The sequence below is a fragment of the Leptosomus discolor genome, chromosome 8 (genome assembly GCF_034619465.1).
Source record: "Leptosomus discolor isolate bLepDis1 chromosome 8, bLepDis1.hap2, whole genome shotgun sequence".
NCBI classification, from domain to species: Eukaryota; Metazoa; Chordata; class Aves; order Leptosomiformes; family Leptosomidae; genus Leptosomus; species Leptosomus discolor.
The window spans coordinates 1,994,659-2,061,411 of record NC_141398.1 but is presented as its reverse complement, the minus strand read 5'-3'; the positions used below and the strand labels follow the sequence as shown (position 1 = coordinate 2,061,411).

The 66,753-nt window shown below is 47.8% G+C and overlaps 2 protein-coding genes across 2 annotated transcripts; one reads left to right on the top strand and one right to left on the bottom strand.

Moving 5' to 3' along the window:
* Positions 1-13,339: 13,339 nt before the first annotated feature.
* Positions 13,340-19,267, bottom strand: TIMM21 (translocase of inner mitochondrial membrane 21). Its single transcript, XM_086469229.1, has 7 exons — positions 19,210-19,267; positions 18,883-19,164; positions 17,533-17,595; positions 17,342-17,439; positions 15,984-16,057; positions 13,907-14,012; positions 13,340-13,812 (listed from the first exon to the last, which is right to left on the bottom strand). Exons 1-7 carry the CDS (start codon positions 19,265-19,267, stop codon positions 13,720-13,722), a joined length of 774 nt encoding a protein of 257 aa, XP_086325355.1. The 3' UTR covers positions 13,340-13,719.
* A 3,802-nt stretch (positions 19,268-23,069) lies between these two features.
* FBXO15 (F-box protein 15) lies at positions 23,070-43,679 on the top strand. The gene is made up of 9 exons (XM_009948569.2): positions 23,070-23,182; positions 25,061-25,165; positions 29,259-29,501; positions 29,779-29,988; positions 31,827-31,956; positions 33,974-34,056; positions 35,237-35,382; positions 40,907-41,031; positions 43,410-43,679. Exons 2-9 carry the CDS (start codon positions 25,074-25,076, stop codon positions 43,677-43,679), a joined length of 1,299 nt encoding a protein of 432 aa, XP_009946871.2. The 5' UTR covers positions 23,070-23,182; positions 25,061-25,073.
* Positions 43,680-66,753: the final 23,074 nt, after the last annotated feature.

Below are 66,753 nucleotides of genomic sequence, written 5' to 3'. Positions count from 1 at the left end.
GGGATGCAGCTTCAGCATCCAACGTGGCAGGGAGCGGCTTAGCCGCCGGGCTGAACGCAGGCAAGGGCGGCCACAACGCGTCACCCAGAATTTGGTGACCCCGTCTTGGGGAGCACCTCCTGCGAGTCTCTCCTCGAGCGCTAAGCCAAGCGCAAGCACACGGACCTCTTGGTGGTTTTGAAGTATCGACACGAGAGGCTTTTGTTGGAGAGATCATGTTGTGGGGGGTATCTGCAGCTTCTGGGTCACAAGATAAGGAGCTCAGCCTAGAAGGAGGTTTTGCAGAGGGTGACCGTAAGGTAATTTGGTGATTAAGCTTATTCTTGGTTCGCTGATCCTGGAGGCGCCCCATGCAAGTGAGGGCACGCTGGGGAGCACACACGAGGGGAAAACTGAAGAGTGCATTAAAAAAAAAAAAAATCTACGTGGTTCACTTGAATTTTCTTTGAGGTGTGGGCTTGTCTTCGATGCTAATGCAGGTCAGTTACCCCTACGTCTGTCACCTTTACTGTTTTTCTTATCATCTCCTTGGATTATGGAAGAAAGTATTTATATTGTGGACTATGAGGCTGCCAACTACCGTTGTCAGTTCTGTTTGGTTTTTAAGCAATCATGGAAACTCTTTCCTTAACAGTTATTTATGATGAAGTGTAGAAAATGGGTTGAAATTCATTGCCTAGGATGTTGAGTGAATGTCTGATGTTCAGACCAGGCACTCACAAGCTCCTTTTTAATACTAAAATATGCTGTATTCAGCATGAACGACAGTCTACATTAGAAACTTCGGTTTTCCTGACTTGGAAAAGGAAGCGATGGGCCCTGAAACCGTGGCAGCGCAGACCCACAGCTATCACTAGAGCTGCTGTAACTGAAGCGCTACAGGGAGCACTGGTCCGTGGGAGTTTCGAAAACCTGATGAGCTCTAAAAGTTGCTGAGGATGGAGAACTCTCTCTCGTTATTAAAAATGCCTAGTAATTAAAACAGATTGGGAAATAACTGCCTGTCTTTGTACTTTCCTTTTTCTTTGCTTTTATACACAGGTTTCAAGCCCAAAGACCTGGCAGAGCAAAGCTGTCGTTCTTTGGTGTCTAAGGAAGGTGGTGCTAAACTACAAATTATGGGAAAAGCCGAGGGAGAGAGTGCTCTTTGCAGATAAAGGACTTGCTGGTGGTAGTTGCTGTTTCTTGAAATCCAGAAAGACTGTAGAAGGAATGCTGAGGGGAGTCAGCAAGGAAGGTGAATGGGCTTAGGGTAATATGATTTATCGTTTCCTAACGAATTTCCCAGTTCAGTGTTAGGACAGCTCAATCCTTTCCGCAGCATCTGTTACTTTCGTCGTGTGAGAAGAATCAAGATCTGCTCTCAACTTTGTGGCTTTTTTCCACGATCGTTGAGAATCTATTATGGAAAGTCCTGGAAAGCTTAACTAATGTGCACGGACATGAGATAAGGTCACACCTTCAACTGTTGCCTAAAAAGACACTTGAAGCCGTCAGTGTTCCCACTTACTTCCACCAACTTTTAAGCAAACGTCCAGCGGGAGCCAGGTGTGATGTTTGCAGTGAAGAGATACTCATCCATGCTTGCTGTCCTTTTCGCTTGTGAGCTACAGATGGGCAGATTATTGCTTTATTGTTCCCTCTTACATTTGTTCACTGGGCTCCACACTTCCCTGCTCCTCCCCAGCCAGACCCACGGGGCTGACGAGAGAAACCTTTCAGAGGGGTTAAGCTATAAAGAGGCAGAAAGAAAACCCTGCAGTACCGTGCGGCGGTTGGGCTTAAAATGATCTTTCAGATCACACTTTATAAATTACAGCTTTGTCATTGTCAGTAGGTGGCAGTTCAATGGCTTTTAATTGCTATTAGTCACACGGCCCATTATATCGTGGAGGGAGGTGAGCGCTCCCACTCACGGCACGCGGTGCCATGGCTCCTGTTCACATCAGAAGAAAGCTGCATCCAGCTCACAGGAGCGTATTTTAGTCTTTATTTGCATAAAGAGGTTCCTGCTGTCCTCAAGTGATAGGTTACATTCTGTTATGCGTAAAACTCTCTTCGTTAGCTCTGTTTTTTTAAACTGAGCTTAAAAGTGAGCTGCTGCTTCTTGACTCGTTCAAATCTGAAGAGCCTTTCACTAAAACCAGAGATTAATGGCAGCGCAAGGACGTGGGAGGTCCAGGAGCACCAAGCTTGGGCTACTGGGGTAACCATTTCAAACTGCAAGGGGGGAGATTGAGGTGAGATCTTGGGAAGAAATTCTTCCCTGTGAGGGCGGTGAGGCGCTGGCACAGGCTGCCCAGAGGAGCTGTGGCTGCCCCCTCCCTGGCAGGGCTCAAGGCCAGGCTGGATGGGGCTGGGAGCGACCTGGTCTGGTGGGAGGTGTCCCTGCCCAGGGCAGGGGGTGGGACTGGGTGGTCTTTGAGGTCCCTTCCCACCCAAACCCTTCTGGGATTCTATGATGATGCTTTGGCCCTTCATTATCAGTGATAGTACTATCAGTTTCCTGTGAAATTCCCTGCATAATAATGGATTTCTTGAGGGATGGCCTGAGAGAAAGGTTGATATAATGAGTTTTTTTTTTAATGTCACCGCATATTTAATGATTACTCATCACTTTAATAGACAGAAGTGAGGAGATCTTCTTCCTAGCAAAATGACTTCAAATGTTTCAGAAATGTGCCCAAGCGTTTCTGAAAACCCATCCCTCTGGGTTTCTCAAACTCTTTGTTTTGTTCTGAGGGCTCCTCCCTCCTGCCCAGGCTTTCTGCAGCTTCAGTTCGTTACCTGGTTCTCACAATGCTCATTTGGGACAGGCGATTATTCCACCTGACAGAAAGACAAAAATACTTGCTGCAGGCCCACAGAAGAATTTAGTTTAGAATCATTATTTCCTGAGTGCCAGCCCCATGGTTTATGTGATGCAGAAAACATCTGTACCGTTACTGACAAGCCCTGATTTCTACTAAGTAAATTATTTCAGAGCGAAAGCGTGCTTCTCATGTAGCCCTGTACATTGTGGCAGTGATGTACAGGCAGTTCCAAAAATATCCATGTCATTTCTTGTCTTTAAAATCTCAGTTTGTTCTCCCAGGGAGCTGCTGCAGAAAGCAGGGCCTGAGGAACGCGGGTGGTACGGAGGTCTGAAAGCCCGGCCTGCAGCTGGCCTCCAGCAAACCAGCTCTTATTCCCAGGGAAAATGGGACCCTCGAATCACAGGCAGGAACCTTCCCTGGGGCGCCAAGGCTGAATATAGTTTTTAGAAAGCCATCAGACGTCTGCCATCCGAAAGGTGGAGACTCCCACGAGCATGACACCAGCGGGCACAGCAGCAAAACCTTTTATGAGTCAACACGATGACCTCAACATGGAGACGTACGAGCTGGTCGCTCCGGAGCTCTGTCGCAAGGGACAGCAACGTCACGGCAGCAGGTCGGGCGTGCAGCAGAAGCAGGGCACGCTCTCACGCAGCAAGGCCGCTCCCTGACCAGAGCCTTGCCTGACAGCGTTCACAGAAGGGTGTGACATCTAAAATCGTAGCCTTCGCTCCGTGGAATACCTACTCATTTTCTTGACATTATGATGGTTTCATTTTTTAGGGAACTAGTTTTCCTTTGCTCTTGTGCGTGCATGTGTTGGTATTTGCGTTGTGGTGGATCATTCTTTTGGAGCCATCACGTAGGAGCACTTTGCGTAGGAAGCAGAGGGACAGTCCTCCATGAAAAGGAAGTCACTACGTCGTGTCCCTCGCACGATGGCTAGCCTGGGGGTCAACGGGGCTGACTGTGACATTGCCAGTCGGTTTCAAATTAGTACTTTCAATGTGAAAAAATGCATGTTTTTACAAAACCACAAATAACGAATCCATGTACTTTCATTTCAGTATTCTACCCCAAAGGCTGACAACCAGCAGCGAAGGCAGCACTGTTTCTCTTGCCTTTACCATGGGAATATCAAGGAGAAACTGCCGTCGTGATTCACTCACTGCAGGAAAGATTGGAGTTGACTGGCTCTAATCTTAGCACAAGTCACATCCATGTGCTTATCTGATTCCTTCTTTTTAATTCCCCTTGAAGTATTTGCCACTGAGAGATGTCCGGAGCTTTTGTAGATATCGATCGTTGAAGGTCGGGGTGGGGTGCTGGGCATCAGTTTAACAACGAAGGGGTCCGTCTGACCCACCATCCAGAATTCACCACTTGTGAGTTCCATGTGGCTTACGCGGGTCTCCTCAGAGACCTCAGGAACCTCACTGGAGACCTGCTCGCCAACGCGACGTGGTCGGTGACGGTAGGTGTCTGGTTTTGAACGGCCTCAGAACCTGGTTTACTCTGATGGTACACGAAAAGCTTTCCAAGGCGAGGTCAAGAGCGTATATACATATCTCTGTCGGTAGGGAGGGAGCTGGGTGTTTCTGTTACGTATATATCATGCACATTATATAACCCATATGCTCTGCGTTATAGATTTATATATGGTTTTATGCATATGCATATATATGTATTTATGTAGAGACATGGGCCACATTAGAATGCAAGTGGTTGCAGAATGTGGCAGAGGGCTGGATTGGATGAGGTTGTTCTTTGGAATTAATTGTTCAGTTTTGGATGGGGCAGGGATTAATTCCTTGACTTTTATTTATTTTGGGTATAAACCATCGTGTGCCGTGTGGTGTATTGATATAACCACACCTCCAGATTTTCCTAGGCAATACATGGAACGTTATACTGCCGCTGTTTCACATAGAAATCAGACACTTAGTAAAATTAAAATGATTTCCCTGAAATCATTTTATTTTACCTTAACATACGGTCAAATATTTGGTAGCTATAAGATTACTTATCATCCAGATGATGGTGAATTATAGGCTGCAGACATCAACTTCATACCACCTTTTAAGTGAGTCAGCATGATGGAAAAGTTGGAGAAAGCCACAGGAGAAAAGCCGCCAGCTCTAAAAACCTTGGAAACTGAAGGTGTAATATTTCTTCCTCAGCTTTCATTCTGCTAAATTAAATATAGGTAAAGAAGAGAAATGCAGACATGGAAGTTAGGCATAATATTTTGAAGGGAAAAAAGAAATCTATGTAGAGGCTGGCAGGACTCCCAAAAAAAGTGTTAAAAGAGAAATTCAAGGCAAAGAAGGGGGAAGAATACAAGAAATTAGTGAAGTGGGACGTCTTTCACGGATGTTTTCAGGGAAAAATAGTTGGGGCTTATTATGAGGCTTTTATGCTCAAGCCAGTTGACAGAAAGCCACTTTCTGTTTTAAATCTTGAGATGTCTCCGCTATTTTTCTCCACCGCTTTTATCCTCACCAGTGTCACACACCCGGCCACGGCGGCTTCGCAGCCGCACGGAGGAGGAGGAGGAGGAGAGGGCGCCTGGACCTCGCCAGGTATCGCGCCGAAAAGCGACCGGTGGCTTCCTGCAAATCTGCGCCCCGCCACGGGGCTTTGGCTTCGTGTGGGTGAACGCAGGGTAACGCACGGCCCCAGGCAGCCTCCGAAACAGCCCCTCACTGCCAGCTCCTCGGCGGGTGTCGTAGCGCTAACGAATCCAATCAGATCCCAGGGGATATAGCCACGTATTTCTGTGTGTATAAACCAGCTGTAATAAGACATGGGTGTGGCCGAGATGGTCATGATTTTAGTGGGAAAAAAAAGGAATTAGGATCGAAATTGCAAACCAACCCCGTTCCTCTAAAAAGGGGAAGCGCGCTTGGATAAATGAAGGTTAATAGAGTTAATTGTGGGGGGTAAGAGAAGGCGGCAGCTCCCGCTGGAGAACGTCACTGCGATTCAGACGCAGGGGAATGGGATATTCAGCGGGGGTTGGATAAACACGATTGTCCAGGGAAGGTTTCCCAGCACAGCACCGGGAGGTTTCGAGATGCGGAGGCAGAGGCGGGTACGTGAGCTGGAAGCAGAGCGGCCGCCGCCACCGCCAGCGCCCCGGTGCTCCCCCGCCGTGGCAGGCTGCCCGCGCGGCAACGCAGGCAACGACGGGCCATAAACGGAGTTAACTTGGAATCTGTTTTGCCTGCGACTGCAGTCGGCAAGCGATCGCCCTGCCTTCCTCCCAAGCCCCAAGATTTCTCGTTCCTGCTGTTCCCCTTTCCCCAAATCCCGTGCCGGGGTGGGGGTCTGGGTGCTGGCCCAGGCTGACCTGCCGCAGGCAGTGAGGGATCCCAGCGCGGCGTGAGAGCAACCACCACGGCACCACCCCAGGCAAAAGCCTGCACCAGATCCTGCGGCGGACTGTTCTACAGGCGGGTCAATAGTTGTACTTGCCATATAGGACAACTAAACCCAACATTTTCTGTTAGTTTAAAGTCCCTGACACTTTCTTTTAGACATACTGTGTCATCTCCTTTGTATAGATAATTACAAACAAACGTACTACGGCTTTTTCCATAACTGGAATCACTTTTTATGTGGATATCTAACATGAAATGCAGTAGTTTGATAGTGAACGCTGAGAGGCAAACGGCAGCTTTCCAAACCGAACTGCTGTACTGAAACAGGTATTTGTGCCTATTTCTGTTCTTTGTTGAGTTACAGATGTTCCTTGATGACCTATATGAGCTGGAGGGAGCCGTCTGTATTCCTCCTAGGACAACCACAACGCTTCCAAACGCTTGGGTTTGGGTTTTTTTTCTTTTCTTTCTTTTCACTTGCAAAATATTTTTGCTACGTCTTCAACTTTTAACTATAGATCATTATTAAGACAATCTAAACGTACTGAATTTGAATACAGGATGGTATTCATTCACATTCTTCCATACTCCTATCGATTATTTTACATAACACATACAGAATAAAAATCCCCCAAGAACTTACTGAGAAAAACTATCAAATTCTTCTGCTGTTCAATTATTTGCAGTACAGTTTGGAATAATTTTTTCATGATTCTTGATATATTCTGTCATAATGATATACATTCCCAGCTGCCCAAGGAGAATTTGCTCTGGAGTTCTATTGTTCTCTGTTCTGAGCAAGTGAACGTCTCTGTAGGGACTAAGCCTTCCCCCCCGCCTCCCCCAAAAAGACAGGGGGAGATCTTTCTATTTCAAATTTCTCTCTTTTTCCAGTGCCAGCACGATTCTAGATCTTCAAGCAGACTCCACAACAAAGGCCAGTTATGAGCCTTTATTGTCATCTTTGAGCTTGCTCCTTGAAAACTGGTCGGGTTTGGGGTTTTTTTTTTAAATCTTTGGGCTTTCTGTATGCATTTCCATCAGCTGACAGGCTGCAATGAATCCTAAAAGTGAGCTTTGACTCCAAGTGTGCCCCTGTGCTTTTTGGACCTAATCTGTAACAAATTAGGTTGCTGATAATTTATGCATTGGAATAATCCCATGAATATTCGGATGGATGTCATCCCTTGTGACAGGGAGACGAGGCTGAGAACAAAGTGAGTTGAAATTAATAGTGAGAACCCCCAGCACATCTCCTTTGTCTTTTTATTTCTGCAGCTGGCACGCGATACAGTAATTATCTTAGTCACATCCCCGTCTTCTCTGCTTGTTAAGTGAGTTTGTTGAAGTTTCTTGTATCCGACGTGCATTTATTTACGACCGCTCCCGAGCTCACGACGCCATGGCCTGAATCAGTTGCTGAAATTTGATTTCTGTGCTGAAATTATTTATATATCAAGGTCATCTTTAAACTCAGTCAAGCACAAAATTTTTCCTTCCCAGTCTAAAATTCCATTTTCTTTGCAAGACCTTCTGTTTACTGAAGCTTAGTAAAAGAGTAGTCATTTTTTTGGTATTTTAAAGTTTTCACAAAATTAATTTCCTGAAGGTATATTTCTTTCTGTCACGATCCAGCAAGTATGCACAGGACCTAGACTCAAACAGAGGTCACGTAGATGACAGAGTTACATTATTATTCCCACAAACCAGCTCGAAGAATACTATACACACAAGTTTTGGCGGCCACAGAAATGAAGGCAGAGACGGGAAAGTCAAGACCGAGCTGCACATCTACCTCAAACGCATTTCGAGCAATCTGCCACACAGTGTTTCTGGAAAAACAGCATTTCGCTGGCGAGTGACGTATTTTCCTTTCCTAAAGGAGAAGGGGGTTTTGAGCAAATATATTTTTATTAATTCTGCAACAATCACAACTTAACTCTGGAAAAAGTGTTTAATTCCTGCTCTCCTCCAGCGCAGAACTACCACCAGGTACTGCAGAAGAGACCAACGTTCTCTAAACCAGACGTCCTGCTGGACTAACCTTCTTCACCTAATCTGGATGAAGGTGTCCCCACGCATTTGCTTGCTTTAAACAGGGCTTGAGAAAACCATTTTTTAATCATGGATCCCGGCTTGGTCCATAGGGACGACAGAACTTCAGCCTCCCAAGGAATATGGAAAGCAGCAACTACTCCCACAAGATCTCTCTTGTCAGCAAGAGCCATTGAACTTCTTTTTCTGCAGTCAAAGTACATACATCTAAAACTTTAATACTCTTGAAATCTCATGGGGCTTAAATAATCTCACTGGTGATAGGTATCCAGCTAGGAGAGGATGATAAATCAAGATATGAAGTTCCTTTTTTTTTTTAGCTCACTAGGAGAGATTTTAGTAGAAAAAAAGATTCCCAAAAGCTTTCCTCTACTGAGATTTGAAAGCATTTGAGCCTTCTATTTGTCATTTATCCAAATAAAGACTTCTAATATATTTAAGCCCAGGTAAAGGTGGATTTCTTCTGCTACTTTTTATTTTGCCTTCATTTTATCAAGTGTATCGCCAGCTTTTTCACAAAGCAGGAAAAGTGATGTCCTTTAGAGTTGTGTCCCCCTCTTCAAGAAATATAAAGAAAAATATCCTTGTATCTCTGTTTAGCTAGCGAGGTGATGCAAGCAGTAATAAAAAATCATGAGCAGCCCTTTAGGGACTGAGGACATCCCGGTATATACTGCTTCTAGATGCAGACAAGATGGGAAGGCGTCTACATTCAGCCTGCACCCAAGGCTCAACTGTAACAGTCGCTCTGTCACCCGATGAACCCTCACCAACCAGGGAGAGGAGTCGGGGAACAAGGAGAGAAGATCCATGGGTGGAAGAACAAAGATTTAATGAAAACACCACCAGTACAGTCAGAAAAATACTCAGCGAAAACAAATATGCTGTTGTCAGGATGTGCTGCAGAGGGGTGCTCAGCAGAAGCCAGAGGAGGAGCAGGAGGAACCCCCCAGGAGCCCCCTCTCCCCACCAAACCTCCCCCTTTATACGGACCATGGCGTTACGGGACGGGCTACCCCTGTGGCTCGCTCAGGTCACTGCCCTGGCTGACTGCTCATGTCTGGCCTATGGCTCTATCCCAGCCAAACGAGGACAGAAGGCAAGAAGTTTAAATGAAATATTGTGTTTTTCAGAACATTTTGAAGGTAACGGTACTTAAGGCGAGTTTTCTTAAAGAGACACCGGTGAAGATCTCGTTACCGTTTGGCTTCGTCGGCACGTTGCGTGCGTACGCCCTGTTGCGTTGAGCCAGCGTTTTGGTACCAGGGCTGGAAACCGAAGCGCACTGCTGGAGCACACCCCCTCCCGGGCACTTCAGTTATTCCACTGAAAAGGCAGCTTTAAAGCAAATACCAAATGTTCTCCTGAAATTACAGGAGAACGTTTCTAGACCTAAAAATCCCCTCCGTTTAGGTGGCCTTTTGCCAACGGGAGACTAACTGGCACCGCACGGTGGAAAACCCACCTCCGGTACAGAATTCAGCCAGGGGCACGGCCCACGTCTCAGTTAGGGATATGTGACCGTCAGGAGCTGATTACTGATGCTGGGGTCTTCCTCCCTGTTCTCCGTTGGGGCGGTGACGATGAGGGAGGTGGCCAAGGGGACGGGAGACTGGGAGATGCAGGGCTGCAAGTCTTAGAGCTCCCCTCGCCCGCGAGGAACTCGTAGCCCTGACCGGGATCGGGGGTGCCACGCAGCTTCGGCAAAGGGGGCGACTGAAGGGGCCTGAAAGGGCCCTGCACCCCTGCCCACCCCGGGGGGACGCTGACCGACTGCTGTGTTCCTCGGGCCCCGATGAAATAACAGCGGGTTAAGCTTTTTAGTTCAGAAAGAGCAATTAGCAGTTCCTGGAGATAATTACGATTTTACATTAATAATGGCAATTTTGTTTTTCCACTTTTTAAAAGCAAAATATTCGTTGTGACTAATCCTCCCTCTTTACAGGGCGCTCCCTAGAATCCGGCTATTTACGAAGCAGGACGATGCACAGAGAGGATGTCTGTACGATATACTCCCCCGCCGCAGCTCCCTCCCAGCCCCTGAGGTGCTCTGGTCGTTACGAAGGGCAGGGCTGGTGCATCCCGCGGCGTTCAGCAGATGGGCTCACCCCCCCCGCTCTCTTGCAGCCGCGCAGGAGAAAGAGGAGTCAGGAAAATGACAACGGTGCACTCCGGGGAAGTACGGGGTGAGAAACTTCTTATTTATAACCCTGTCCTATTGGGGACAACCAAAAATCAGCTTGAAAGTAATCCCCTGGCTTGTTTCTCTGGATTCTGCAGTTTCTTGAAATGCAAGGCGTAAACCAGAGGTTTGTACTTCGCTTTTGGGCAGCCGTAGCATCACGGAGAAGTCGCGAGGGCCAGCTGCACTGTGGCCACCTCCACATCCCCCCCGTGTCTTTTAAATTACGCTCCTGCCTCTTCCTCACCGGCAGGTTTGGTCTGTCTCCATTTTTCTCACAGGGGTCTGGACTGGCTGCCAAGGGGCCGGACAGAATCACTCTGTTGACGTTGCCAGGACTCCTCCTGGCCCCTGTCCCTGCAGCCCAGATTCCCGGCGTGGGAACAGGACGGTGAGGCCTGCCACAAAAGCCGAAGTACGACAGGGGCACTCAGAGCTACCGACGGCGTTACAGACCACTGGGAAACTTCGGATGTCTCCAAGAGACCAAACACCCAGGGATCTGATTTCCAGGTATTGGGGGTGTTTCATCAACCACCCACGGCTCTGCTCTCCTTTTCCCCAGTTCCCCCCGCCCTGGCTGGTGAGGGGTTGTTGGGTGACAGAGTGACTGTGAGTTTAGCCCCCGGTACAGGCTAAACGTAGACACACACTAACACCGACAGCCAATTCTCATTGTTTTACCTCAAGCCTGACATAGAATTTCACGTACCTGCAGTGCTGGAAAAACATCATTATGTGAGGTCATCATCTTTTCCTTCCCAGAAAGTTTCTAGTCCTGGCAGTTTCTTTCTCCAGTGCAAACAAGGCTCTAAAACAAGCCAGGAGTACACCTAACGGCTGGCCTCTTCGCTGTACCTGTACCATTTACCATAAAAAGAGGGGTTTACACCTTGCTATAGGAAGTACTCCTTTCTCCGGCAGCGAAGCCCACCGAAAACAAGCCACAACTGGATGAGTGAGAAGGCAAAGCTGGGACTCGGAAGGACAGGAAAAAAACCTGTCAGGTCTGTTGCTGACACGGAGGTTTGTAATGGCTTTCAGGCAGCTCGATATGATAGAAACTCATAAAAGAAGGGCAAAAATAGCGTTACATTTTCTAGTTTAAACTGTGTATTTTTATATAATCTTGCTTTGTAAAAGGTGAAGAACGATTACACTTTTATCAAGGTATAGTATGGGCTTAAGACTAGTAATCTTAAATTTATGTATCTTGCAGTATTTCTGGTGTGCTCTGACGAATGTGCTCTCTCTCTCGTTCATGACAAAACCTTGCAGAGGTGGCTGTCACCACCGTGGTACGACACGTGCCTATAGCAACTGGACATCAGTGGTGGCAGGTGCACGTGGTAATGCCATCCGTCAGCAGCAGCAGGGTGCAATGAAACAACGAGGGCCCTGGATATTTTCCTTTTTTTTATTGAATTGGGTTATAAATCAATTGGGTTAGCTTGAAAATTTCTTCCGGAAAAAGTTTTGGCAAGTGTAATGCTTAGACTTGGGAAGAGTTGTGAGCGTTAAGTCAGGTGTTAGTGACTCTGCTGCTTTCAAGGCAGTAACATGAAGAACAACGGGAGTCCGTGGCTTTCGTTATTTAAAGAAATGTCTCCAGGTGGACATTGACAACGTCAGTAACTGCAGGTAAAAATAAAAGGTTGTCAAAGTTACTTCACGGTGATGACACCACGTACCACAACGGCTCCTCACACTTACCGTCGGGAGCCGCCACGCAGACTTCCACCGCCTCTGACCACGGGAGATACCGCGGCCTTGTGGCCCTGACCAGCACCCGCCGAGGGCTGGAGGGAGCAGCCAAAGCCGGAGCTCCGCTGGCACGAACCGGTACGAAATCCCTGCGGCCAATCTCAGCCGATGGCCGAAGCGTCGCAAAAACCCCTGTGGCCTGCGGGGCAGAAGTCAGTCCGTGTCCCCCCCCCGGACGCAGCGCGGGGACCCCCAAACGCTCGCAGCTCCCCGCGGGCGGGCACGGGCGGCCGCTCCGCTCGCGGCACCGGGGCGAACGTGCCTCCCCGAGGACGGTCAAGCAACATCAGGGCCTGACTGGAGCCAAGGCCGGAGCGATTAACACCAAGTTATCGGGGTCTAACAATTCCTTACGCTTAGCTGTTAGGATTATGCAAATGAACGCACTGGGAGACAGACGACCAGGATGGCTGAAGCCCAGTGAAGTGTCACTGAAGGTCTAGATGTGACACTTGTGGACTGTGTGAGGGGACGTCGTAGGAACTTCAGACCAGTCCAAACGTACCGTTCGGGGAATTAATAGCAAGGGCTCTCAGTGTGTGCTTAACACAGGGGTAATTCACTAGCGAGCTCAAAAGCTCAGACCACGTGATAGGTAACTACACAAAAATGCATTCACTGGTGTTTAAGAGAGTGTTTAAATGTGAAGAAGCTAAAGCCGGACATTTTTTGGGTGGTGCTGCTTGACAGGTCAGCATGACTGAGTCGGATTATCAATACACAGGGTTACGCTTGCTACCTGCCATGCTGCACTAAGGAAGAAACCGCAGGGGAGAAATTTGGGCATGAGTTGAGCTTCTGGGTTTGGGTAAGCTTTTATGAACCCTATTCCCAGAAGATTTAGATCCGTTAAGTTCACGGAAATGCTGCGGGCAGTGCTGAGCAGCTATAACACGGCGGAGCAGCGTGGCAAACGCTGGAAGGAGCAGACACTACTGCTGTTCTGTGTGCTGCTAATGCGCTGAGAAGACACCACTAATGAAGTCTTTCTCTTCAGTAAAGTCACAGGGCTGTGTCTCCACAGCTCCTATCCTTACACACCTTTGGGCCAGATCACCTTTGCATCCCTCACGCACATCCTTATTTTAGCTTCTGATCCACGAGGGCATCCAGAATGAAAGCAGTGAATTTGTCTACACTTCAAATACCACTTTCTTTATTGCAGTGCTAGTGGGAAATCCAAACAAAGGAAGACAAACTCCCCATCCAAACCTAAAATCTTGGAAGGCTCAGTTTTTGGGTGTGCAGAAGTATTACCCAGCATCCTGTTTATTATGAGCCAGTTTTTTCCTGTGTCAGGAGTACTTGCCCAAAGTGATGCTCCATTCTATTTCATTGGCTTCACTTCAAATCCTCTATCTGTTATTAAGAAAGCCCTTACGGAGGCCCCCAGAGGCTACCTCCTGTTACAACCCCAAAGCCGCGGAACAATCCAGAACGCCAAACGCTTCGTGTGCAGACTGGCTAGGCCAGTATCATCCAGTACTCAAGGAGAGGAGGCAGCAACTTTGATCATCAGCTATCTGTTGTCTTCTATGACAATGGTTCTTCTAGGATAGGTGTCAACGTCCACAAATATGTAGCGGACCTCCAGCCTTCCTCTCTCAGGATTCTGTGAGGGAAACAATTTCAGGCTGTTTTTTTTTCTCTTCGGTAGTTTGAATTCAGGACTGAGCTTGTCAGCTGGATCAAGCAGTCGTACCTACCTCTTTGACTTCCACGTGGACTGTTCCCCGCTTCCCCGGTTCAGAGCCCTCGATGTAGAACTTCAAACGCATGTGTTTCAGGCCATCCTTTACGTATTCGATGTGACTAAAAAGAGCAAAACAAAACAAAAACCCACCCAGCAAGGATACATATTACATGCCGGCTGAACTCCACATTTAAATGGCTTATTCAGAAGAGCTGCTTAAAATGTGTTGTGAGGAAACCGTATTCCGAGGCAGGCCTTATGCTACCAAGGGTTCCTTCTCTACCGCTCTTCCCAAGCTCTACTGTGAGCACATAAGGACCAGTGGAGTTATAGGAATTAATTAGCAGTTGAGGATTAACAGACTGAGTGCTTAAACCCCTCCCCTCAAAACTCAACAGCAGTCCAGTGGCTGAAGATTCTGGTTTCCTTGTATTTACTCTAAGAACCCCCAGATTCAGAGCCCGACACCCAGAAAGGAACGCCCACCTCGCCAAGACCGCCAGGGGCCTTTTTTTAGGCACTTAAAGCTACCAAGCCAAAACACACAGGGAATGTTTTGTCAACTTCATTATCAAGCTGGTTAAATCCCATCAAAACAAACGGTTCCCTACGTGCTTTACTTATTTTGGCAGTAATTTGGTTCCGCTGAAGTTGTGTAACTTTGGCACTGACATCAGATCTCCAGCCTAAAGGCTGATACTGAGACTGGAGTGAGGGTGCGCTCAAGCATTAGATAAACAGAAAGGTCACTTCACTGTCAAGGCGACCACTTCCAGAAACCTAATGGTCAAACTAGAGTTCTGGTGCCAGTTTCCTACTGAAATGACTACCTGCTGCATGCTACCAAGCTCTTATTTCCATCAGTTATGCCCAGATACACACAGTGAATTAAACTTCCAATACGGTTTAAGGTGACAGGATGGGTTACGAAGACGAATGAAGAGCCTTACTGCTGTAAATCCACACTCAAGGTGTTCCTACACACAAAAAATAAATCTGTGTATTTTTGAGACGCTCAAGGTCATCCTTATACTGCAGACACAAACTCTACAATCTTACAGAGTCCTCAGCTCAAAAATTTATTTAAAATACTAGACTTCCAAACTGATGGAAATGAAATACTAGGAAAGCTGGTAGTACATTTACTTACTTACATAGTTTGTTTTAAAGACACATGCTTAAAACGTTTGTGCCTGTCCTTCTCATTTGGCACCTCCGCTTTAAACACTTTTTCAGAGTCTGGTGAAAAGATGAGCTTCCACCAGTAAAAATCACCTTCCTCCAGAAATTTTTTTCTCAATTTCATGGTTCAAGCTCTGTATCTGGGCTTCTGTATCTGTACGAAACCTCCTTGAATAAATTCAAGCCAAAGAACCCAGCAAAGCCAAAGCCCCTATCGGGTTATAGCGCGGGGAGGATTTCCATTTCGCAAGAATCAGCTCCGTAGTTTCCCACAAAAGGAGAACAATAAATAGACACGGCCCTGAAAGGTTCAGGTGGGGGCTGTTCAGTGAAATACACCGTAGAGCTGCGGCCTCACGTACCAAAAAGCAACCCAAGAAGTGGGCAGCCAGCACAGCCACGGCAGCGACCCCAGCCTGCGCGGTCAGACCCAGCCTGGCTCTAAACAGAGCACGCTGGCCTTTGGAAGCCTGCCGGCCAGCCCCTCCGGCTCCTTCTGATAAAATCTGCTGCCTCAAAAGGCGAAAACCACCCAAAGAACACCTTTGCAGAGAGCGATTTCACGCCATTTGAGGGTTTCAGCCCGCAAACTGCCGTCAGCTCCCTGCCCCCCAGGCGCACGCCTCGCCCGCCGCGCTGCTCTCTTCAGCCTCGTCCTCTTTTTTGGCGAGCCCAGCTCCACGCTGCCCGCGCGGCGGCACTCGGAACTGGCGCTCTGGATCGTACGTGCACGGTATCCAGCGGGATGCGCCACACAGGGGGACCCCAAAACCCCTCCGTTTTCACTCGCAAGTGACAGGGCACGTGACGTACAGTTCATTAATCTAGCTCTAACTTGCTCTGAGGCGACCCAAAATGCCTTCGCTGTGCAAAAACGAGCGTCTGTACGGGGCGAACACAAAGGGCACCTGACAAGCTGTCGTCTTCCTCTTCTTGTTGCCTCTCCGTAACCTTTAATAGATTCGCCAAAAACACCAATTATCTACAAGAGAAAAGAGGTTTGAGTTGTCAGGAGGTATCACCGTCAAACAGACACTCCACTATCAGCTCGCGCCCTGCTGTGAATTCATTTTCTTTCAACAAAATGCCCCTTCTGAGCCTGATGTGTCAAGAATAGACGAGTTTACGAAAGAAAAGAGCGTAAGGAAAATTCCTCTGCATTTCAGGGCTCTTCTTTGCAGTCACATATTAAATGTCTAAAATTAATCCTGCTAATATCTTCCATTTGTACTGTCCTCTGAGATTACGACACTTTAATCTCTCTTCTTACTGTGTATTTTATACTTTACTGACATTTTGTGTGACAGCACAAAACCTTTGCTCGTGTCTCCTCCATGAGAAAGTTTCAAAGTTTAAAACACAAATGCACTCCCCTTCACATTATCTCACAAACACTACTGCTTAAGAAATTTGGTTTTTCTATTTTTTTCCAGATTTATGAAGCCAGACCAAATTAACCTCTATTTAAAGCTGGTTAGAAAGGGAGGGCGATTTTCACTGTATAAGCCCTGGAGAGAAATTTTAATTCTACAAACTTGCTTCAAAGCAGTCTTCATTTTTATTCCAGTGACAACTGGTCACTTCGGTTCTAGGTTATCCTCTGTGGCATCTGTGGCAATCCTGTCTGAACGCTATTCCATGCCATTCCTTGTTCTGCCTGAAGCAGTGGGGTTTAGAACCTAGGTTTAGATCGCTTTTTGTTCACACTTAGCTATCTTACACGGCTGTGTGACTACATGCCTGTTCTCCGTCCCTTCTCCTGGCAGCCACAGGAACGCTGCGTTTCAAACCAAGGGTTAAACTCCTGGATACTTACGCTGCCCTTCCCAGGACAGACCCCTACTGGGGTGTCCCTGCAACTGGGAAAGGCAGCAAGGTAGCTGTGCAAAAGTGAAGTGGGACCAGTCGCCCCCCCCTGACCTGCAGAACTCCTTCGGTACTAAGCGGAGCAGCCACTTTCTGCCCCGGGGGAGAGGAGCACACGCCCCGAGGGGCAGATCCGTACTGGCCTCCCCCGTGCTGCGGTACCTCACTTCACCGGGCTTTCAGCAGGCTCGTTGGCCCAGGCTGGGTGCTGGCACTGACTCGTCCTGACGCAGGCTCGGGTTTGGCGCTGACCCACCTCTGGCCAGCTCAAGGCCTGCTGCTGAGCACCACGCGGGTCCTCCTGCACCTTTGCCTGTGGCTCTTTGTGCAAACGTTTGACTCAAAGAGGGACAGGAACTACCGAGAAACAGAAACTTAGGACTAAGGTTCAAAAACCAACCTCAGGGTGAGATCTGCATTTCTCCAAGGCGTCTCCATAGATCTTACTTGGACTAGAAGAAGAGAATAGCTCTCTAAAAATCACATAGAACAAACCACCTGTAACAGAAACAACAGCAAATGGAATGAAAGCTGATCAAAGCAGATAGCGAAGAGCGTCTTCTGATAAAGAATGTAATTTAAAAAAATAACCTGTAACACCAATTCCAACCAGCACCACAATAAAATAGGTAAAGTCTCTTCCAGCTTCTTTCACTGAAACAGACAGAAAACAACGCAGGAGTTACAATCTTGGCCAGTACGACTTGCACAGCTTGCTTGTATAAATGCTTTTCCATTAAAATGCAGCTCAGATAACAATTTGGCAGAAGTAAAAACTCCAACAGCTTCCATAACGCCTCACCACTAAAAGAAAGAGCTCATGGAACCTCTTACGTTGTACAGGGCATGTTTGTATCTCTGTAGTAAGCCTTACTATCTCCTGTTTCCCTACTAGATGTTTTCAAGACCCAAAATAGCACTTATTGCTACATTTTGTGTACGTGAGAGCTAGTTTTTTTAAGAACTAGTGAGGTATTTGGCACTGCAGTATTCAAGCTACCATGTCATCCCACAATCATTGCAATCCTTATGCAGAGAAAGGGAGAAATAGAAAATGTGAGCTTATAAATTGCACACACTGAAAATAACTGATTCTATGAATTCCCCATCAAGTGAACAATAAAAAGGAGGGATATTAGACCAAAATATGTATTTTGAGACTGTTAACTGCCGTTTATCTGATTAGTTTTTGTCTATCAGTTTTGATCTGATGTACCAGTAAAAGTGTCAGCCTACACTCCAAAAAAAGTCCTATTAAGATTCTCTGTTACAAAATATTTTGAGAACTCGGGAAGAGACCGGTGATCTGTTTAGGTGATAGGGTGTGCCTTTCTGTGAAGTGCAAGTTACGGAGGAATCTTTAATAACGATTTTTTCCTGCAGCCTTCTCATCAATTGATTGGAAGGGTGTTTTTCATCAGCCTTTTCAAAGCACTTAGAATTTCTGCGGCCAATTACGCAGGAACCACTTTTCACCGAGGTGAATGAGACCCACCAAAGCGACAGCCGCCCTGTCAAGCAACCACCACGCACGCATGGAGCTTTGACAGTTTTGCTGGAGATAAAACTTGTTCTAACAGCACCGAGACAGGTCGTGTGCGATGGCTTTGCCTCTCAGAAAGGAAAAGGAGAGGCCACTGCATCTGACGATGGGACTTAAAACGCTCCATCAACAAGCTGTTTGGAGGAGGCCACTGTAGTCTCTGTCCTGCTCGTGCAATGCGCACACCGAAACGTACCAACTGCTGCGAGCGATGCGACGTGAGAGGAAACGCGCTGGCTGCTTTTCTGAGGATTGGTTTGGTGGGGGTTTATCCCCATTCCTGAGCTGGGGGGGCACACACACACACACACACACTATAAAATCTCGGCTGCAGCAGCGATTTTCTCCCTGCCCGCCTCTGAGCAGCGCCCTCACGCCTGCCTAACAGCCCGCCTTACCTTTCCGAGCAGCCGACAGCACCGTTTCCTCCTTCCGACCCCTCTGCACCGACACACCTTTGCTATCCTCGCCGCTTTTTTCAGCTCTCAGCCCCCCCGCCCGAGTCCCGACACTCAGCCGGGCGGCCCGCAGCGCCAGGGCCGGCTCCCTGCGGGGGGCCGGCGGCCGCCATCTCAGGCACGGCCCGGTTCCAGGCCCCGGCCCCGGTAGCGCCCAGCACGGCGGGGCCAGCAGCCACGTCCCCAGGCAGGCTCGCCCCGGGGGGGCCAGCAGCCACCTCCCTAGGCAGGCTCGCCCCGGGGGGACCAGCAGCCCCCTCCCCAGGCAGGCCCGCACCGCCTCGCCGCGCTGGCCGGCCCGCCCAAGGCAGGCGGCGGGCAGCATACCGGGGCACGGCTCCCAGCCGCCCTCACCGAACTACCGCGGGGGCAGCCGAGCTGAACGGCTGCCGCTCGCCACCGTTCCCCTCACAGGGACCGAGTCAGGGCAGCCTCCCGCCCTGGGCGCGGCTCTGCGGCCGGTGCTCCAGGTCGGGAGCTCCCGTTACCCGCCGCTCGCCATTGCCCCGGAGGAAATCTTGGGGGCGGAGGGGCAGAGCGGAGCGGCGGGCCCTGGGAGCGGTAGTTTGAACGGGCTCCCTCTCGCTCCCGCCGCTGGGAGCGGCTGCCGGCACGATCACTACAGCGCCCGCCATGCCGAGCGCCGCCGCGGCCCGCCCTCACGGGGCGGCACCCGCCCGCCGATAGACGCGGGGCGAGGGGAGGGGGTGGGACCCTTTTTAAGCTTTGGGGTTTTTTTTCCCCCCCCATATCTATAGTTTTTTTGCTCTTGCATAAAAGCGACGCAGTTGGCGCTTCCACAACCAGAAGATCTGAGAAGCCGGTGCTCCGGCTTCCCGCACCTCACTGCGGTGTGTGTGGGGGTGCCTGTCGGAGCTGCCGACAGCAGGTCGTAGCGGCAGTCGCTGCGGTTCCCCGGTGTATTTAACGCTCTCCCGGTGCCCCGCGCCGGACCGCGTGGGAACCCGCCGCCGCCGCGGCGGGCACGGCGAGGTGCGGCTCGTCCCCCGGGGCCAGCCCGCCCAGCCCCGCCGCCGCCGGCCGGCCCCGCTGCGGCTCAGAAGGAAACTCTCGGGGGAGGGAGCTGCGAGGAGGAGGGAGCGGCCCCGCCGGTTTCCCCGGGGCAGCGCGGCCGGGCTGGGCGCCGTCCCGTCCCGTCCCGTCCCGAAGCGGGCCATGGCGACGGGCCGCGGCGCGGCCGCTGGTGCCGCCGGGCCCAGGTAACGCTCTCCCCGCCCGGCCTGAGGAGAGGGCGTCGAGCGGGGAGCAGGGCTGTGCTGCCCCAGGGCTGCCCGCTCGTCCTTTCCCCCCGACTGTGGCCGTGTGTGTGTGTGGAGAGAGGGGGTCGTTGTCTTCCTTCAACTACCATTGCTCCTCTGGGAAGCCCACCCGCCTCACGGACAGGGCTGCCGGGCCTGACCTTGTCCCACCTCGGGCCTGCTCCCCCCAGGCCATGGAGCCCACGCCGGCGCTTCCAGGCGTGTGAAGGTCGAGGTTTAACGGTTTTTTTTGTGGGATGGTGGGGCTGGAGCTCGGGTGTGTGCTTGAGCTCAGAGCGGGTAGTGTCATGAGCAGCGGCTTCTCTACAAAGCAGTTAGCTCAGTGGCCGATGTAGTGGGTTCAGGGTCGTTAGGCCTTCGTGATAAATGGGAGGGTTTTGTTGTGGAAGGTGTGATTAACTTAATTCTTACAGTACAGCTTACAGTACAGCTTCAGCTTCCAAAACTTCGAATCACGGGTCTTGGAGGCAGAGTTGAGAAAGCGGGTTTTTCTGCTAACCCGTTTGCACAACCGCGGGGTTCATAGCTGTTTCCCTCTTGGTTTTTTAAAGCTGTAAGTGGAATAGATAATACTCACCTTTTTAAAAGGCACTGGAATTGTTAGCTGAGGAAAAAACTCCACAGATGTGAAAAACTGCTTGTCCCCAGGTGTGCTTTAACGTTTGGGGAAGGAGGCAGGTTTTGTCACTACTTAGCAACTTTCTATATGTTCTTTGAAATAGATTTGTTCCCCAACCTGTGAAAAGCCAACAGTCACATTGCAAGTTCTGCAGGGTATGAAAATGAAAGTACTGGTACAAAACGGAGTCCCACAAGGTGAAAGCTCATGAAATAGCATTTGAGGTGGTTGTGTCTCTGAGCAAGAGCATCTCAGTTGTTACTAGAAGTCTCTAAAGAGCGGGAGTAAAGGCTGTCATCGATTTTTAACTTGGGCAGGCAATCTCTGATGCAGTGTAAAAGCATTTTGTTAGTGCTACTTTCAAATCTTAGCACACGTGATACTTGAAAAATGGTTTATGCAATGGATTTGCTGTTGTTTCTTCATACCTTCAGGATGTTTTTGTTTTGGAAGATTCAAAGATTCAGTACTTTTTTTGAAACGAAATTTACAAAAGTGGTAGATATCACCTCTAAGTTCCCAAGGCACGTGGAGGCAACATTTCTCTGCAGAAATTCCTTCCTGGCATGGAGAAGAGGGGTGTGCAAGGAGTGGTTAAAAAAAAGAGTGAGAAGGACTTGAACACAGGCAGTGCAGGTCATGCTCGTACCAGGTGAAGTGCATGGCGAAAGGCAAGGTCCAGCTCCTGGTCTGAATCTTGCCTGTCGCTGGGGTCCGTGTCAGCGTGTCGCCGCAGGCTGTGCCCAGAGCAGCAGCGCCAGGGCAGCACAGCCTGGGACGTGCCGCCCGGGCAGGTACGGACGTGGTGGTTCTGCTGCTGTTGAACAGGACTTGGGGCTCCAAGTCTCTTGGTTGGCTTCTGGAAAACCCCGTTTGTTGCGGCCTCGTCTCGTCGCCTCAGTGTACTTCTTGGGGATATTACAGGAGTCAAACATCTGCCCGTCCTTCAGGGTGTGTTTGGTATGTGGTCACTTTGTTGGAGTTGTTAATTTTGTTAGTCTGTCAAAGATTGGCACCCAAGCTGAAATGTGCACGTCTTTTTGTGTTATGCTTACAACAATTCCCTGTAAAACTTCAGTTGTTTGTTGTTTTCCCACATAGCACAGTTGACAACGTGGGGCAGAGTTGTTCTTGTTTTCTGATTTTTGTTTTTCTTTGAGCATAAACCAATCTTAAGAACAGTGTGCGTTAAATACATGTGCTACCCGTGTACTTCAAAATTAGGTATTTTTTTTTTCCCCAACACATTTTGATTGCTTAGAAACCCAGAGCTGGATTGACTGGGTGTTGGTCAGCTGGCAAGACAAACCATGGCTAACAGAGTGTATGGGGAGCTCCGCCTGCTCGGTGGGGACAAAGTATAAGGGTTTGATTAAGACTGAAACTCCAGCTGAATGTTTCTGTGTGGTTTAATGACAGTATTTGGAATTACAACTCACGAAGTTCTTACTGTCACAACTCACAAAGTTCTTACTATCACAAAACTTTGGAAAAAAAAAAAAGTGTGGCCAGTTGGATTGTAAGAACTTTTTTTGTGTTAGAAATACACAAAGTTGCTTTCTTTCTGAGAGAAAGTAATTTGTGCCCAAATTGTTATGTGTCAATGAGCAGTAAAAGCATCGATACCCATCTTGCCTGTTGACCTAACCCTTGTCTGCGGAGTTGACAGTATTTTAGCAGTTAAAACCTGAAATGAGGCTGTAAGTTTGTTTCTGTTGCATAGTCAAGGGGATTCTTCTCAAGCCTTGTCAGTTTTTGAGGCATTTTCAAGGTATCGTTTTATTTGATGTCTTTTAGTAGCTTAGCGGAGTTGGATGGCTCGAAAACGTCTCTGGAGTGACGTTGCATATGAGAAGATGGATCAGTGAGTTTGACGTGCCACAGGGGCCCATCTGGAGCTTGGCCGTGGTGGCCACAGTGGTGCCGCTGCCTGACCTTACTGGATCTCCGCCGGATTCTGACTGGTTTGGGGGTGCGGCACTGTTCCCTCCTGACTCCTGCGAGAGATTAATCATAGGAGCGGCAGCGACGAGTTTAAATCTGGCATCTTCCTGGTGTCGGGCGTTTTAACTTGGCGATGGTGGTTCCAGTTTGTGAACTGGTCACATCGTGGCGTGCTCCCTGCGCCCTGGCTCAGTCGAGGTGGGGTGTCCGGGTGCACACAGTATGCCTGTCGCGTCGTCTGGTGACGATGTGCCTCCTAACGGCTTTGGCTTTTCAGAAATAGGTCGAGGAGCTTCGCTGCCAGGCCTGGGGAACGTTCTGACGCTGTAAATGCTGGGATTAAAAGCCTGTGTTTGACGCCTTCCACGAGCCCGAAAGCTGGTCTGTGCGTTGAGAGGTGAGTGTGCCTTCAGTCCGGGGGCGGGAGGGCACGCTGCAAGCTGGCTTTGGCCGCTCACAGTTCCTGCGTGCGTACCTTGGTGGAGATTTCCATGTCGGATGTTGGGAGTTGAATAGATAAGAGCTGCTTTCCTGGCCTGCTCTGTGATCCCTTCTAACGCTTTCAGGCGCGCCTTTCCCTCGCCTCCCTTGCCACGTTCAGAAGTACCGTAGGTTTCCCAAGTCGTACAAACCCTTCAGCGTCAGCTTTGCAAGTCATGGGCCGTGGGGTTCCTCAAGAACGAGAGTGGCTGCTGCCTTGCTGCGGTAAATGCCCGCTTGGGGTTAAACTGGTGGTGTTTCTCCTGGTGTTTGTTGCTTTGTACGGAGAGGCCGGGGATGGCGGAGTGGGGTGAGGGGGCAGGAGTAAGGTGGCTGCTGCCTGTTTGCTGCGGGGTGAACACTTCCCTCCCTGACGGTGAAGAGGCACTTTCGGTGTAATTGTCAGTTGTTTTCTTTTTGAAAGTCTGTTGTGCTTCTAGAAAAAACATCTAAGAATGTGTTACATAAGAGATGAATTAATTTTCTTTGCTTTATACATTTTGTAGCTGCCTGTGTAGGCATTTCTGTGTTTGCCGTTGGATGCCCCGTTCATCCCTTACGCTGTTAGTTTGGTGTGACGGACAAGAGAAAAAAGAAAAAAGAAAAAAATCCTTCCTATCAGCTTCCTTCAAAGAAAAAAACCAATATGGTTGCAAAAACTACTGTTGAGAATTCTAGATCGAGCATATTGTTTTAGCTAATTTGCAGCTTTTTAAAGGATCATTTCTGAATTCTTTCTGGAATAACGGCTTTGGGCTTAGACTGCGAGTTGCTTCACGTAACTGCGAGTTTCGGCACAGTTGCCTCTGCTAGTGCAACCGAGATTCTGAGTTTTAATACAAACCTTGGAGTATTGCCGTTATTACCATTCTGTGCTTGGAAGCTATATGCTCCTGGAATGAAGTGTTATAAATCAGCAAGTGTAAATGACACGGCAGCGAATCGACAAGAGGCAGAGCTGAGGTATTGACTTTCGCAGCAGCTTGTGTTCTCCGTGGTGGTTTTGATGTTGCCGTGCTATCAGGCTCCAAAAAAGCTAGAGTACGAAATCCATCTTTTTGGAACTCTGTGCAGTTGCCAGGTACTGCTCGAAGGGTCTGAGGCTTCTGTAACACCAAAATCACGGTGGCTCGTCTCCCGGCCGTGTTGCGCTGCTTGTGCTTAGGCTGGCACCTGCATTTTGGGCAGCAGATGCACAGGAACGTTCCTGTTCTCGAGGGGCCGCTCAGCTCTTAGGTTGAAGTTCACGTCTTTCTGTTGACATGCATGAAAACTCTACGATCCCCCTCAGCACCCGTGGTTTGAAGGTTTTGATGAGGCGGAGCATGATCTCACTGCTTGACTCGGCCGTTTCTGTGCTGGTGCATCCTGAGACCAAACACCCCAGGCAGGAGGAGAGTGAGGCTCCACGGTTCTGGCCAGCGGTGCTGGGTGTGGAGCAAGTGTTAAAATCAGGGTACGAGCAGTGGGAAGCTGAAGTTGAATGAGGTAGTTTCATGTCAAACTGGGTTAAAGTTAACAAAGTTCACTGAAAATGCAAACGCATCCCTTTCCGTGGGATTGTGCTGTGCCACGTGAATAGGTTGTGGTGAATTCTTTTAGCAAGTGTCTGATACCAGAGAGACAAATCAGACCCTAAACTCAGCCAAGTGTTGATTTGTGTATTTACAAGCTGATAGTTGCCGTCTCTCTTGTTCTGTGCTCTGGTTTGGAGCAAAATTAAAATCCTTTGCTGTTGTCCTTTCTGGACCTTGCAGGCAAGCCTAACAGTGTTTCTCTTCCTCTCGTTTCCCAGCCTGCCGTCAGAAATGCTGCTGAAGATCTTTTCCTATTTGGATGCTGCGTCCCTGCTGTCTGTGGGTTGTGTGAATAAGCACTTCTGTCATCTGGCCAGCGACAAGTAAGGGAGCGGGAAGCACCAAGTGGCAGTCTTAATCGCGCAGCAGTTGAGTTCCCCTGAGTTAGGGGCTTTTCTGACTTAGTTTCACTGGTGCCAGAGCACTGATGCAGGTACCTGCTGGCAGCTGCTCTGCTGAAACGGTCCTGCGTAGCTCACGGTATGGTGGTGTGTGGAATTCTGGCTGTGCAAGCCCTGTGAAGTTTAGTGGGAATGTTTATGAGGTGGGAACTAAGTGCAGAGTTTTGAAATGTTGCTCTTAGCATTTATGTTGTTGTAAAATTTGCATATATGTCTTTGTGTGCAGGTACACAAAGGCCTTTTGGTGCAGGCAATCCTTAGAGATGTGTAGCCAGTAGCTTTGTAGAGTTTTCACAGCTTTTCATGCTTTTGAAGTCCTACTCGTTTAGTTCTTTCATCAGGTTTTTGCAGAGGGTTTCATTTGGTCAAGTGATTCACTAGTGGGTTTTTCCTGTTGCTCTTTTGACTAATTTTAGTGACTTCCAAATGAAAAGAAAAAGGGGGTGAAGATAAATAACACATTTTTTTTTTGCAAGCGATTGCTAATACAGAGTTAACAAATTGCTCCTACCTGTATCACAACAATTTTGTGAAAGGATCAAGAGGAGAGACCCTGGTTGGTATGCAGTAACTAGCATGTCTCCATATCCTTTTTTTTTTCTAGGATTCTGCCACGTTAGTGTTGTTGAAATGACAAAATGTCTTCCTGTATAGGAAGTTGCTGCGTTTGACGTTCATCCATTTCTCACTTATTTGCCAAAACCTGTGCAGTGAATCGGTTAATGTTGGCACTGGCACCTTTGGGACTGGTGAATTTAAAGGGAAGGCCACAATCTAGATTTATTTTTTGAGCCTGTCAGCAGGTGCATGTAGATAAAAATTGCGTGGCCGACACGAATTGTGTATCTTAATGTGTGTTTTCCACTTCAGGGCAGTGAGGCAGGATAAAATCTTTGTGGCTGTTCAAGGGAAGCTGGTTCATCTGTCTCCATCTCGACAATGCCTGCTTCCGTTTTCTAATCTCCACAGAGATTACTGTGTGTGCACAAACGGGATTCGAGGGAGAGATACTTCCCCTTATCTCGGAGACTGGCTGGTTCAGTGGGAACAGCTCACTTCTTCCCGCTGGGTTCCCTGAATCTTGTGGTGAATTAACAGAAGTTTTCACCGAAGTCCCTGCATATCTCTGTGACAAATCTGACCTTGGTTTTTAGGCAGAGTATCTTTTTGAGGACATTTCTGCTGTCCTTGATGCAGCAGGACCTTGGGTCTTTCATCGTGGTACATCTGTGCTGCCTAACAGAGTGCTTTGCCTTTGGGCTCTTCAAATCACGCCTGTGCTTTAACAGCTCCTTGGCACTGGTGGCTTCAAGGTAGCTGTTGAAGGCAAGGAGATGTTTCTGACCCCCCTTTCTGCACCCTTCTGGCCCCGGCATGCGGTGTTATTCCAGCCTTCCTGTCAGGCAGTGTGGGAAGGTCGCACCGATGGTCTGTCCAAAAGCCTGAGGGTTTTGATCACCAGCAGAAAGTGCTTGTATGAGAGGAGGTGAGAAGCCAGAGCAGAGGGGAAGATCTTTTGGCCTTGCCCAGAGCTCTTTCCCACTGTGGTCAAGTAAGTTTGTGTCTGATTCTGGCATTTGAGTCAGCAGTAAGAGCTTGGGTTGGCTCCTTGTTACAACATCCAGTAAGAGGCCTTGAGATAAATATTCTACTTAACACTTTGAGGCAAAAGTGGGACGTATTCTGCTGTGAAAGAGGCAAAGTTGTGCTTCCCTGATGGGTGCCTTTTTGATTTGCCTGCCCTGAATTCTTCAGAAGTTGAGGATAACGGGGCAGTGATACCTCCCTAAACACTTGTGATTCCAAGATCCCCCTTTTTTTTCTCCTCTGCTTCCTTGCCCTGACTGAATTTGTGAGCTTCTTGAACTGATTTCTCATCTGCTTGCACGATTCTGGTTTGGGACGAAGCAGAAGGTAACTGAGAGGGAGGAGAAGGGTGGTAGGTGTGGGTGGCAACTCTGTCTTCAGCTTAAGTCGCCTGAGACTGCACCTTCCAAATGCAGGAAAGGGCCAGTACTAAGCCCTGTCTTTTCAGCATCGTGCAGCCAGATGCTGAGTATCTCTCCCTGTGAAAGCAAGGATGTCTGTCTTGGGAAGGCATTTCTAGTTAACAGGAGAGGGTTGTAGGAGGATGTTGTGCTGGACTTTTTAGGCTGAATGAGACCAGTTGGATGATACACAGCGGAATTTCCCCTGATGGTGGTGTCTCAAGGACATCTCTGTTGTCATCATCCCCCAGTTCTTAGCTGCTTTGGGGTTAAATGAGAATTTCCTCCCTCTGTCTGAAATATTTTATACTGATAGCTGGGTTGTCTTTTCTGTTCTGGTCTCAAAATTGAAGTATCTTAAATCTTTGTTCTCTCTCCCCCCGCCCCGATTTTGGTGAAAGGAAAGATGGAAGCTCATGTTGACTGTGACCCCCCACCACCACCCTTTACCAGTCACAGAAGCTTATGGGTCTGTGTGTTTTAAACAGCTTTGACTCAAAAAATGGCAGTGGGAGACTGTGTGTCTGCAGAGAAGCAGGCTGGAAGGTTTTTGCAAAATTCCCGAGTACGTTTGCATCAGTGACAAAGAGCCTGAATGCTTTAGTGCTTTGAGGAGGGGAAAATGCATTCCAAAGCACGTTAGTGGGAGTTTGCCTGGGGATAAGTGAGGACTGGTGAAGGTAATCTTGCTGATAAATGGTAGAGAATTCCTCTTGAGGATTTGTTTCTGTTGCTATTAATTTTCTTTAGTGCGGTTATGTGGACTGTGTGGCTAGTGCTTTAAAATTAGAAAACTTACTGGAGACCTTTGTTCCCAGATTGTTTGAATTCTGGTAACTCCTTTTACTCAATATTCCCTGAACTGTCCTAGAGCTACTGGGGTGTATTTCTCCTGACAGGAAAGAGGTGAACCCATCATTGCTGTTGCGTGTTTCTTTGATCTCTTCACAAAGACATCTCTCCTCTGAGCTTTTCAAAAGAGAGCGCAGAAGGGATTGACATGACGGTGGTACCACCACCGAACAGAGGTGATTATAAATGGCCTCCTCCACCCCACTTTCAGCTGGAGCCGTGTGAGAAACTTGAGGGGTCCAGGTTGTCTTTGCTGAGTAAGAGGGATTAAACCACTTTGTCCAGTAGCTGGTTTTGTGTGAGGTGGATGCATCGTTGTTTTGGGGTGGAATTTTCAAAAGTAACTGCTTAACCTTCATCAGTTTTCACTTCAGTCACTGAGTGTGGCTGTGCTGCCTCGGAGCTTCGCCCTGGATCCTGTGTTCTGGGGAAGACAGACATGACTTAGCTGTTCTTGTTGCCTCAGGGTAGCTTTCTCTCAGACATGTATGATTTTGTTGTGTTGGTTTTTTTAATTAAAATCTGCTTCAGTGTCTGCGAAGGAAGGAGCAGCATAAGGGGAAGGAAGGCTTTTTAAAAGCTGCAGTGTGCTGTTGAGAGGCATGAAACAGTGAGCAGTTCCCAATATCGGCTGACCCTGTTTTCTAGAGCACGAGTAGTTGAGATGTTTATCAACCTTACTGGCAAATGGGAAGAATGAACTGAATAACTCTTTTTTTTTTTTTTTTTTTCCCTCTTTTTTCCCCCTGTGGCAGGGCAGAAAGTCATAAGTGGATCTCGTTTGGTAGGAGGTATAACCCAGAATAAGAAAGGTGTTCAGAGAGTCCGCATTTCTTGAGATAACCTGGGAGAACTGCTGACATCCAGCATCTTTGGGTTCCTAAGCCTTCGTGTTTGCACCAGGGAACCTGACCTCATGTGAGCTGTTGGAAGGTCAAAATGGGGGACAGTGTACAACTGTGCCTTTGCATTTTCGGGACTGGTACCCAGGAGGCTACAGTTTCTAATCTGCTACAAACTTAGCTTGAGATGAAACCCGGGTTGCTGATCATCTAGGGCTTTGTTTTTCTGCTAACACTGTGCTCAGTGGTAGCCGAGACATGCATGTAAGAATAATTAAGTAACTCTTCTTGAAATTTATGTGGTTTTCTGCTTTATTCTATTTTTATTTTCAGTGGCATCTGGCTGAAAATCTATTCCAGTTGTTTTCAACCAAAAAGGACAATTTGGAAGATGAAATTGGAACAAGCAGAAACTGTTTCCCTGGGCTGTGCTGCTCTGCCTGATAGAAAGCCTGGGTACTGGAAGAAAGAATACATCTCCAAACAAATAACTGCTGTCAAAGCCAGAGTAATGCGACTTGTTAAACCTGTAGATCCTTATACAGGTCTTCCACGTAAAACCAAAGAAGCTGTGAAGTAAGCAATGCCTTGTCACGGGCAGTACGCCCTCGGGAGCAACGTACAGCATCTTGATGGCTTTGGAAATGCTGGGGGGGTATGGAAATAGAGCTATAAAGTGTCTGTCATAATGGGAAGGTACAATGATAGCCCCTAAATGACCTAGCCAGAGAAACCTAAGTAACAGGAGAAATTTAAAAATTCCGTTGGAAACACAGTTTAAGTTTTGTCATTTTGAGAATTATTTTTTTTATTACTATTTTTAAACACCCCCCTCTCAATTTCTAAATAACAGAGCCTCTGGCTTGAGTTGGATAATTGTTCTGGAGGACAAAAGTGGAATGAAACACGTAATGGAGAAGGCAAAGCTGTCGTTTAAGGAGGCATCTGTTACTGTGCTTTGGTACAGTGCAGACTGGCCGTGCTTGGGCATCCTGACCACCCTGAAGCTCTTTGGAGTTATGCCGCTGCTGCCTGCCCACAGCAGAGCTCCCAGCAGGAGCGGGTGAGTTCTAACAGGATTTTTGGTGGGGTTTTGGTGCCGTTGGTTGGTACTGGGTCTGTAGGAGCTATCTGACCTGGGTTTGACTTAAGAAGTTGGTTCTTTCTCAGAAAGCCTCTCTGTAATCTTCCTTCCAAGGCCTGTGTCCTTCTCTTCACTGGTGGAGCTTTTTAGCAATAAATAGATACAACCCAGCAAGCTGTGACATTAAAAATCCATAGGTTCATGTAGCTACTGGCGTGCAAGATACAGGCTGGTGGGTCCTGCCTTGGGAAGCCAAAGGTAAGGCATAGCTGCAAATGGGCATGAAACACAAATCTAGGAGAGTTTAGTGTGAGACACTTAGATTGGAACAGTTCATCAATGTTTATGTGGCTACAACCAGGTACTCCATGTTACTAACATTTGTATTTTTCTATCTGATAGGTGGGTATGTGCATGTAGGGAACTTGGTGTTTGGCTGCGTGTATGTAAGGAAAAAAGAAGTCCCCAGCACAGTGTGGGATAGCTGTTGTTTTGTGTGTGCAGTACTTTTATGGCATTATATTCTGAAAAGAAGCTGCTTAAATTATAAATATGTATTTGAGGCATGTATGTATTTGGTAGCTGTCAAGGAGTTTTCCACATGTCTGTGTCTTATGTGTCATTTCAGCCTATGCAGGATCAGCTACGTGCTTCTAGCAGTACAGCTCTGAAAAGAGAGAATTGTTGTTCACCTACCAAAAACATGTTCCTCAAGCAGAAGCAAAGTATTTACCTAAAACAATAATCAAGAGAAGCCTTTTGTGTAGAGTCAGCTAAACAGGTCTTGCGGTCCAATTGTGTGGGACATGCAGTTGTTTAACCAAGATGATTCCTACGTAGAAAGTAGTAAAAGAAAACCGACAGGCAGTCAGGGTGTTTGTTTCACAGAATCAGAAGTGGTTGGAGCTTGTGAATATACATGAAGGTAATGATTTCACAAACATCAGAATGTTAAGTCTACAGGGAGCTAGTGCAGGACTATTCATACCAGCCTGACTGACTTAAAGATGGAAAGGGTCGATGTCCCGTCCCTGCCCCAAATCTTACAGTCCAAGGTAACGTGACGCAGTTCCCATCGGTGGCTGACCTCCTGGCGGTGTGTAGTGGTCGGTGGTACTACTGTGATACTCCTGGGAGATCTCATGGGATATAGTAAGAGCCTAAGGCTGCAAGGGGGTTGAGAAAGAGTTATTTCTCCGTTCTGAAGAGGTAACCCAGGCTCCGCTCTCTGCTCTTCTTTATCCATCATCAGCCGATAAGAACGCTCGTGAAGTGTGAACTTTAGTTAAAGGGTGTTAGGCAGCTAAACTGCTTTAATTGCAGGCAAAATCTACAAATAATTTTCTAAACCAGGAAAGCTTCCTCTAACAGAAGCTTTTAGTTTATTGTATGTACGGTTGGATCCTTTCCTTGGAATTTTGCTCCTGTGGAGGAAGAATTTACCTTCTCAGTACCTTGCTTCATACTGACAAATACTCAGCGATTCCATCTAGTGCCAACACTGTACGAAAGACAACTTATAAAGCCATTCTGTGGCTATTTTGAAATACTGGGCAAGCGTGTAAGTCATTCTTCTTTTTAAAGTGGTGTATTAGGCCATCCTGTGGTGGCTTTTGTTTCCTCTCTTGTTGGGTGTTGAGGTCCTGCTGTGGTTGTTCAGAAGTGAAGTTTATGGCTGTGCGTGCCAAGTGCTTTCAAAACCCTTTTCATCACGTGCTGGTGGTCAGATGTCGGCGTTAAAAATGAGACTAGGCTGAACTTTTACGTGAGTGAGGAGACGTAGTCTCGTTGCTACATTCTGGATGTTCTTTTCACAGACCTCGTCGACGTTCCTTAGTTGCTGAGTACCATCTTGCTGACCTGACTGCAGGTAGTGCAGCAGTTGGTGCTGATAAGCTCGTCCAGCTCTTCAGCCTGGATCCGGGACTCTTAGTAGGACTTTGGAAGGTAAGGTAACATTTTGTTTCAATACTTGATTGTGACTTGAAGAAGCAGGTTCTTTTCCCTTGTAGTTTGGGATTTGGGGAGTCTTTTGGGTTTTGGGGGTTTTTTTCTTCATCTTTTCTTCTTTGGATTTTGACGAATCTTGTCTAAACTAACAACAAGGAAGTACAGGTAGGGACAGCTAGTTGATGGTTTATTGTACTCTGAAGAGCTGCCACAGGAGTATCTGCACTTTTCAGAACAACGCACCTCTAATGAAGAGAACTGTCCAGTATTGTAGTGCGTTAGATCCTGCCCTGATCCTGTTTCTGTGTTCAGCTGTGTTTATTTTGCAGTCTTCTCATGCCCAAGTTTGACATCCTACAGATGTTTTAAATAGATCGGTTTGAGGAGAGGTGTGCTTCTTCCCCTGGCTCATGCCTTGCCCTGTCCCCATCACTCAAAGTGATGGATTCCCACGAGGCAACTTTGCTAGTTGTTTCCTTGAATCTACGTCACCAGGTAGTCGTATCTAGCCGTAGGAGCGCTGTAAATCGTGCCCTTTTGGGGATATTCAGCTCTTGGTATTAAGTGTCTAAGTTAGGGGGTTCAAAACCACAGGAGTGTTTGTTTCACTCTTACTTAAAGGTCTCCATTTCCTAGAAAACTTGATTCTGGCTGACCTGCCTGAGCCTGGTACGGGTTGTCTCAATCTATGAAAAGCCTCGATAAGTGAACGGCCGTTTCTTTTGTGTCTTCAGAAGTTTGGTAGATTTGGTGTCCCTGTGGTCTGTGGCCTGGCTAGCGCATTGCCCCTTCCCCGGCTTGGAGAGGGGGCACTTCCAGCACCTGGAAATGGTTCAGCCATAACTAAGGTCCATAAATTTGTTAATTAGCGAGTGCCTCACTCTAGTATATTTTCCCTGCTTGCTTTTCTGAACAGCTGTTGTTATTCTCTGTGTGGGCAGAGCAACATCAAGCAGTTAACCGTAGATGGGTGTAGTAACCGTAAATGCCACAAATCTTGGGGTTTTACACCAGTTTTTTACGCAGGTTAGCTGACTAACAGAAATTGTTGACGCTGGTAGTTTTAACAACTAGGGACAAGTTATGTGGGCCTTCTGGTATTTGGATAGAGAAGGGCTGAGAGACTCTGTGACTGATAAATCTCTGTCATTAGCTATTTCATAGCTGTAATTTTGCACTTCAAAAGTGCAGGAGTAGCTAAAAAAAAAAAAGTTTGAGTAAGGGATGTAATTTTCTGTTTGGTAACGCAGAGAGATGGAAACAATAGCTGTCCACTTCTCAGGACAGTAGCAGGCTGCTGGCAGTGAATAATTTTGCTGTTGACTTACGTGTTTGCAAATGTAGGACTTAAAAATGCGTTTTTCCTTAAAAAAAAAAAAAAAAAAAAAGAGCTGAAATCCTAGCTTTCTTTGTTCTTGAAGTAAATGGATACCTTTGGCTCTGTTTGGTTCTCCCCTGGAGCTCTGAAGTTCGCTCGGAGCCCGCGGAAGGTACGTCTTGCCGTTTTCCTGGGAGTCCGTAATCAGGCGCAGACATCTGGGGTTTTGCTCTGAAATTCGGTATTTCTGTTGGCTGGCTCGGCGCTCCTCAGCGGTGTCAGCCCTCCGCACACGGCGCCTCGCACGCGGCAAGCGGCTTGGTGCTGGGGTGTTCGGCAGCTGGGCCTAAGGCCTGTTGGGCTGCAGGTGTCTGGTTTGAAGTGGTAAGTGGAAGCTAGAGAAGTGCAGTTCGTGGGCTGCTGCTGCTGCTTTTTGCCCTGGCACAGCTCCTTTCCCTCCCTTTCCCCAGGGTACAGGAGGGCTGTGATCTTTAACGTGTGTTTTGTACTCTGGTGAAAAGACAGTAGCGGCTGGAGGAGTCTGAGTGTTAAAGCAAGCCATTATTAACGTTATTACAGTAACTGGCAGAGTAATAAGCAGCAGCATTTATCTATGAATTTTAATACCCAGGAAGACCTTGTGGAAAAAAAACCTATTTCCAGATGAAAATGCATCTACTGTAATTAACTTTTCAGGAGGAAAATGAAATTGCTTTTGTTATGGCGAGCCTTCATTATCATCAACTTCTTGAGAGGAGCACTTTGGGTTCTGCTACTGCGTAAGTTTTGGTTTCTCCTTTGTGGGTAATAAAGATAACCTTTTGAATAAAGCTTTGAGTTAAAACTGGCTGCTGGTAAGAGCTTTATGTTTAGGCAGTAATTAACTATTCTTGTTTAATACAAACCACAGTTACAGTAATGGTATGCGAAGCTGTGGAAGTATTTTCATACCAAAGCGTGACTATTGTTGTGCTATTAAGGAGATAATTTACTCATACAAGTGTACTAGTACTTGCTGTGTTGAGAAAGTTTGGAATGCACTGTCCATACTTTCTCCCTTTTCACAAGCAGTCTTTTTATCCCTCATCTTGTCTGAAAGACCTCGAAAAGCAGGAAGACCTTTTAGGAAGCAGGAAAATAGTCTTTAGCGGTGTAAGAGGGGAGAAAAAAAATGCTACTAAACTGGTAAGGTGCCTGCATTTGTCTTTGAGTCTTATTGAAAAACGAGTGGGGTTTCCTAGGAAGTATTTGTGCATATTGCAGTGGATGGTGAAATAACTGTTTATACACTGTGAACTGTTTCAGAGGATGGAGGCTTTTAGCTTTAGAGGATGATTTGGGGAATTTATTTGCCCCCCTCAGCTTTCTGCTCAGATGCAGTTGTATCTACCAGTAGTCTCGCCTGCCTCCTGTAGTCTGCCTCTTCTCACCCGGAAGGTCGGGCTTGGCACCATCTCCCTTACTACCAGAGAGGATCCTACGTAGGAGCTGCTCAGTGGCCTCTGGGGTTTGGGCTCTTCTGGTCCTCTGTGTGCAGTGGTTTCTGGTTTAGGTTGGGCACAGACAAAATGACCCCATAGCTGCTAGTGCAGAGCGGTCTGTCGGGAGCTGGCTTGCAGATTTGTAGCCAAGCTGATGCATTTCTTCTGCCCGAACAAGTCCATGTTTTGGTGTTTAGCGGGTGTACCTTGACTGCCCCATTTCCTGCCTTTGGCTAGGCTGGGCAGCTGGTTAGGAGTGTTAGACACTGGGTTGGACAGTTCAAAAAAAGTATGATGAACTAGAGATGTTTGATTTTTTTCAAAACCATTAGTAAAGAAGAAAAGCTGTATCTTCTAATAATTTTTTCCCCTCTTACAACCTCTCCTAAGATGATAGTCTCAGTGTAGGGCTATTTACTGTAGCTCTGTTACGTCATTCCCCCTTGCTTAATTCTGTTGTGATGATTTTTTTTTGAAGTCGGTACGCCCTCCCGCCTCGCCAGCCTGTGGGGGATGATGTTGACCCAGAATACGGGCTGCATGGCTACAGCCTGCATCTCGATGTGCACGGTGGGAGCTGCACCTCCCTGTGTGGGACGTTCAGGAGCCTCTTCTGCAGGAAAGGTAGAGTTGACAGAACCGTTTTTAAAATGATCCCTGCTGTGTTGTACGTCTTCTATCCAGCATCTCTGTTTTAAGGGGGGAAGCTGAAATGGATTTGGAAGGGTAAGCTATCTTTGTTTGTCGTGTGATTTCTTTATACCTGCGCTTGCCGGCTGCGGAGGCTGTTACACTGCCGTGGTGTCAGGCCTGGGGTGGAAGTTCTGCAGCCTGGCAGGATATTTTTGCTTGGTTCAGCTCAGTGGCCCAGCTTGTGGTGCAAGCCTTGCGCTTGTTGTGTGCTGCAAGGGAGAGCGAGCTTGTCCTCCTATGTGTTGGAGACTGATTTCCGCGGAATTCTTCTCAAGTATGCTGTAGGTGCGTTGGCAGATTAAATATTTAAATGCATTTGTGGAAGATACTGTGAGATTTAAGATTTAGAGCTTTTATTTAGGTCAACTTCAGGTTGCCTATTCTGACATCCTTCCATTGTGTAATAGTTTCAGTGATTGTTTTTAACTGTGCTGCTTTTTTCCAGTTCTTAACGTTTCTTTCAATGAGAGGTGATTGGCTGTCCTTGTTCACGTACAGCCCAACTTAATAGTTCTGCTGGGGTTTTGCAAAATAGGTGGGTGTTCTCTCTTCCGACTTAACTTCAGCCCAGCCCTGCCTACAGCTACACAGCTCTTTCTGTCGGCAGAGACAGCTTAAAGTATTAAAATTAAACGATTATAATTAAACAGTGTAAATTGATTATTGATTTCAGAAAATCCTGGTTTTGATGAAGACAGCAGAGGGCACTGTTACCAGGCTTGAGTGCTTTTACAGTGTTAGAACAAATTTCCCCACGACTTTCTTAAGTTTTAATTTGTATTTGATGACTCCAAGAACTGTCATTCAGACTGTAGCCTTGTGCACAGCGTGGACTGTGGTAGTCCTTTGATTTTGAAACAGTGTATGTTTGCAGATTCCTGAAGAGCTCCAAGCTTGTAACAGAGCCATATTTATAAGGGTAAAACTTCAGTGACTTTCTACCCATGTAGCAATAGGAATCTCTCCTGAGGTGTTCTTCAAGGAATCCTCTTTGTACCCTCAGGAAAAAAAAAAAAAAAAGACTTTATTCTATAATGGACAGGGGGTTGGGTGTTGAGTTTTGGGATGTGTTTTTCCGTTTTCTTTTTTCAGGTGAATCCCAGAACGGTTTGGGTGGGAAGGGACCTCAAAGACCACCCAGTCCCCACCCCCTGCCCTGGGCAGGGACACCTCCCACCAGACCAGGTCGCTCCCAGCCCCATCCAGCCTGGCCTTGAGCCCTGCCAGGGAGGGGGCAGCCACAGCTCCTCTGGGCAGCCTGGGCCAGCGCCTCACCGCCCTCACAAGGAAGAATTTCTTCCCAAGATCTCACCTCAATCTCCCCCCTTTCAGTGTGAAACCGTCACCCCTCGCCCCATCACTGCCCTCCCTGATCCAGAGTCCCTCCCCACCTCTCCCGCAGCCCCCTGTCAGCGCTTGAAGCCGCTGTAAGGTCTCCCCGGAGCCTTCTCTTCCCCAGGCTGAACACCCCCAGCTCTCTCAGCCTGTCCTCGCAGGAGAATGTCATGTTTCCTTTTCCAAAACGAAATTTCTGTGCTTCTAGCACTGCAGCTCCACCAGAGGAGGCAGGCCGTGGCACACTCTCTTCGTGGGTGTCGCTTTTTTGCTGGTTGGAGGCTACTTCTGCTAAAGACTGAGCTGATGTTTATGCAAGTCGCAGCGAATGTCCGGGAGCTCCGGGTGTGATGCTGTCTCGCTGTGCTAGTTAGAGGATCTGTTTTCCGCTCACGAGCGTTTTCTGCACCGTTCCGGGTTTGTGTCCTTGAGCTGTGCGACAGCCGCCGGCTCCTGCTCTCGCAGGACACCAGCCAGCTGCAGCCGCGGGTCTGCGGGCAGCGAGCTCGTTTGTCACCTCGTCCCTTCCTCCTGCTTGCACAGTGATTCCTTTTGGAAAATGCTTGATTTCCTCCATAGTTTGTGTTCAAAAACGATGTCGTGAGGCAGCTTACGGCTGCTGCCACGTAGCTTTGCGGTAATTTGTTGTTCACTTCGCTCTTTCTGGTAAACGTGATGTTTCTGGATGTGGTCAGCAGCGCAGGTTTGTCCAAGCTGGTTGTTTCTGAGGGTTTGCGCTTTGGTTTTAAGCTCCGTTCTGGTGATGCTCCTTGTCCCGCGCTCCGGGAGGGCTCTGACGTAGCGAGGAGTCTTGCTATTTCTTAACATTCTCTACCCAGGAATTTTAAATGATGGATGTGACATGCCAGTGGGACTTTCCACACCTGAGACACAGACCAGTTCTCAGCTGTTACACTGGGGTTTTACTTATTTATTGGTTCCCTTTAGGAAGCTGTAGACACTCCTAGGTTACCAGCCCGTTTGTTACCCTGCAGAATAACTGATTGGTTTGCTGACGTTTGGTTTTGGTTTTGCCTGCTTTTTGTTAGTGTTTGTTAATGTCACGCTTCGTTTTGCTGCTCTATTTTCAATGCTTTCTGCAAGATTCTGAGCACTCAATTAAAAAAGTTGTATCACACTTCATTGAACTGATGATCTTCGGCTTCTGATCTATTTTTTTTTTTTTTTTTGCTGTTATTGATGCTCGCACTGCAGGAACTAGCTGTTTTGCCACTCCGTTTTGGCTGCATTTTAGCATTTTATTTGATGCCTCCTTCCATTTAGACAGACTTGACAACGTGGTCTCATTGACAGATGCTGTAGGGTGAATATGCTAAATGCTTCCAAACGGAACTGAAAGTCCTAGAAAAGTTTTCATGTTTTCAGGAAGCTGTGGCGGGCTGTTCATGTGACTCGTAGAATCCATGAACACTGCATCTAGCTTTTTAATAAACATTCTTGAAATGTGTTTACCTAGGTTTTCAGCTTTTTAAGCATAGCCTTGTAGCCATAGGGTAGTCTAAGGTCTGTTTTTTTCAGTGTTACTCCTTGATGTAAGTCAATGTGTTGTGCTTGCAAAACTTTTGTGTGTCTAGAGGGGTTTTAAGGTTTGTTTGTAAAATAACACGTGTATTTGAAATGTTCTGGCTTGACCTTGAAGATTGATTTGCAAGTTTAAATGACCATTTCAGCAGGTCAGGGCGAGGCTCGTGGCTGCCAGCGGAATTAGTGCTAAGCCCAGCCTTCCCTGTGAAAATGACAGTCAAATCACAACAAAGGCTTGGTTAGCGAAAGAAACTCGCTTGACTTTTAGCGAAAAGAAGTGCCTTTGAGCTCCTGGGCTGTGTGTTTCTTTCCCCTGAGGTTCGTCTACGTGATCTACGTTCTCTGTATTAGTATTCCCTTTATTTGGAAATATTTGTTCCCTATAACCTATACTGATTAAAGGGCTGCTTTGCTGCTCTACGTGTCTGGCATAAACTCCGGACTGTAGATGTTACAAGGGGACAATGAAACAAACTGTAGATCAGGCTGAAGAAAGCCCTGTCCCCTTTGCTTCCTCGGTGGCTCCCTGGGTGTCTTTAACGCAGCTCCTTCCATTTCCTTTCCTCACCTGACAGGCACGAGGAAGGGGAGATGTCAGTACGTGGCACTGCAGCTTCTAGGCATGCTTTTTCTGCCTTCCGGATATGAGGGCTGCAATGGAGCTTTTATATTTAAAAAAAAAAAGTAAAATTATAAAGACTGGATCAACTAACCATGAGTAATTACCCTTCAGATCCCTGATCTGTGTCGCCTATTTCCATTCGGTGAAGAGCTGCAGCGGGGGATTTATCCCTTACCTTAGCCAGGGGACCCATCCAGCAGTGCAGCCATTCAGGTTGTTAATGCCACGCAACAGCAGAGATGTCCTGGGCTTCGTTAATTCATTAGCACTAAGCTTTTTTCGATCTGTTTGTATTCCATTAAAACTTTCATTTGTTTGAACGGAGCGAGAGGAATAGCTGCTCCCATTCAGGTCTGAATGGCAGATAACTGAATAGTCCTTTGGAAAAAAACGCTGGTCCACCGGGGCCGTTGGCAGTCTCATGTGTAAAAGCTCAGCTTTAAACGCACGCTTTCAGCCTTCGCTCGGCCAAGCGTGACCGCTCACCGAAAACGTTTTCATCTTGAGTGAAATCGTGTCGTTGGGTTTGATTTACTGAGGTTGGGGACTGAACCCTTTGGGTAGCTGTTGACTTCATCGCCTTTTCTGCGCTTGGCGCTGGATCCCGAGGGTGAATCCCGCTTACGCTTTCCTCCCCGAGTTCTCGGGGGCTTCGCTGCGAGGACAGCGGGTGTCGCTGCCAGAAGCGGTGCCTTTTCCCTTCAGCCCTGCTGAATATTTCCTGGGCACAGCCGTGGTGGTTCCCCTGTGTTCGCACCCCCTGTTCCGGCCCCTCTGTACTGAAAACCCTGCTGCCTCCTCCCCACGGGAAGGATTCTTGGGGCTCCCCTGGGCAGCGGTGGCTTTGCAGCGCTGGGTGGTGGCCAGGCGCCTCCGGGGAGCTGCTTGGCCCCGCAGTACCCGTTCAGAGCGGCTCCTGGGGGCTGTGGGACGCTGTGGGCTCCCTCGCTCGCTCCCTTTGCCTCCCGCTGCCCGCCCTCGGTAGCCCCCGGGCAAAGGCTCGTGCTGCTCCTTCCCACGGGCCTCAGCTTTTGGACCCGGAGCCGGCCTTTCCGCTGCTGCTGCTGCCGCCTTCAGCCTCCTGCTGCCGCTTGGCCTCGATGGAAGGAGAACCCCAGGCAAACCACTTCTTGCTTTTGCCACTTGCGTCTTAAAACTCTACTACTCCCTTCAGCTGTCCTCTTGCCATCCAGGGGCTGATGGGGAACAGGAACGATTAAAAAAGTCACTCTCTTCTGGGGGGAAAGGAGGCCATAGCGAAGAAATAGGGTTATGCTTAGTGATAATATTTTTTCTTTTTAAAAATCACAAAGAAATCTTAATAAATCTGTCAAAAAAAATGGAAGCGAGCCTTTGGAGAGCTATTTAAAAAATGAACAAATCCATGATTTAAACCCTGGATTCGAATCAAGGCGTACTGCTTGTCAGTTGGAATGCTGCAGTATCCTTTCCAGGGAGGAGTGGCCGTTACCCGTGTACCCCGCTGCTCAGCCTTACAGGAGCTACCAGACAGAGCAGAGAGATTTTAAATAAAAAAACCCCAGGAGCGGGGGGGTATCTCATGGTGTGTTATGTGTTGAGCTTGATTTCTGGGGAGTGGGCAGTGATGGGGGCACTGGTGGCATGAACCTGAAACACTGAACGTGGGATTTACTCCTCCCTGCGTCCTTGCGCAAGTCCCTCAGGTGGCGTTCGGATTTTTATACGCCAATATATTAAACTTCTTTCTGGCTGCTGCTTCTGCTGTGGATCACGGGATCATAGCCCCGAACTGGGATTTAAATTCTGTGTAATGTGCTTGATGTCATCGAGCTGTTGGCGTGTGTCAGCGTTGGGTATCGGGGAGTGGGAGGAAACTAAAGACGTGGAGAGAAGCAGAGAGAACATTTACAGTGTGCTTGGGCTTAGTTTGATTTGTAGTCATATAATGTCATATATTGTTAATATTTTCAGGTGACATTGCAGATGGGTATTTGAAGCTCACAGTTGTAAGCTTGAAGGACAACACGAAGCACTTGCCTCTTACTGGGACTCTTGGCTTAGCCTGGGAAACAGATGTGTTGAAAGGCAATGTGAAGGTCAGTCAGAAATAGTTTTTGTTTCGGGAAATGCTGATCTCGAAAGAGAATTGTGTTTATGCATCCTAAATATGCTAATTTAGAAACAATGTTTTTATTTGTGGAAGGTGTCTGTAACTGGAAAAAAAACAAACCCTCAATTCAAATATTGCAAAACTGATGTGAACTTTTAGGAAAAAAAAAAAACTTTATCCTTTTTGTATTAGAGTCGTGATGGTGCGATAGACCCATCACGCATGTGTGAAGACTCCAGCGCTTTCCACTCCGCGAAGATGCTGTGACTGACCAGCACTGCTTGGAAATGCTGGACAAAAAAATGTGCTGCCGATGTGCTTTTGGTGGGGGGTTGGGTTTTGGTTTTTTTCAGGCAATAAGTCTGGAACCCTCGGGGAAATACGGTGCAGTTCTGTCGTCGCTGTAGTGCAGTGTATGTTGGGCAGCAAGAAAGATGGAGGGAGGCTTTTAACCAAGGCCTGTAGTGACAGGACAAGGGACAACGGTTTCACACTGAAAGGGAGGAGATTGAGGTGAGATCTTGGGAAGAAATTCCTCCCTGTGAGGGCAGTGAGGCGCTGGCCCAGGCTGCCCAGAGGAGCTGTGGCTGCCCCCTCCCTGGCAGGGCTCAAGGCCAGGCTGGATGGGGCTGGGAGCGACCTGGTCTGGTGGGAGGTGTCCCTGCCCAGGGCAGGGGGTGGGAACTGGGTGGTCTTTGAGGTCCCTTCCCACCCAAACCTGTGATTCGATGTGATTTACAGCTGTTTGGCAGAATTTTTTTTCCCCATCAAAATAATCATGAGTAGCACATAAAACTCTGGGAAATGAACTGTCAGAGGACAGAGCGGGCTATGGCTGTAGTCTGTAGTTTGGCTCTGTCCTCTGTGCTTACAGCGTAAGTTATACTGAATGTTCTAGGACAAAATAAATAATGCCAATTTTTTTTTAAACCCCTCATTTTGTGGTGAGAGATTGCACATGTCAACACACAGCTGTGGGTAGAATTCAGTTTGGCTTTTAACATAAATCTCTCAAACTCTTAAGATATATGAAGGCCAAATAAAATCAGCCACAGCAGCAGAACGCGCCACTACTATGAATTTATTTGAATTTTGTCCAATACTCTATAAGGAAGAAAAACCACCAAGCTTTTTTTTGGCACTTCTGGGTATTTTTTTGTAAAAAATTAATTGCTGAAGTACAGGTAGTCGGAAATACATGGGAAGAAAAAAAAACCCAATGTTCACGGCCACCCTGCTTCACGTTTCATAATTGGCCTTTGATAGGCAAGATATCAGACCAGAAAACAGTCATTCTTGCTTCAAGTGAATTTATAACTCATATGAGTTACTAAACGGCCATCAGATTTGGTTGAATTTTGTGTTTTCAGCATAGTCTGCGGTAACAAACTTGGGAAAACGGTGTGTGTCACGGTGCCTCTTGTGTTTGTGCCGTCTGCTCTGGGTCGCTTGGTTGAAGGACTCTGATAGTGAGAGAAACGTTAAAGCAGCGGAAGCACAGCTCTGTAGGCCAGTGGAATAAAGCATTCCACATTCATTTTTCCTGGCGTGGAATATGCGATGTTGGTTTGTTTGCGCTTTTGGAGCGTGGCGTGCTCCTGGATGTAATGCGTGTGTACGGCGTAATGAAGATAATCTGATCCATGTAGTGATTCAGAACCCACGAGAGCAGGTGACAGCTGATATTAACAGTGACACGCGACCCGTGTGCTTTTAAGGCACGTGTGAAACCATCACTTCGCAGGTACCCAAGGGCATCGTAAAATGGTGTCATTGTTGTAAAGAAATATTTTCAAGAATTTTTAAAAGGAAGGGTTGTTTGGAGGGTAGAAAGACATACTGCTGTTACCTTTTGGGGAGCAGAAGCGCGCAGCCGTGCAAGAAGCGCCGCGTGCCTTTCATTTACAGCCGGTGTGGGCGGGTGGTTGCTGAGGGTGCCCTGCGTTGGGGCTGGGGGTCTCTCTTTGCAAACACTGCTGCGTTCACGCAAGTTTGGCACCTGAGTTTAAACCCGGGTTCCTTACTGACATTTGTGGTTATTTGAAGGGCAAGGGCACTAACAGTGGAGGCGTGAAAGGCTTAAAAAACGTTGGGAGAAACCACGTCTGATTCGGGTTGGCGGTGCTGCCTGGCGTAGCACCGGTTTTGATGCCTGTGTGTTGCAATTGTGGTTTCTGTGGGAAACCTCTAAGTGTTGGTTGCTTTGCAGTAGTCAGTGGAGTGCTCCCGATTTACATTTTTGAGTTTTTAGCCTTCGTACCAAAAATTGCTGTCTGAACCCTTGGTACTTCTCCTAAAACCAGGGACAGATCTGCTTACTCTGCCGTGGCATGGGAAAATAATCGCTTCTCCTTGTGTCTGTAGGACTGCTGCCTGATGGATGTTACTCTCTTGGATGAAACTGGAAAGCCTTTCTGGTGTTTCAGTGCCTCGGTTCACGTGAAACTGTCTTCCAAGGCGTCCGGCCTTTATGACTACACGGGTCCCATCTACACCACAGACTATGCGGATTCAGAGGGTAAAGTCTGTGCTGAGCTGGTGTGGTTGGAGGAAACCAAGGAGTATTTTTTGGTCGGGTTGGTCCTTTATATAAGCACCACAAAGGTAAATAACTGGTATGGAACAGATTACTGACTGAAGTGGGTCACTGATTTCCCTGCTTTAAAAAAACTTGACAAAAACCACACCAAACTTCTGATGTTTAAAATCGTCACCAACGAGCAAGACCGTTCCTGCGAGGTTTTCAGTGACAAACGCAATTGCATTTTTGTCTTTTTTTTAATTGGCATCGCAGGGGTTGAGGAGACGTGTTGATATAAACGGATGTTTTTCCTCTCTGTTGAGCATCACGTGGTCGCGAGGCTGTTCCTGGTACTGGGCGTATCGAAGTTACGCGAAGCCTTACATCACGTTTGTCTGTTAGTGCCTCAGGATTTCTTGCAGCTGCTTTTAATGATTTTGTTAGTGTTCCGTACTGAATGTTGTAATTGCATCGTTTATCCAAGTGGTAGGACGATTTCTGTGAGAGAAAGTATAAACGCTTGTAAGCATTAAAAATGTTTTTAAAGATTCCACTTGTATCTCTGCGCGCTTCAGGGACCAACTCGTCCAAGTAAAACCAGAGTAACCACCAGCAACGTTTAAATGTGTGTGTTTAAGTACTCTGCAACAGACAGAACTGCAGTGTTTTTAAAATGGTGCTTTACCTGATAGGCAAGCATAAAAACAGTACTTATGTTTATTTTATTGCAAATATAATAGTGCTCGTTTAGCAGAATGAGTTTAAATTGCCTTGAAAAGGAATCGGTTAGTATGAAAGAGTGATTTAATGGAAGGGCTTTTTTGAGATGATTCCAACAGTGCAGGACTTGCCTTTTTAATAGAACCACATCTAAATGTTAGTCCTGCCGTTTGTCAGTGTTTTGCCAGATGTCTGCTCTGTACCTCGACGCTTCCGTAGTCTGTGTTCTTGGTTGTATTTTTAGGGGTTTTTCTTTGAAAGAGGTAAATGGAAGATGTCTTCAATGAACACTCCATTAATATTCTTGGATGCTTAATGTGATCTTCTGTTGATACAAGCTGGAACTGTGCTGGTTTGTGCCATCTAAAGAATTGTCTTTAATTTTAACCGTGCCGCTCTGGAGTCGTTGCTCGTTACGGCAGTTGGCTTACTGTAGTGGGGAGCTAAGAGCAGCTATATATTTCTGAAGTCTTTGTGGTGCAGGCGAGTAATCACTGGGTTTTTCTCCAAACTGGCCTTTCAGATGGTTTGATTTTTTTTTTTTTCTTCCCACCTTTTTGCAATAGCCATTAGAGAACCAGCTCTGCCCTCGTCGTGCATTTCTGTTCCAGCGTACTTTTTGTGGCCAGCGTGGATTCGCCAAGGGGAAGTCACGCTGACCAGGCCTCCTGGGGTGAGGGGAGAGCCGTGGGTGTTGTCTGCCTCCACTTCAGCCGGGCTTTTGACCCTGCCTCCCATCCCACCCTCGCAGGTGAGCTTAGGAAGTGTGGGCTGGACGAGGGGACGGTGCGGTGGGTTGAGGACTGGCTGAAGGACGGAGCTCAGGGCGTTGGGATCAGTGGTGCAGAGTGCAGCCGGAGGCCTGTGGCTAGCGGTGGTCCCCAGGGGTCAGTACTGGGTCCGGTCTCGTTCAACATACTCATCTGGGACGCGGATGAAGGGACAGAGTGCGCCCCCAGCAAGGCTGGGAGGAGTGGCTGGGAAGTGTTTACCCGTTAAACAGAAAACCACCACACCCCTCACGCCAAGGCGAAAGCTTGGCTTATCACAGTTCGGTATCATCGATATTTCTTCTGTACCAAAGGTAAAAAATACTTTTTTACAAATATGCTGAAAAAAACCTCTTGATGTTCAGAAAACTCTGGAATTAATGAATAAAGTCAGTGTCCGTATTCGTGATTATCAGTGGCTCTTTGTTCGTTGTTATCTCATTTGTTCTACGCCACCTTGATTTACAACTTTCCCTTGTTTGTTTTCTGTCAGAAATGTGCTGAGAGGGGTGTCTGTGTGTACCTAGGGAAAACATTCAACAAAAACCTTCAAAGAGAGGTGAGGTACTCTGAAACTAAATGATTCTATTCCAAGTTTGCTACCGGTATGATAGGATAAGTAAAAGAATGTTTTTGAGAAAAAATCCCAAAACATCATAGTAATTATTCCACATGTCCACCATGTTTTGTTCTAATTTTGACACACATATGTAAAGACCTTAAAATTTCAGTTTTAATTCTGTTGCAGAGCAGATTTGTAAGAGTGGGATATTTGTGCCTGAGGAAAGGCAGAACTTTGTAACGCTAATGTTACGCTCTCCTGAAAAGACATTTAATGAATAAGTGATGGAATAGTACGAATGAGTGATGGCATAATACAAATACTTGGTAATTTTTTTTAATTCAGGTTTCGCGTCTGCTTTCACATATTGTAGGACATATGGCAAAGACTGAATTGGAAATCCACTGTCTTTAGGAAGCACTGCAAGTAATTGACATCCTGCTCCTTTTTTTAATCTCAGCATTTCAGTTTTACAGCTGATATACATTCCTTAAAAAAAAAAAAAATCAACCATGGCACAAATGTACTGGCATGGACGAGCCGTTGAGTTACTGCACATGATCTATGTTTTCCTCTGGGACCAGCAGATTTATGTCTGAATCCTCCCTCCTGTTGTGCCTTAAGCAGGTGATACTCCAGTGTGAACAGTCCATTTTCTGCCTCACTTCTCCCTCCATGGTATCCTGGAGAAGTCAATGATGCGCATATTTTCCAAGTCCCAAGCCCAATTAAAGATTTGCAACACTTTGCAGAATAAAGATTCATCTGATGTTAAATGATGGGCTCAGCTAATTGGAAATGAGGCACGTGAGCAGTCTGGGACTGTTGGAAGTGGAGCTTCAGGTGAGGACAGCATAACAGATCTAGCAAGGTGTGGGGCTGGGGCAGGCTGACGCAGGAGTAATTAGTTTCCCACAGAGAAATTTATGTCAACGGACTTTGGTATGTACAAAGCATGAGCAGAAGGCCGTTATTTTGGCCTTCAATTTTCACTAATTTTTGTTTCTGTGTGGGAGTTTGTGGAGCACGGGGATTCTTGCCCAATTTAGCAGCATTCTTGAAGGATCAAAGCTGAATTATTGGACTCCGGTTTTATGCAGCTGGAGACCTCTACCTGTGGGGTGGTGTAGGATACTCTTCAGAGCTGGAGTGCTAGTTAACCTGCTGCGGTTCCACTGTGTACCGAAAGGTTTGTGTTGGTTTATGCAGCTCTGTTCCATTAAAAGCCAGCCTGGAACAGTTCTTTTTCAAAAACATGAGTTCAAAAGCTTTCCCGTTACCGACGAGTACGTTCATGCTTTGCCTCGTCCTCACTAGCCAGCAGACAAAACTGGGAAAAAAACCCAGTGCCACGAAGTTTGTCGCTTTTGAGAGATTGAGGCTTTTTTTTCCTGGGGTCTCCCCACGACTGTTTGCAGGTACAGAGTGATCTCGAGGGTACCAGGGCCCTTCCATTGAAGTGACGAAACCCAGTGATGTGGGGGATTTCCGTTCCCTGTCACCGAGCCCGCCTCTGCCGTGCCCCCATCCCTTATTTTGCGCCTGCAGCAGTTGTGGCCAAACTGTGTCCTGTGACATCTCAGGGCAAAGAGGAAGGTGTCTGCCAGTTTTAGAGTCCAAAGGGCTTCGGTCTTTACTCTTCAGTCCATCTGCTGGTGAGCCTGCACAGCCGTGTTTGGGTGACAGGGGACGTGTATTCCGGGATTTATTAAAATGGGAGTTTCGGTCAGTGCTTTAGCTCAGCTCTCTGGTTATTCCTGCTAATCCAGCAGTAAGGATTTCTAGTGTAGGTGTCCTTTGTAACCTGCTGCCTCTGAGAGCTGAAATAAACTATTTATCAGTGAAACTGGGCAGAATTACATTCAGTAAGAGGAAGAAGATTTAGGGTTTTGTTTGATTTTCTGAGTTGTGTGGATAGTTTCACCTTGCCTATTAAAAATCTGATTTAAGCAAATGACCCGTTTCCAACGCAGACTTGGGTGTTAGCATAAAAGCAGTCTTGATTCTTGCTTGCTTTTTTTTTTTTTTTTGCCAGAATTTATGTAGAAACTAATTCTCAGACGTTATCAGACTGTGCCAAATTTGTGGCTGCTTGATCCAGCTGAAGATAATGCACAGTGTTTGTTGTGGCAGCTACTTGTTCCTCTGACATTCTTCTCTGAAATGGTAATTTCTTCTCTTTTAGAGATAAGAGTAATGGAAATGGATTTACCCCTTTTGTCCTTCATTAATAATTTTTGCTGAGCTGTCATTACATGTATGTTCTCGTAGCGTAGGCGTAGTTACCTGGGTAGGGAGTACGTGTGTATCCGCGTGTGAAAACTTATTTATAACAATTCCAGGTAATCCGAATGCATTTGCTAGCTGGGCATAATTTTCTGCCTCCTTTTAATCTGCAATTTGAATCTTTTTTCCAAGGACGGAGTTTTTGGAAAATTATTTTCCAAGACCCAGAGATAATTTTAAGACACCGGGTGTCTCCCCTCCCCCTCCCCCCTTTTTTTTTTTTTTTCCTTGTTTTTTCTCTGGAGGCCTGTGTCCTTGTAATCCGCTGAGTGGTTCTGTCTCGCCCATGCTGACCTGCCCGCTCCTTTCTTCTCCTGCCAGGTGGATTTCTTGCCAAGGTGTTTGTGTGAGGAAGCAAAGAACTCCTTTCCTGGGAAGGGGGTGGCGGGTGGGCAGCAGCCGGTAACTTTGAGGTGGCTACCAGTGTTTCCATGTAGCAGGCCAAGACTCGGGCTGGAGGGCAGCACCGCGTTCCGCTCTCCTGGAGGAAAACGGGAGCTTCCCTCCGCTCCGCTTTCCCCATGTGCTCCTCCTTTCCCGTGAGGGCAGCGCAAGGCTGTAGCGGCAGGATTCCTGCCCTGGGGAACTCGCTCAGGTGCAGAGAGGCAGGGGAGACACATCTAAGGCCTGTGAGGCCACGAACTTTTGTGCACCGAGGTAGAACCGCGAGCTTGTCGTGAGATGAGTCCCGAGGGAGAGATGGAGTTTGGGGGGACCCAGAACGTCGGTGGGGATGGCCCGCGGGGCCCATTGGTTTGTTGTCATCCTTGTGGGGAGGTGAATTGCTTTTATTCCCAGGGCGTCTCTCGGAAGGCCAAGTTTACCCTGAGCAGTAACTGGAGTTTTGGACCAGCCCTTCCGTGGTTTCGCTGTGTTAGTGACGATGCCAGGCTCCTGTGGGATGTGCTGAGGGTTCAGGAGATGCGATGTAAGGCTGGTACAACAAACGTAGCCAGCAAAGGGTGATCTTTGCCGCTCCTCCTTGGAATCTGCAGCAGGAGGCTGCAAGGAAAAGGTCGCTGTGTGTAATGGCACGTACAAGGGTTGCAGCTGAGGGTCGAAAAAAGTTCTGTACGTGAGGCTTCAAGCTCTACTTCTTCTTCTTCTTATTTTTTTTTTTGTTTTCCTGTTGCTTTTACTTCTCGACCTGTTTCTTCCCACACTTCTTTACACCAGGCACTGCCCCTCTGTTGTCTTAATCCAAGTGGTATCCGTAGAGGGGATCAGTGGGATGTCCCTTGTTCATTTATCTGCTGAATATTTGCCAGGTTGGCTGCTGGGAGCTGCCAGGACCCTTTTTTTTTTTTCTTTTTAGCTTCACCAGTGTCAGGCAAATGGCCTGGCCACCCAGCAGCTACGATAAATCTCGTTTGATCTCTTCCCAAAAGAACAGAACTGGATGTCTTAGGAAGGCGTGGGGCAGCTCCTCATGCCCGTGATGAAAGCCACAGTAGCTGCTCAGTGGATTAAAGAAACTGAGGACTCCGGTATCCTATGACCTTGTAAACCAGCAAAGCTTATACAGAGTGTGTCACACTGGCAGCATCTGCTCACGACTGGCAGAACTGGACAGGTGACAGAGCAGGTTTCAGTCACTTGTAAGGAAAACGCGAGCTGAAGCGTCACTTTAATATGCACGGTAGCTACAATCTGGCACCGGGGACTTAATGAACTTTCTAGGCGTCTCTTCTGTGAAGGACGTACATCACAGACCAGCGCTTTCCCCTGCCGCTTCCACTAACGCTCCTTTTCCCATTACACTCCCGTGACTTTGTGACAGGCAGCAGGAGAAGTCACACAGGCGTGTGAGCTTTGTGTGGGCTAGTGGAATTTTCAGGGTGTGAAACAGGGAGTGTGGGGGGAAAAGAGAGGGTCCTTTTGTGAAAAGGTTCAGCTTAACTTCTGCGGCTGCCTGCCGATTCGGTAGGAGAGGGTGCCTGCTGATCCTTTAGCCTGAAGAACATTTAGCACGTAAGGGACTTTAATGAGTTAGGCTGAGCCGAAAGGAATTTTGCAATTTGCGCTGAAATTGGTTCATCTTATTCATTGGGTTTAAAACCTCCTGTTGATATTATAGGCGATCCTTTTCCTAGTTGGCATTTTAAGTGAATTTAAGGCAAGTGCCTCCTTCAGGCAGAGACACTCTGAAGTAGATCAGGAACGGCGCAGCGTGGATGGCGCCTCGGGTTCATCAGCGGCTTCACCCGGGGAGTGTCACCTCCGGCCACACGCAAGCGGCTCAGCAGTCACCTCCTTTCAGCTCTGCTGCCTCTAGGGATGCTGGAGATGATGCGGCGAGAAACTTGGTCCTGCTGCAGCATAAACCTGCGGTTTCATTGTGATCTGCAGGTAACTGGGGGGAGAACTGGGTTTTGGCCCGCAGGCGGTTTCTGTCTGTGTTATCTGCTTTTCAGTGGTGTGGCTGGTCTTATCCTGCTGCCTTGAAGCAACTGTAAGGCAGCTTGTCTTTGATAACGAAGGAAGGCTATGCTGGATTTCCTTGACTGGATTTTAACCGGTGATTTGACAGGTGCTTTCTAATGCAAGATCTCACTTTGAGTATCTGTGCCTACATCTGGTTTGGCTTTCGGGGAATAAAATCACCACCTGTCTCTCCCATAGTCCCAGCTATTTTCAGTGAGAATATTGACAGAACCCTGTCTGCGGGAAAGGGTCTGATCCCAGCAGGATTTACGTGATAAGCACAGTGTGGAAACAGGTGAACATACATTTGAAAAGTCTGAAGTTCTGTCGATAGGTACAATTTGCTTTTTCTATTCGCATTTCCCCTCGTTGCCTCGATGAGAAGGTGCATTCCTGTGCTCCCTGGGAAATGTCTTATTGTCTTTTCAGCATTATCTAGGAAGCACTGTTCTTTGTGTCGAAGCACCTGCAGTCATGTAATGGTGAAATGCATCTCCTTGTAATGGCTCCTCGTCGGGTCACTGTGAGAAAGGTAATTTTGTAAGGCCTCTCTCAAAACCCCCAGCTGTTTTGTCGCGTCTGAGGAGTGAAGGTTGATGATGGCAAATGGATGCTGCAAAGAATTCTAAAAGCAGCTGGACTTTTTAGCAAAGGGAAGTTCATGTCCCTTCCCTTCCCCCCCTCCGGCCGATGTACCTCGACTCTCGGCGGTAACGCCGGGGTTAGTCACGCAAATACCCTTCCCAAGCACCAGCGCTCCCGGGTGGTCCCGCTGGTGAGCGAGCTGGAGCGTGTGGGTCGGGGTTGATTGGGTTGTATGGGCTTGTGTATCCCTGCCCTCGAGTCGCTCATCCAAGAGCCGGTTGCTGAGCGTGCCGGTCTAGTTCGTGCTCGTTGTTCGCCTTTGGGCTTCTGCCCATCTTGACCTCAGTGATGTCTTTTCTGGCTGCCACCTGGCGGCTCCTGTCTCCTTGGTGAACTCTGTCCAGGCTCCTTGTTTCCCTCATGCCTGGGTCAATCCCAGTGTCTCCACATCCTGCTGCATTCATTTCGATAGTATATGAGGTCGCTTTCTTTGGGGGGGGAGGATGGTTCCACTGTAAGATGCGCGAGTAAGGTCAGAGTTGGCCTTTGCTGCCAAGGTTTGCATCGAAACTGGGTTCTGTTTCACGTCCTCTTAGTTAATTTGCGTGGTTGAAACGTAGTTGTTCACCTGAGCTGAAGCAAGAGGTTGCTCTGAAACGTTCCTTGTGCCAGCAGGACTTTGATCGATGAACCAGGAATTAACAGCTCCTGTAGGTTTTAAAACTCCTCACTGCCCCTGCTCTGCAAGTGACTTGTCTGTTTGATACCCTAACGATGGTTTTGTCTAGTGCTCCCTTAAACTGCTCGGTTGTCTGCACAGCGTGAAGTTGGGTAGATTCAGAGAACGTGCTGCCTTACCTAAAAACCTCAAAAAGCAAAGTCTTTGGGGTTTTTGGGGAGTAATCCTGAGTATTATTCTTATGGTATGGTTTGGAAGATCTGATAATTTGTGTGGATTTGGCAGCGCAGCCTTTGGCAGTGTGGTTCCTTAGTGCAGATCTTTGCATATTTGGGTATTCTTCTGAATTCTCCTGCACAACATGCAACAAAATGTTAAATGATTATTTTTTTTAAAAAACAAACAAACAAAAAAAGCAGCCCTAAGGCTGAAAAACGAAGTGTTCTGGGTTATTAGAAAGTCCTCCTTCTGATTGAAAATAAAAATAAATCTACAGGCGACACTGCTTCTGGAATTGGTGTGCAGCATCCCAAGGTAGCCAAGAGCCAGTCCGTTGTGTATGCGATGAGGTTAAATGAGACCCCACCGTAACGTGACCGAACTGAACGCGAGTTCTCAGACGCGGTGGGCCAGGATGGCTCAGCTGGCGTTGAAGCCCCGTGGTACGGTACGTGGGTGCCGTTTGCAGCGGGTAGATTGACCTGAAGCAGTGCGCAATGCCACCGTGGGAGCTGCACGAAGGTTCTGGCAGGCAGCAAGAAAGAAATACTTTCCTGAGAGAGCAAACAAGATGTGCATTGTAACAGCAAACTTTGGTAAGGTGGAAACTGGGGATAATTCCTTATGGTGCTATGGAAAATGCTGTGGTTGCTGAACAGCTGATAAACATTATTATTATTATTATTATTACTACTATGAAATTATGGTAAATGTTTGGCCGCAGTGCTTCCCAAAAGTGGCACATTCGATGTTCTAGTGTTAGGGACTCGTTGCCTGCTACACTCGGTGGAGATAGTTCTAACTGGGCATTTGCATGACACGGTTTGTTTCAAATGTTCCCTGCCGCGTGTGTGAGTAATTTATTTCAGCAGCTGGAGAACGCACTTGAGCCTGCAGTGGGCACTGATCCGTAATTTTCCATTTCCTTGCCTGCTGATGGCATTGAAAGGCTTTGAATCGTTGACGGCAGTCGCTGTTCCTGCTGGGGGAGGTGGAATAACGTTCTGCTGTAGGCTCAGCCGGATCCCTGTAGTGCACCCGGCTGCTTTCGGTATGTCTCTGAATAAATGGGCAGATCTGGACAAGGCAGACCCGTGCAAACTCGTCATTATCTGCACCGCAGGGGGTGCTGTCAGCGGCGTTGTCCCAGAACCCCATGGCCGGGTGCTGTGGCTCGTGGGAACGAAGGTAAAACCGCAGCACGAACCAGACCGCCTGTGCCCCGGGGTGTTTGCAGAGAACAACAAGTTGCATCGGAGGTAGGGGGATGACCCTCTGTCGGTCAAAAAGGCTGCTGTGAAGGGGGTGGTCTCACAATGTCACGCAGCCTTTGTGTTTCCTTCGTGTGGGAGCGCGTAGCGTGTCTTCCTCGGGGTCCCTTGTAGCCTTTGCCCCACCTGGCAGAAACTAGAGAGGGGAGGAGGAGCTGCCTTCTTACTTGAGACAAATAACACCTCCTTTGCCCTTTTTGGAAGGCTTTATTTCCGTAAGTAGCTGCGTTCAGTGACGTTCTCCTCTCGGGACAGCGGACGTGCCGCTGTCTCGCGCGTTGAGTGCCGGCAGTGGTTCGTTGTGCCCCTTGCCCGCGGTCCCGCTCCGCGGGAGGATAGCATCCCTTTGAGAGGAGCGGTGAAACCGGAGGTGACTGGGGATTATTTCACAAAAGCTGATCTGAAGCAAGCTCCTACGGAGGTACTAATGGGTGGTTCTGGAAAGGAGCTGGGTCGGGGCTCTGGTGGCTGCAGTCCCCTGAAGGCTGCGTCGAGCGGGCGGGCTCCGTTGCAGGCTGGCTCCTCCTGCGTCACAGCGCTGCTGATGCTGGCGCCTTCCAGGTGTTCTGGTGTCCTCGCGTGGAACACCGAGTTCCCGTCAATCTTTCCAAGGGGTGGCTTTGTGAGGTGTAGCTGCTGGTGGTGGTCGCTGCTTTTTTTTTTTTACATTTACCGTGTTCTGAAATGTCCAGGCAGGAGTTTATGTTCCAGAGTTTCGTTGGACACTTCTCAGCCCTGCCTTTTCGGTTTTTGCAAGGTGCTTCACAATAAAATGACTAAAATACTTGCTCCCTCACCCAGCTGAAAAAAGAAAGCCGTCGTCAAGCCGGCACTTTTTGACATTTTGAAAATCTGTGGCGTACAGAGCTGCAAAATGTGGGTGGCCAGAACAGAAGAAAGAATACTTTGCTGTAAGTAGAGCCACTTTACCGGGGGCCTTCACATAGTTCAGCTGTTAAAACCTGCCCCAGTAAGATGAATGGACTCTAAGTCTGACTTGATCTATGACATCACTTGTGCCTGGTACGAGGTACGCGTCGTTAACGCAACTCATCTTTTCTTACTGCTTGTGTTTGTCACCCTCTGCTTGCGTTGCCAACGTTTGTCTCCAGTTGAAAGAGTGTTTTAGCAGAGGCAGGGAGCGAAGGGTTCGTGCCGAGAGAGGCCCTCGCAGCGGGGAGCACCCGGCGGGGTTAGGGCCTCGTGGCCGCAGCGGGCCGGCGGCGGCTGCCTTCTCCTCTCTGGCGTTCTCGCGTGGTGGCAGCTGAGGAGAAGGAGCGGACGGTGGGAATGCTCCGTGGTGGGAGTGACGGGTTTGGGGGTGCGTGGAGCCTCCGAGGGTGCAAATCCATTACAAGTAACTGCAGTGATTCAGGGTGGTTGTGCCCATCCTCTTCCTCTGTGGCAGTTACTCGCCCTTTCAGCGTGACTTTCACCTCAGCGTTAACGCTTCAGCTGGGGGACGTTTTACACTACGTTTCCCAACAACGCTTATGTGTAGCTGACACCCGAATATCCTCCAGCTCAATCACAAACTGTAGCGTCGTCGTCAGTCCTCCGGCATGAGGAGGTCATAAGCCATCGATCTGGCATCAAAAGGACAAAGTACCTTATTGTACAAAACTGCATAATACGGTATGAAACTGTGTATTATTAATTATTTCCATATCGAGGCCTTATTATTTCATTAACTCTCTGACCTGTTCTGCCAGGTGTTGTTGTTTCAGCAGAAATGTTTAGCATTGTTCAAAATTGTTCTCGATATTGAAATGCGTTTCTGCGTTGGTTTATTGTACGCAAAGGGAGTTTCTTTCAGTATTTTTAGTAGGGACTGGGTTTTTCTTGCAGTTCTTTCTGATAATATTACCCTGCCTACTTGTACCACCGACACCTGCTGAAGCTTTGTGGTTTAACAAACAAGACTTCTTGCTAAGTATCAGCAAAAAGTGGAGGTTTGCTTGAAGTTACCCCTTTAGCAAGGCAAACAAAATAAAATTGTTACAGTTTGGGACTCAAAATTCCTCCACTGCAAAGCAGAATTTCCCTTTCAAAAGCTGCTGTTCTAATTCTACAAGTCACGGTTTCTGAGCAGGTTCATTACTTGTGCGACATGGCTTTTCCCATCAATATTGCTTAGATTATGCTAATTAACAGAATATAATACTTTGCATATAAGAGATGTAAGGTGGCACTGATGTATCATTACTTAGGGCGGTGTAGATTATGCTGATAAAAACTGCAAGAACGTTTTATGTCTCAGGGCGCCAGGAGAATGAAGTGCTGGATCACTGGATGCTTGCTTGTTTCTGGAGGGGAAAAAAGAATCTCAAAAATGCTTTAATTCGGGAAGGTGAACAAGTACCTGAGTTTCCTTGGTGCTGAAGCCCGCTGGTTTTTCTAAGCAGTAAGTGCCACTAGTATGTTCACTACTGCAGTGGTTTGGTGTTTGTTTCTTTTTTACCTTTGCCCCATGAGGACGCTTATAAACTTCTAAACGATAGTAGTAAATGAGCGACGTGATTTTGCAGCACGTGCAGGCCCGTGTCTAAGCCCGCAGGCTGGCTGTGGAGCTAATGGCACCGCTCCGTTTCCCACGCGACAGGCGTGCCCTTGGCTGGGTGGCTGATGGTAGCCTGCATCTCGCTGCTGAGTGGGAGAGGGAGGTGTGGTGGGGTGAGCGGGACACCCGCAATCTGGCAGCTGGGTAACCCCAGATGCGGGCCCCGCGTATCGCGAGCGTGAATCAGCAAGGTGGAAATCTTCCTGGCAAAACGATTAAAGGAGGAAGAGAGAACTTGAAAAGTACTTGGCACCTTCTGAAGGCGGCTGTGGATAAACCGCGGTTATCTCAGCAGTAATTCACAAGTTCCCTGTCTTCTCTGAGCGTAGGGTTTTCTGAGCCTTAACAAACAAGGTGGGAGAGACGGAGGAAGGAAGCATGAGAAATACAGGTACATTGTTCTAAAGACAGCGTTGTATCTTTAAGCTTAATTAAACTCTGCATTTAGTGGCGCTGCTCTGCTAGGAACGATGTAGGGACAGCTAACATATGTTCCCGTTTAATGGGGTTTCCGTGGAAAACTGCTTTGTGTGAGCTCCAGACCACCGTGCGTTTGCTAGTCCAGAAATAAATGAACTGTCTTGCGCTGGGATTCGTTATCCTGCAGATCACTGCAACTGGGAGGGAAGATACGAGGCTCCAATGCACTTTCTGACTGACCGAAAAACCCTCTGAATCAATTCATTTTTTTAGGCTAGGCTTTGTTGATTTTCCTCATTATCAGCGGCCTGCTAGGGTGCTGTGTTTATTTGTTTAAATTAACGTGCAAATTTTGCTTAAAGTAGTTTGAGTTCGAATAGTTCAAAGACCAACATTCACCCCAGTGAATCCTGGCCAGTCTTAGGCCCATCTAGAAGGAAAATAACACACACCCCTGTGTCCTGAAACCCCTTATTTGGGAGGAATTAATGGTTACTCAGTCTTTTTTGGTTTAAAACAAATGAAAACCCTACCCCAGAGGCTACACAGCTGCTTACTTGCTTACTGATTTGGGGGAAGAAATGTCAATGGAAGGGGTGTTAAAATAGTTCTTGAAACTGCCACTGCTGTTGTTCACAGAAATATTTTTCAACTATTTTTTTCTCTTTAGGGCACGGTTGGATTAAATGTTTCAAACAAGTGATTTAGTTCAGACAGATCTGACACTTACCTCAATTGTTTCTTTCCCTGCCTTTTCCTTGCAAATTAGTTGTAATTAAATAGGAATTAAAAGGACTTCTATTTGTTTTCTGCCTGGACATGCTCTTCATCAGAACTTGAATGCTAACTCGCACCTACTGTTTTTCTTGCCTTCTAAAGGAAAAGTATTTGGCAGTCCTAGAAACTGAATTAACTAATTAGTCCTAGAAACTATTTGACAAGGCACAGGCGGTGGCAATTGTATATTTCTCCACAAGGACCCACCTCTGTCTTGGGCCTTACCGCTGTTGGGAGGAGAAGGTAGCTGTCTCTTTGGCCTTCCCATTCATGGCTTCTTTAGCAAGCTTGCCAGCTGATTCCCCAATTATTTCCAAGTTTGATGACGATTTTTGTCATGTTAGCACTTGTACACGGGCATTTAAATGTAGTGAGCTCAGCAGTCTTGCTTCAAATAGATTTTTGAGCTCTCCTGCTGTCTTGTACAGATGTTGGGAACCTATAACGTGGGCTTCATGTATTTTTTACATTATATATATTGCCCAGGGGTTGGAAGGAAACGACAAGGATACCTCTCAAAGGAGTCAGACACAGAACCAGCATACCGTGTGTGATTGCTCCGCTGTTTTTCGGATAGCTAGGCGCTGCAAACGGCCTTTTCCACTGAGCGCAGCATTGGCTGAAACAAGGTTAGGGAGCTGATGAGGCAATTTGCGATCAATGGAGAGAAAGTAGGATACTGAGCTTCAGTGAACCCTCAGACAGTTGTGGATCGGCTGTGCAGAGACTTGGAGGAAACCTACAGCAGCTTTTAGCCCGCTGGCTGCGTACGGAGAGCTCAGCGCAGTGGTTAAGCCGTTGGCGGCTTCTGCAGGTTGCATTAGGCCTCGTGTCCGTCCAAGTCGTCTTCGCCTTGCCGGGATCAACGCAAAGGTGGCCGTGTCTCCTGTAGCACTCGTCTCAAAACGGGCGGAGGGGGTGGAATGAAGGGAGCGGGTCTGCTGCTGCCCCCGTGCAGGATGGGGCAACCCTCGGCTGTTGCAGCTGGATGTCGCTAGAGCGGCACTGTAAGTATTTATCCCTTGAGCTACGCGGTGGATTCTGGCTCTCTGGGAGATGGGGAGGGAAGGTAAGTGCTGCTGCCGTTGTAATTGGGTTGGGGTTTTTCGTCAGCCTTGGATTTAAGATAGCGGTGACCTGAGCCTTGTGTTGGAAATACCTGATCGAGTGCAGTAAGGCTTAATTTACACCTTATCGTTTAATCAGCGTGTGATTATAAAGTCACTTAAATCAGGAGTCTCTTTCTTCACAATGTCTGAGAAACCACAGCCCCTCATGGAGGATTAACTTCCAAAATTGCATAATCCTGCTGATCCTGTTCCACTACCAGTACCAACATCAGGTTTCTTACGAGAATATGCGTCACGTTGCAGACTGGAAGGGGTTTTGGTCGGTTGGGTTTTAAGCAGCTGTTGTGTTACTGCTGGTTGCTTTTCTCAGTAATCCTGGGCTATGATGGCTTTGTTTGGATACGTGATACTTGGGGGGGTTGTGGCAAGTAGCAGGATTTTTTTGGTCGAAATGCTAAGGTGCTGGAATACTTCTGTTTGCAGGGCTTTTGGCCTGTCGTGAACCCCCAGCTCTGTGCTGTTGGGAATGACGGCGCACATAGCTGGCAGATAAAACCTTCTGAAAAAGGAGAGACGAAACGTCCTCCGAAATACTCTTTGTATTAAATGCCTTTCTCACGGGAAACAACAAAGCATTTTTCATTGCCTTTTTAATATGCATAGGCTTAGTCTAGAATTTGGGCTTTTGCTGCTCAGCTGGAGTACAGAGGTCTGTGTATTGTCAGTAACAACATCTAGCCTCGTGTGGGGATCACGGTAGTGGTGGCCAGGGGAAGCTTGTTTCTGAAGAGGAATTTAGTCCTGCTGTGGATATAGGACGTTACGAGACACAGCTGACTGATACGTTCACCTCCTGCTCTTCCTGGCCCGGTGTCCCCACAGCCCAGCCAGTTTTCCCTTCCATTAACAAGTTCCTGCCTGTATGCCTGACTCTTACTGCTGGGATGCTGTGAAACAACGGGGGTGAGCCTAGAGAATAGTGGAACATAATGGTGGAAACCCTTATTCTCTACCCCAGGATTTAAACTGATTTCAACTGTCATACTTTTTTTTTTTTAATATTATTTTTCCCCTTGTCAAATTCTGATTGTCTCCGTCTTGGCACTGAAGGGTGATCATCACCGTTCATTTGAAGCTGTTACATTTCCAAATGTGTTTCGGGCTTGTTCGTGATATTGTTTGGAACATCCAAGAGCGAGCACCTAAAGCACCGCTTCTGCCCAGGCTGCTGTAGTCCTTTGGACAGATACGCCTGTGCCTATATCCAGGTACACACCCGTAGGAGTAGTTGATGCTTTTTGGTAAACCTTTAATAACCTTGTGTGCCTGGATTAGTTTGTGGAATATTTTTAGTTCATGCGAGTTCACGAACGGGACTGTTCTTCGTGTCAGCAGGAATCCTCGCACCTTACGATGCTCCACGCGTGCGTAGGGTGGGCGCCGAGCGGTGTCTGTGCCGAAGGCTCAGGCGAAGGCAGAAGAAGGGATGAGAGCAATATTCCAGACAAGCACGGCCCTAATTGTTTCTGGCGATAGTATCGTGCTCGTAAATAACTGTGCTAGAGCTGTGCCTTCTGCTAAACAAAGCAGAGGGATTAATGTGTTTCTGGGGATGTGGGCGTGATGGATCCCGTCTTGAGGCCTCTGATGCTGCAACAAGCTGGTGATTTAGAGTTTGTCATCTGTAATTAAGGGCTGCCAGCGGAGGTGTTTATTACTCTTAGCGCCGTGGCAGTAAAGCAGCACCTGTACGCAGCGGTTGCACAAGGCTATGACTGAGATTCTCAGTCAGCACGAATGAGCTGAAAATCTGGCTTTTTAGTGCCTTCAGGTTGAGCTTTGACAGTAGCACGCCCAGATCACGTTAGTGTCCTTATCTTACGTGGTTATAAAACTTACTGACATGAAGCCACATTCCCCCCCCCTCCCCATACTGAATGTGTTGGAAAAACTTTCTTTTCTAGTAAATTGGGAAAATGCTTTAGGAATTCAGGTTTCTGTAAGGTCAAGTTTCCCTAAGTGTTATCTGCAGTCCGTATCTTCAGCTCTGTGTGTGATTTCCTTACTGGTTTTGACTGCCTTTCCGCCAGTAGCTGGGTGAAACAGGTGAAGTTGATTTGTACCGGTACACTTCTCTCTGCAGCTACAAATCCAGACTGGAGTGTATGTATTTGAAAATTCAGAGTATTTTATTGTTTGGCATCTTTTTAAAAGTAATACATTAACTCTTGCAGGTTTGCTGTTGGTTTTGTTTGGGTTTTTTCTCCACCAAGTATCAGCCTCCTTAAATCCTGTGTGCCTGATTATGATAATCGTTTAAAAAGGCGGTTAGCAGCAGCTCGCAAATGACGCTCATCTCTGTCGATCCTTCCATTAAAAGCCCTCAGGTGCCTCACTAAACGGTTTGTAGGTTTTTATGTTGTTCTTGATTTTCTTTCTTTGTTCTTGGTGTGGTGTTCCTTTGTTTCTTAAGGTCACACAAAAAGCAGCTTGACTTAAGACAGGAAAACAGTGGGATCGTGAAGGAAAAAGGTACGAGGAAAATGCTACGTGATGGAAGTGTTTTGAATGAGTGATGATGTTTGGGAGTGAAATTTATTTCCAGACTAGTGGGATAGCAGGATTGTTGCTTTCATTTAATTATATGTTCACAGCTTGCTACTCTTCTTTATTCAGAATAAATATTTAAAACCCCACCGTTTCAAAATGGTTATGTTTGCCCTTGCATCCAGCAAAAAATTAAATGCTTTCCACGCCTAATAAAATGAATTGATGCTTTCTTTTGAATATAAAAGTGTTTGTTAATGGAATCAGCTGTGAATGGGAATTTAGAACTAGGGAAAAATTGAGCGTGATTTCTGGAAATACCAAATTTTTGCTTTCTAAGAAATTACTAGTCTCTCATTTATCGAGTGGTGAATGGATTTGTTTGGCCTGTGTGTGGCACTCACCCATAATTACTCAGACGGGTCCCCACTCCTGCAACCTGCTAGCTTGTTGTCTGCTCTCGGGGAGCAGCCAGAACTGAGGGTTTAAGAACAGACTTAAAGAATCCTTTTAATTTGAGGGAGACTTCCTACATTCTGACTGCCTTTTTACGCTGTTCAAAACGAAGTTGTCGTAACAAATACCTGAGGCTTCCCACTGAGACTTTGTAGAGGTTTCCCGTGGCCGTCGGTAACTGATACCGCTGCGCTGGGTGGGAGAGATCGCGCTGGAGATCGTGCTGGAGGGGTAAAAGCCTACGCTTTTTTTTCTCTTTTTGGTAGGGCTTGTGCGGGAGCAAGAATAGCCACAATGTCTACAAGTGAGCTGAGCAAAGTCAGGGAGGAGAGAGCATCAGGCTTGTTATGAGAGAAATTGATTTCAGAGGTGCTTTTAACGTCTCAGTAGAGCACTTTTCTGCAGAGAAGTGCTTATTCAAGTTCAATTTGAAATATTTTGCAGGAAGCTTTTTCTAAAAAAGCTTTTGATAGCTGACAGTCATTGAATTAGCATCGATATATAATAACAGTTTGTGTCCAAAGCGTGTCTGTGAGAGAGTGACTGTTATGAAAGAGGCCTTTCAATGAGATTTGGGGCAGAACCAAGTGTCAGCGTTTTGCAGTGCTTAGAAGTGCCTTTGTATATTTGCCACCTCTCTTAGGGGCTGTTACAACTCTCACGGCAGCACTCACTGTCACCACGGGCAGTGAAAAATTTCACTTTGTAAGAAGTCTGGTTTTTGCTTGAGACTCTTGGATAACTTCATGTACTGATTACCCTCAGGGGCTACAAGTGCAACCGTCGCACGCTCGTGCCCTGTTCGTGTCTCTCTGCTCATGGTGCTGTTCTGAGCCTCCTGCAAGTTCTTTGGGTTTCCCTTTTTATTAGTTATTATTAGACTGAAAAGCTATAAAGAGGCAACTGTATGAATGGACGGGACCTCCCTAATTTGTTTATTGGCCCTTCCTGTAACCAAAATGACACTGGCTGTGTTGGATCAGGCTGGGCCCCATCTATTCCAGGGGCTGTGTCTATGAGGCAGCGGGTATTTGGTCCTTTTTGGAGGAAGAATCTGCATTAAGGGCGTTGTCTAGATCTTTAAGCTATTCGAGGTTGGCCAAACTCTGCTGAAGATGATGCAGATCTGCTCGGTGGCTGCCGTTGGGTGTTGATGCTGCTCTGCAGGGCAGGGTCTCTGCTCCGGCAGCTCCCCTGGGCCTTCAGCAGAGCCCTGGAGGTGGGGCTGGGGCAGGGCAGGGGGACACGGTGGCCTGCCTGCGGGAGGAGGGAAGCAATCTGTGTAGCACCAGGAAAGAGGGGAAAATAGATCAGGGAATCACGGAATCGTTAGGTTGGAATAGACCTCTGAGATCATCAAGCCCAACCGTTGACCTAATACCACCATGCCCACTAAACCATGTCCCAGACCCAGCTGGAGCTGGTGGTGTAGACGGAAAACTGGCTTTTACAGCTACAGGACCCTCTTTGAAGATCAAGGATTGCCGGGAAGAGGAGGATCTCCCTGACCAAATGGGACGAGGGCATCTTTGCCAACAGGCTGGCCGACCTGGTGAGGAGGGCTTAAGTCAGGCAGTAAGGATTCCGTAGGTGAGGGTGCAGAGTGACAGGTACAAGAGAAACCTCAGGAATGATGAAAAAAGGGCAAAAGATACCTGTATAAATGGAAATGCATGCAGCTTGGGAAGCAAACGGGAGGACCAACAGCTCTGCTTGTGGTCGCACAACCTACAGTCAAGCTGCAGAGCAAGAGGAGTGATTATCCCCCCCTACTCATCACTCGTTAGGCCGTATCTGTACCACTGCCTTCAGCTTTGGACAACCCCCTCCCCAGTGCAAGACAGACATTCAGCAGAGACCCCAGGCCAGTCAGGGTGGGAGCCCTTGCCCTGTGGGGAGAGGCTGAGGGACCAGGGCTGGTTCAGCCTGGAGCAGGGAGAGCTTCGGGGGCGCCCAGCAGCAGCCCCGCGGGCTTGCGGGGAGGTGAGCGAGGAGAACAACCAGCCGGGCACGGGCAGGAGGCGAAAGGCAGCTCGCAGAAGTTGAAACGAGAGGTTCAGGCTGCACAAATTTTTCCCCGTGAGGACAGCCCAGCAGTGGGGCAGCCTGCCCTCGCTTTGGGAGGTTTTTCTCAGCAAAAATTGGAGTAGCAGCAGCTCGTTGCATTTCTACCCTGGCAATCCAAGGACAGGCAGGAGCGACTGAAATGTACCCGCCTGATCCTGCCTTCACGTGCCGTGTCCTCTCGTGGGCTCTGAGGGGTAACGCCACAAATGCTTCGTGCTTGCTGTTACTCCCTCGTTCGTACACGGAATTCCCAGCGAACACAATGCTGGGCTTTCTGAGGCCGTGCCATTTCTATCCACGGGTCCAGTGGACGTGCTGGCCTCTGTTAATACCTTAGAAGTATTCCAGTGTTCTGTTTTGGAAGGAGGACTGTAGGTGTCCATGTGCTCGTAGAAGTCCGTGGGGGCTGTTTCGGCGTAGGGCTCCCTGCAATTTTAATTTGGTTGCTAAAGGTGGTCTTGTTTGTGAACCGTAACCGTAGAATATAGGAATTAATTTGGCTAAAATAATAGCTGAATCTGCATATGCAGGGATTTTTACCTTTAAAAATCAAGTATTTTGATTTTTCAGGAAGTGACACCTGTACTCCTGTTCTGGGAACGGTGCCTTGATCATGCACTTCACACACTTCACGTGTCGTAAACTATTTAAACAGTTTAACATTAGAGATGAGACAGTTCTAACTAAAGCAAAACTTCAGTACAGATAGACTGCGTCAGTCGGGCTTTAGGCCTCTGCCTAAAGCTCTGATTTAAGAGCTTGTGGTGTTTCGGCTCGGTTTATAGAAGCTCCGTAGGGCGTTCAAAATACGGGATTATAGGATGGACGTCACAGACTGCTCCAACCACATCCAGTCCTCCCGCAGTACTTTTTGCTCTTCTGAAGTACAAATTCAAATTCGTTTCCTCCTTTCAGAGAAGCAGAGACTTCAGAAACAGCTTCTGTCTAGTTTATAAGGCATGAATAAAAATTGCTGCTGCTCTAAGTTTCTGGGAAGTCCGATGGGACACTTGCCGTTGGCCTGGTTCTTGCCACGCAGCCGCGCTCCAGGGCTCCGTGCAGTCGGTGGCACGAGTTGCCCTTGGCCGGCGAAGTTCAGAACAGCTCAGAACTTTCCTCCTGAGCGGAAGGTCGCGCTTCTGACCGCCCTGTGCAGGGCACGGCTGCCCTGGCCACGTGGCCCTCCTCCGGCGAAGCGCAGTGCTTTTGGGCGTGCAAAGAGTCGGAGCCGTCGGGCTGCCTGCGGGTTGTCTGTCTCGGGGAAGATGCTTCGGAGACGTTCCCTCCGCAGCTGGGCCGGAGTGTGGCAGCTTTTTTTCTGACCTATATGGTTGGAGAACCAAATTCGTGCAAAAGACAGAGTGGCTGTACTATTGGATCCGAGAAAACTCAGTAACAACCCAGGGTTATCCAGCAGGGATTCTTTACTGGGGCGCCAGGCAGCACGGGGGATGGCTCCTTCCATCCCTGCGCGCCCAAGCGTTGGGATTCTGGCCTTATATTTACAGCTTTTGTGTTTATTCATTACATTTCTGAGAAAAGGTTGGGTTATTCTAATTATTTCCGGGAATTCATTAACGTAAGTTCCTTCCTCAGTCCGCCAAATTTACACCCCCATCAGGGGTCCTTGGTGGTCGTTGGGGATGAAGGTCCGAGTCTTCCTCAGGGCTGAACTTTTGAACTTGTCCTGTGGCGCCTGCCCTGCACCATCCTGGGGCTTTTCCAAACGGCAGGACCAGCTCTTGCTCGCTGCCCTCCCTGTCTCTCCTGCTCAGTCTTCTGTGTTCCTTGAGCCCCACGGTCGGACTGGAGGATCCCACCGGGTGTCCTTCGCTTGGCGGATTCTGCTTCATTCTTGTCTTCAAAGTGTGTGTCAGTCAGCAATGGATCTGTGCACGAGGGTTGGTACAAATCAGCCTCCCTGCCTGTCTCTAAAGGCTGGGCAGCAGCGCTTTTCTAAAAGCCAGCTTTCTAAAGGCCAGTTAGCCATTCTTTATGACACTATCTTACACGAGCGTCATGCTCTCTTTGTCCGGCTGCTCCCGCAGGACCTCTCTTGTGCTCTGTTTTCGAGCGGGGAGCTAAGGGGCAGCCCCGCGCGGAGCCCGTGAGAGCAGGAGCAGCGTTCGGGGAGCAGCAACCCCAGCCACGAGCCAGGGATCCAACTGCCCCGTAGTGCTTTTCCACGTCATTTAAGAGGGACCAGAAATTTAAGATAAATTACTACTATTTTTTTTTAAGTGGGTACTTTTTTTGTGTGATTTGCAATAATTTCACTTCTATAAAAATAGCTCCGTGTTCTGTACTCTCCTGTTCAAAGGCTGACTGGGAGAAGCCATGAGATACCGCGCTTCTCCTGGCTCCTGTACCGGTGTTTTTCCTGAAAGTTCTCTAAAAGCTGAGAAAAGGGTTGGTTGGAGGAAGGGACTTGCCCTCAGCCGCTGCATTGGCCTTTCCCAAAGGCCGTTGAGCTGCTGATTCCTCACTGAGACCCCCGGGGACAAGCACGGTGCGTTACCGCAGGCGTGCTGCTGCTCCGTGGAGCGTGGGGAGGCGGCTGCATCGCACCAGTACCAAAGTCTTTTAAACAAACTGGTGTGTTGGGGGTGCGGTACTAAACTTGTCCGTGTGGGAGCCTCGGTGGTTCTGTGTTGAGTTCCGATTTTAACAATTGCCCTTACGTGGTTCAAATTGCCACAAACCAGACATATAATAAGGAACTGAAAAAGATTATTAGCCCAGTTGCCTTTAAGGAAGGAAGATGTCGTTTGGGAAGCTAGTGTTTGGGACTAGAGGCGTGTTTGTTCCAGGCAGGCTTTGTAAAACACAGGTGGGGTTTTTTTTTTTGAAGGGCAAGGTTGGCTTTTTCTTGCCTTTTTTTTTTTTTTGGAAATTTAAGATAGCTATTTGATTCAAATAGCTGGAGTTCTAGAAATGAAGCAAAGAGGATTTTTATTACGATAAATGGTTTTAAAAGTGCGAGGTTGTCATATTTTGAGAATATACCCAAGTATGGGATGCTTGGAAGCTTTAGGTTTAGTTCGAGGTTCATTCTAACTAAAGCGCAGTTGAATTAAGAACTGGTGGGTATGCAATAGCAATCTAAAGCAGGTTTTCATGGCTTCATATAAATATTTCACTCTGAGTTTGTTCTCCTCCAGCTGTGACGAAGATGCAAGGAGCTGAGCAGCAATTACTGCAGTTGACATGAAATTAATCGTTAATGTAGGACAGGGGAAGTGAAAATTGCGCTTCCCCTCTGGACTCACAGATACCCTTCAATCTCTGCTGCTGTCAGTTCGTTCCACGTGTTCCCCTGCGCAGGGCTGGATTTTCCCCTGGCCCGAAATGACAGGCACGAGCCGTAGAGTCGCGGCTCACTGGTGAGGGGTGCAGAGCTCACACGGGATTCAGCTTGGCTTTTAGAGCAGGACTGTGGAGTGAACCTCTCTTTGCCCCTGGCAGAGGGGCAAAAGGGATGAGGGCAGTTTTCTGCTTCCGAAAAGAAAACCTGTATAACTATTCTTTGTAATAATAACTACCCAAGGCGGTTGGGTTCGCCCTTATTGATTTATGGAACTAGGAAGAATGAAGTTCTCCAGTGAGAGCACTTCAAAACTTCCATTTCTGTTGGTGGTTGTGCACACGTGCGGGTAACTTGCCTCTGGGTGAACCCTTAGTGTCTCCGTGGTTGTTGGGAAGTGGTGGAGCTCATTTTCAGCAGATCTTGGCGGCAAAACGTTTGGTGCGGAGGATCCAGCACCGGTGTGGCAC

Excerpts from the sequence above, each read along its gene's own strand:
- TIMM21 (XM_086469229.1), bottom strand. The coding sequence starts at position 19,267 with ATGCTGCCCGCCGCCTGCCTTGGGCGGGCCGGCCAGCGCGGCGAGGCG. Across the intron at positions 17,596-18,882 it reads GCTGTCGGCTGCTCGGAAAG|TGAAAGAAGCTGGAAGAGAC; the intron begins GTAAGGCGGGCT and ends TGTCTGTTTCAG. Across the intron at positions 14,013-15,983 it reads GGAAGACGACAGCTTGTCAG|TCACATCGAATACGTAAAGG; the intron begins GTGCCCTTTGTG and ends TGCTCTTTTTAG.
- FBXO15 (XM_009948569.2), top strand. The coding sequence starts at position 25,074 with ATGCTGCTGAAGATCTTTTCCTATTTGGATGCTGCGTCCCTGCTGTCT. Across the intron at positions 31,957-33,973 it reads TCTTAGTAGGACTTTGGAAG|GAGGAAAATGAAATTGCTTT; the intron begins GTAAGGTAACAT and ends TTAACTTTTCAG. Across the intron at positions 35,383-40,906 it reads GAGCCTCTTCTGCAGGAAAG|GTGACATTGCAGATGGGTAT; the intron begins GTAGAGTTGACA and ends TAATATTTTCAG.